This window comes from Amblyomma mixtum, chromosome 3 (genome assembly GCF_055824585.1).
Source record: "Amblyomma mixtum isolate Tamu chromosome 3, ASM5582458v1, whole genome shotgun sequence".
In the NCBI taxonomy this organism is placed as follows: domain Eukaryota; kingdom Metazoa; phylum Arthropoda; class Arachnida; order Ixodida; family Ixodidae; genus Amblyomma; species Amblyomma mixtum.
This window is the reverse complement of record NC_143014.1, coordinates 114,217,097-114,289,185: the sequence shown is the minus strand read 5'-3', so window position 1 is coordinate 114,289,185 and position 72,089 is coordinate 114,217,097. Positions and strand designations below refer to the sequence as shown.

The following is a 72,089-nucleotide window of genomic DNA, read 5'->3' as shown; positions in this document are numbered from 1 at the left end:
ATTACAAGCCTATCCGATTCTCTCTCCGATATCAGTCTTTCTTTTTCCCTGCACCCTCCCTTCCGGATGCCCTGAGAGAAGTTCATTCAAGCAGAAATAATTCCTGTCTTCGCGCAGGGAGGAGAAGAAGAAGCAACAAGGAAAGCGAAGCGAAACCATCTCGTGCATGGGGGGCCTGCCACAATCGGGGCCAGGAAGGCACAGAGCAGAGCGGAATGACGGCTACAGTAATCTAATCAAGCGATTAGGGGATAAACGCCTCGGGCTTAATGTATTCGCCCCGAGCAAGCTGATATGAAGATGGTGAGGGGGAAAGGAGGCCGACGCGGCTTCGCTATCTCACGTACCCGGTATAAGCCGCCCACCGACTGAATGATGACTGCAGAGGGCGGACGCGACGAAAGGGCAAGACAAACGACTCAGCCGCCGTGTGTCGAAAGACGTCAGACGTAAAAGAAGTTCTCAAGCTCGTTTATAGTCTCCCTGTCCGGGCAGTGCCGGTGTAGCGCTTGCGGAGGTGCGTCAGTAAGACCTACTGCCACCAGTGCAGCGCAGCCGCGAATGCCAGCATGCGTCCGTGGAAGAAAGAGCGACGGTTGCAGTAACTTTCAATGAGCTGGGAAATATACTGCTGGCGGCCGTATATACGCTCCTGATCCGCTCAGCGTATCTTTCAGCGGCGCCGAATAAGGCGTGCCGATTCCGAAGCGCATGGAACACGGACGACGAAGAAGGTTCCGCGCAGACCCGCCGGAACTCATTCTCCGGCAGCCGAGATGTCGTAACGGAAGCATCGTGAAAACAGTCAAGACGTGTCCTAGCGTTTGGGACACTGGGTTCCTAAGCAATGCGTAGTGCGCTTGTGAAGACCTATATCTGCCCTTTTGAAACAACCGGGTTCTGTGTGATTCCAGTAAAGTACGGGGTTGATCAGGAGACTAAAAGGTAGATTTTGTTTTATGACCCATGCGCGGGTATCTTCACCATCCGATATTTTTCGCTACTTGAATAAGCGATTAAGCCCTGTAGATTGACAGACAACTAATTACGGCAGATACCCTTTTCGCTGAGTAATTTAATAAGTGGTTCTAGTTAAGCATGCTTGACATTAAAGCATGTAAATCGAGTAATGATTAGAATGTTTGCGAGCTGTGATTGTGTTAGCTCCTTTAAAAAAAAGTTTAAGCTGCTCAGAACTGTTCCAGTGAACTTAATCGCGCCCTCGACTCTCAACTATCTGTCGGTAGTTGGAATTCGTGATCGCTAGCATTACACATGCAAGATCTTGTTTCATATGTCCGCAAATGTGAGCGTTGCATTCCGGATTAAAGACATTTATTCGGGCGCATGCGGCATGCTGCATGGAGAGTCGCAATGTCCAGTGTTGGTCGAAAGTTTCCAGGCCACGCAGTCTGCTTTTCAGCGTTATATCCTGGCACTTAAGATGCAAATAAAGCTAACAGGATTCTCAGAGGTGAGAATGATACTTCCTCTACCCTCTACAGAGGTTTTCAGCTTCGGGTGCTTTGTAATTGCCCGACTGTAAAGCTAAAAACCAGATCCAGTGGCCTGGGCACCTTTGACCAACCCTGCACATTTGTATGAACTTACGAAGACCGTCTAGATCCAGCGCACAAAGAAATGCGTGTCATGTACAGACTGGTGAAAAATGCGCACCTCAAGGGGTTTGCTTCTACGCTTCGAAGGGAGACTATGAAAGTTAATATTAACTTTGAGAGATCTGAAACGCTGACAACGTAAAAAGGAGTCGCATAGCAAGGCCCAGTATAAAACTTGGTAGGCTGAATGTCTTTGAGAAATGCTGCGTAAGTGTGTGACTCGCTCTTGAACTTTTCGAACTAAGCTTGAACGAAGAGCTTTAGATATGTCAAAGTATGGTGGCTCCTTAGAGGGCTGCAATGAAGCTGGGGCGGACGAGAGGAAACAGCACACGAAGGCTGCACCCTCCCTCTCCACCTCTTCCTGGAACCAAACTTCGTTAAGTGGTGACACATCATTACATATTCTTCGCCGCTCAGCTCTTTGCTCCTAACTCTCCATCGAATGGACGGAGGCACTTCCCTTCGCCTCGACATTGCAGCGAACGCCTGCCGCAAGCCGCTGGGGTGCAAGATGGGCTGGAAGTTTCTTTTCGTGCTGGTCCGTTATCTCTGTGTTAATGTAGCAGCACTACTACACGCACTACTGCACTACTAGGGACGTACGTAATACGTACGTCCCTGAAGTCTGCTTTGTGGTAGGTGGCCCATCTGCCTGCGCGGTTGTGGGTACACCTGGGTGAAACTCTTCAAAGTAAATGCCTTCAATGTAAAGGCATTATGGTAAATGCCTTTGGTATGAAGGCCTTGATGGTAAAATCCTTCCGGGTAAAGGCCTTCGGGTAAATGAATTTAGACCAAATGCCTTTATGGTAAATACCTTCATGGTTAAGAATTTAAGTATAGAGGCCTTTAAGTCGAGGGATGCATTCGAATTCACAGCATGTAAGGAAATTAAGTGCAAACCGTAGCTAGTGCTACTGCACGATATTCCGCGCCATGCTAAGCAGTGCTGTTTTTTCCACGAAGGAGCCTCTCTCTATCTCTTTTCCGTTTACCTTCGAGCGAAATTTTCCATTATCACAATTAATGATTCCGGCCGGATATAGCCGTTTTTTGCAGAATTACTTTTGTTACTACGAAGGATAAAATGACAGGCTGTCGCAAGTACGACTGTCGTTGGCCACGATTGATGTGGGCTCGGTTTGCAACACACTGCTTGCAACGAAATAAAGGCCCAGTATGTACATAACAGAGTGAGCGGACACTTACATAATGAGTGCAGGCAGGAATCTATTCAAGTTTCTTAAAGTGCTGTGTAAACAACCCGAATACTGGCATTAATTACGCGAAAGATCAGGTAGAGGACAGAGCTGACATGCGCGCACGCATGACGCTTGTGTGTCGCCTTCTCTTAATTCTCTACCATGCGGAATACAGCCGGAGAGTGTAGGCTATGCGCAGATTGTGAAATTACGCACGGCACTAAAAGGCGGGGAAGAATACAATTGGTTGTGTCGCTTATAATAATGTAAACCGTTTAAATGCAATATTTGAGGAATTCGTGTCAAAAACAGGATTTACTATGATCTAAGCACTTTTCCACAACTCGTTGCAGATAATTGAGGAGACAGCAGTCACGCACTAGGCTGTAGTGAATGTGTGTAGCGATTCGTGAGAGTCTACACACGGGGCGTTCTTGCTTACTGATTGCCGCGGAGTTTATTCACACTGTTTTCTTGCCAAAATGTCCGCGTATGCTTGGATAACATGCATCTAGGAAGCCAAGTGACCTACAGCGGTTTGATCTGAAAATCTTATCGCAGTTAGCTTCAGACGCACATAAAGAATTTGCACGTTGTTGTTTGCATTTCCAAATGGCCCGACTAGGCGGCACTCGATGCAGTTTGTTCACTGCTGCTATCCTCAATTTCCTGCTGTCTGCAACTGTACTGAACATCCAGAAACGTAAGCCCTTTACCGGTAGATTTATGGTTTATGGGGGGGGTCTAACGTCCCAAAGCGACTCAGCCTATGAGGGACGCCGTAGTGAAGGGCTCCGGAAATGTCAACCACCTGGGGTTCTTGAACGTGCACTGACATCGCATAGTATGCGGGCCTCTAGAAGTTCGCCTCCATCGAAATTATCGGTAGGGTTGTGAGAAACTTAAAAGAGAGGAACATAGTTAAGTGGGCAAGTATTCACTGTTCTCAAGCACAGGGGATAGCGGAGATACCCACTGAGCACGCGGACACTCGTTTCTTTACGCAATCGCTAAATACTCAGAGTAAGAAGAACAGACAGCTCTAAAATTATAAAGCATTTGACAATATCGTTATTGCATGTGGATTATAATATGCCACATTCGAATCACTCCTATGGCCATAATATTTGCAATTTATGTAGGCATTATGCGTCGCACATAGAAGGAACGCCTCCAACTATCGTAGAAAACTGGGCGTGTGGTGTTATATTGGTTGTGAGCTTTACACTGCACGTAAGTGAATTCCGCGGCAGCTGCTGCTGCCGAACTTTGGGCGCACGCGCCAGCTCTTTTGAGCACATGCTGCAGGCTGAGGTGGAACATGCCCGGCACATAGCCAGGCAGAGGGCAGTTATGAACAAACAAGAAAAAAAAAAACAACAAGAAACCAAGCGCAGGGTACCTTCGATAAGTGTCGAACTGAAATTGAGAGCCGCTAAGAAACGCTGCGAGAGCACGAAACAAAGCAGTCGAATGGAGAGGGAAGACTAACAGTGACGACGTAACGATGCTGCCGCCGACGAAGGCTGTCTCCAGCCGCTGCCGCAGCTGCCGACAACGCGTACCAAGTAACAGAAGGCCAGCCAACTCTTCGGCGCCATGTCCACAAACATGCCCTTACATTCGGACTGCAGCGTGCGCGAACGCCTCTTGCCCACCGATGACGTGCTGAAAGAGGCTAACCAGTCAAACTTGGAGTTTACGCGCTAAGTCCTGCCAGAAGGTGTCAGCACTGGGCTTCAACATCCTTTGTTGCTCTAGCCTGCAAAACAACATCCGCCGTAACAAACTTTCGGCGCTGCCCACAAGCAATGGCTTCACCTACAGGTAAACCGCGAAACCGACTCACTTGCCCCCGGTAAACAGCATCACGGTGAGAGTCATCTCACCCTCACATGCTCAGCAACGTATGCCAACACCACAAAGCGGTATGCAAGGCGGCCATTACAGCTTGCGTTCCCACTGCAGACCTTTTCTCTGCCGTGTGGCCAAATGTCTGCGAGGCACAGTAATCACCAAGGACACTCTCAGCAAATGGGAGTGGCACCTTGCGGCACGAAAGTGATACGAAACCCGACTCAGGTCGGGTTTTGTAGTTTACGAATGAGCAAAAAGCCGAGCGAGAGAAAGGAAGAAATGTAGAAAGGAGAGAAAGTGGCGAGTGGGTAAAGCGCTTATTAAATGGCTGCATGCGGACTTTGGTAGCAACACAGTTCACAAAGAGCAGCAGCACTCGGGCGGCCTTCCGCGTTGTTGCGGCGAGGTCAAAGTCGCAGGATCCTCGCATCTGGCAATGAATTGGTATACAGCCCCTCAGTATAAAGCGCTGAATGTCAAAGCAAAGATGGGCGCAAGTTAGATATTCATTGTTTTCCTAACGTCCCCACTTGTCACTCCCTTGCGTGCGCTAGTAAGGTAGAAATAAGCACTCCTAAAATAAGCGATCAACCACAGCAAACGAACTCGTAGAAAAGTCCCGTCAAGGCCGGACAGAACGTGTGCCAGTCGTAATTCCAAGAAAGGGTCAAGAACAAGACTACATCCGGTTTGCGCGTGTTTTACTTTGTATGCCGCCGTCTGGAGAATGGAGCATTACAATCGAAGCACCCTTTTCTACCATCAGCAGGATTTTTAGCCTTCGGAGAGAAGATTGGTGAGGGTGTTCGAAATGAATCGAATTCGATCTCGTTTACTAATAGTTTTCGAAGAATTTGAGCGAAGTTCGAATAGGCTAAGCCATAGATTTTTTCGACGGCTCTTTAAAAAACAGAGCCTACGACGCCGCACTGCAGGCATGCTGCAGCGATCAGTCGGTGACGGGAGGAGGGTTTTGCCCCGCGCGCGGTCCATTCATGAGGCATAGTTCATAACGTTCATACATATTACCTTCAAGATTCGGCGACGCGATAGGGTTCAGGCGGGATTAGCACATCTTGTTTTCAGATCTGATATTGAAGCCTATGGCTAACCCTTGCGCAAGCTTGCTCGCTGTCGCCATGAACAGCAAAAGGTTATTTTCCTATGCGTATGACATGACGGTCATATAGTTAATTTACGGAATTCCTCTTGTTAGCACCCTAGTGAAGATTAATGCTGCGTCTTTCGACAGCTGCGCATAGAAGATTATTAATCCTCAATTTCAGCACAAAAATGTCTAGACGCTGACTTGCGAGGAAGACAGGGTGGGCAACCGGCAGGCGACAAACCGTAAGAACGATGGCAAGACGCGACACTGATGGAAAATAAATCATGATGCTCACACTGAGCCTCCGGCGTTTCAGAGAGTACTGACTGAAACTGACGGAACTGACGGAAGATGGACTAAAACATTTGGGGCCTGCGGGCCGGATCTGGCTCGCAGTCCACGTGTTCATTGAGTCCGCTTGCTTTTTGTATTCTGCTCCCGGTGCGATGGAAGCGCAAAAGAATATTCTCGTCTTGTCTCTGGAGTCAGTGAGAGGGGAAACGTACCGCATGAGAATGGCTAACTTACCTAGTCTACCTGTCATGCCCTGTAAGAGCAAGAGTTTGAATGCACTAGCACACAGTTGACCCCGCTAGCGACTGCTTGGCTATTTTTCAAACCACCAGGAACATCATTTGTTGGCCATTCGAAACACCTTCTTTTATTCGCTCTACTTCTGCTCAATCACTGCCACAACTGCCACCACCCTCTTGTTCACACCGCAGCGTTCTTCTTCTTTTGTTGCTTTTATTAGCAACAGTGGGGTGTTTAAGACACTGAGTAAGACAGGCAAAGGCATCGGCCATTCTGCCTGGTCCATGTTTGGATCTAGGCGGATGCGACTGGGCGACGCGCGGAGGTTCTACAGAAGAACGCGCGGTAGCTTCCCATGAGTTCAATGGAGGCGGAATGCGTATGTCATCCGCCTTCTGTTCGCTCACGTCATCTAGAATGATGACATCATAGGAAGTTCTGGCGCCACTGCTGCTGCCTTGCCCCACAAAGTTCACCTAAATCCATCAAGTAACACGAAACTCGTCGGGGCTCTCAGACTATGAAGGGAAAAGAAAAGGCTTGGCTGTGAGGTACCCACGAGAAATTCCTAGGTTCGAATCCGACCCGTGGAACTTTTTTTCTGGGGTCTCCTTCTTTGTTTGTGACGCAGAACGACCCCACTTATATCCCTGAAATTGCTCACTGCGTCCAGTAATGCAAGCGCATCCAAAGCACCCTCAGACGAGAGGTGACGGCTGAGCGCGTCGTGTTCTTCCTTCGCCCCTCGTTTACACACGCTGTTTCCGTTTATTTCAAGATTAAGAAAAATTAATGATTGCAGACTTTCAAGTCTTTTTCACCTCAGCTTTACAGACAAGAAAAGCTGCTCCAGTAACCTGTAAGAGCTTTACATTCAGGGATTATCCATTCTGAGAATTTCCCCTTTTTTTGAAAATTATAGGAGTAAAATTCGGAACAAAGAGAATATTCGGTGGTTTCCACAAAATTTTAGCAGCCGAAATTTTTTTGTTCTTTATTTTTCAAACAAGCGGATTAAGCGGCCTTCTTAAGGGAAAGAGGGCAAGAAATAGTAATTTTTTGGTCCAATTAATGGAATTTTCCACTATGACATGGAGCATCAATGCATGCTTTGTTGTCTTACGTGGGTCGGACGTGGCTTTAAATATTGGTACTTTAGTCACTTGCCTTCTTTGGTTTCCAGGAACGGCTCTCTTGTTGAGAAAATTGAGAGGGTAAAAATCAATCTAGCGTAAGCGCGGACACATGTGCTCTAGTAATACTTGTTGGTTGGCTAGTTGGCGCCTATTTCTAGAAAACTTACCTTTTTTTCATTTTTTGTACAACATTCGCGCGCATGTGTGGTTCTTGCTCTCCCTCTTGATTGTTTTCCTTATATTCATTCGCATTCGCGGTGAATGAACAGTTGGAAGTTGCGCCTGTCCCGTCTCGCTTGATGTGTGTTGCCATTTTCGGCGCTACTACTCGTTTCTGGAAACACGTGCTCCATCCAATTCTTGCTAATACCTTGCTGTCCACACTGTGTGGGACATCTCTGTTCGCTGCTGCAAAGTGTGCCATAATTTTTCAAATTGCGCTCGGTCTATGAAAACTGACTTTTCTATGATCGTTTTTAGGAGCGAGTACGATAGAACAGTCGAGTAAGAAAGCCATGCCATCTGTGTTCATACAGCCCCTCCACCCGTCGCGATGACTGAATGACCCAGCCAGGTTAGCTGGTGAACACGAAGTCGTGGGTCGACTTTCGACGACGGTGGCCGCATGTCGGCTGATTCAAAGCACAAAGACGTTTTGGTCATGCGCTGCCGAAGTTCGTTGAGGAACACTAGATTTTTGAAAGTCGTCTACACACTGCCACCACAGCGTCAGTCCCTATTGCAGACTGAGAAAGTTAGTACTTGTGTATTCAACGTTGTTAATTCACCATGACGATTCTGGCGTCCATTTTATGTTCTGTGTGTTAATTGAAAGTGCTTTACTTGAACTTAAAGCGTATATTCGAAAGTTCCTGGGAGACCTACGGTTTTCTTTGAAATCACTCTTCAGAAAAGAATTCTTCAGGTAGCTATAACATGGTGTAACATACACGTAAAGCTACGTACTCGTAATTTATATTCGTCGGCGTTTTTGTGCGCACTGTTCCTTGAGCACTAGTGCACGATACGTTTGTAAAATAGGTTTCGACGGCATTTTATGCAGTTATCGACAAAGGCCAAAACCTTAAAGGATAAAAAAAATAGCGGAACAATTCCTGTAAACTGCTCAGCAAGTTCTCTGTCAACGTGTTCTTCCTGCTATTTAGCATATTCGAGAGCTCCACATATTAGAAACATAAAAACGCTCAAATCGTTAATTAGCTCTTCATACAAAAATATACAACTCCTACCTCACTACAGTTTCACATTGAAAGCTCAGCCCTGCATAGTTCAGCTGACAATATGCAGACTGTTTGGTATGCACACAAATGTGAATTTTTTTCGGCCGCTTCCTAGCCTGCAAAGCATCGCGTAAGCGTTTGCGTAATGTTGCCGCGGGGTGGTACGAAAAGAAGGTGCATTTAAAATGTCTTATTTAAAAAGATGTGATGTAAATATGATAAAAAACATGAACTTACATTTGCAGGGACCGTGGTGGAGTTAGCGCGAATGGCAGCCAACGATGCGCGAAAGGTCTTCCTAGCAACAAGTTATCTGTTTAGTTTTACAGCCTCGTCATCCGTAAGGTGCGAGAAAACGATACGACCCACACGTGCGCCTGCTTTTAACTCTCAAAGCTGCCGCTACAAAACAATCTAGAAATAATTAAATCAACTGCAAAACAGAGCCGCCGCCACGAGCGGACCCTACACACATGCGTTATCCCAGGTAGGCACATTCTTCATCGAAGGGCGCGTTTCACGCCTTTGCTGATGCACTTCGCTGGCAAGGATTCTCCTCGAAAAAATGCGGTGGCTACGTCCTGCCTACACGCTCCCCTGCTCCGTGGACATTCATTATTGGGAGTGGTTTACCGGAAAGCTCGAGGCCTCGCAGCGTCATTAGGCTCTTTTAGCAAACAGGGACGCACTGAAGCTCCGCCAGGTGGAGCCACTGCGTGTGTGCAACCGGCGCGCGGCAAACCGGTATACGTCTACGTTAGTATGTCTCCGCTATGCTAAGCCCATTAGAGACTTTTAGCCTAGCGGAAACGTATTAGCGTAGACGTATATCAGTTAGGCGAATCCTGCGCACGCGCAGTGGCACGAGTGGGGCCAGCAGTGTGCACTGCGCATGCCAAGCCGGCGTGCGGTAAACCGATGTACGTTTAGGTATGCTAAAAGTCTCTATTTGCCCCATAATTATCATGACCTATTTGCCCCATAATTATCATGACCTTATCATGACGTTTAGGTATGCTAAAAGTCTCTATTTGCCCCATAATTATCATGACCTTTAACTAAGACCATCGTTTCGGAAACTTGGGCCTTTTATCGTCCGTCATATATCTTGAGCACGTAATGCAGGAGGCGTTTGTCGGTACGGGGATATTTAAAGCGGTGTCCGCAAAATTACCGAACAAGCTTTCTTGGTTAAGTGAATCTGTGAAAATTCAGTTAATTTCTTAGTTTTTCCATTTCGGAAGAACAAATAACGTGAAATTTTAAGACAATACGATTGGATATATTTGAACTACCGGCTATCAAATGAAAGGTTTACTTTAAAAGACGTCAAATGTATCTCAACCGACAACAACAGCAAAGACTACACCACCAAGCCAAGTAAATTATGCAAGGGCAGGGCTTCAACCTTGAATTGGCTTTCTCCGTCTAGGAGGAAAGCATGACTCGGATTGAAGAGCTGGCGAGTGTGCTGTTGCTGATTTATTTACCAACTGCACAACACCGGTCAACTTGACTTTCATAATTTGTTTCCATGGCGGGACACGGAAATTTCAGAAGTTCTCGCGAACGACCGGATATTACTGCCTTAATGAGATTCTTTCGTGCGGCAAAAGAAGGAGTTGTTTGTCTTTCATTCAGAGACGTTTCTCATCGTCTGCTCGTTCAGAATGTCGGCTGCCGAAGAAACGCAGAGCTTTCCTCTCCACTTCGAGGTCTCAGCTACCAGCTAACGCACTGTATACGCATTGAGATTAGTACCCTGAAGGTTTCTCTTCTTGTTAACTAGGGCAGCGTAGGAGGCACTGTAGTAGGCGTTTGTTTTTCAACTCGTCAACAGGCACTGACTGTTCAGTTCTTCTTGAATATAAGTGACCTGCTGAAAAGAAAGCAAGGTCAGACATAATGAATCAGCAGTAACCTGGAAGTAACCGCGAAAATTTTTTAACTTACGCAAACTTACAAAATATTTTAGGCAACGTGAATGCTCTCAAGTAACACGAACGCCAAATTACCTTCAGGACAGAGGGGAAGCTATTGCCACCTGTAGCAAGAACTACCGCTAGCCTATGCGTTGTTTTAGACAGGACATACATGACTACTAATTCAGCAGTTGTTTCTGGGTTATTTAATATCTGTCTTTCTTAAGATTCTGGATCTAAAAAGGTAACAGTGACAGAGTATAAAAGCCACAGAGTCACGTTACATCTAAAAGCGTAGCTAGCAAAACATGTTGTGCCAATTGACAGAAAGGAAGCTTTCCTTTTTATTTCTGATATCCGATCTAATGTCAGAGACGGTGATAATAGTTACTGTGCCACAATGTAACAAGAACTGCATGGCGGCCTCCGGTCCTATCTACACGCTCCTTGACTGACATCGCCTTCCGGCTTGATTGGTGCATAAGGAATGCTTTAATAATGCCAAGTGGCCCAAAAACATTTTATCTTCTCTGCTACGTTGATGACTGGCTCACTGTGCTTACATTCGCAAATAACTATATTAAAGAGCTTTCTATCGCTGAATGCCATGGCGTGCCGGACGTTCAAAAAGACGTTAAAATTTACGGAAGCTATCTAATAGGTGTACGGGAGAGTCGTCGCTTAGAAAAAAAACAGAGTTCACAGGGGAACAGAAAGTAATCGCTCGAGGCACCGAACGTTGTGCTCGACGCTGATGGATTCGAGCGCCTGGTTGCCCAAACGGGCGACGAGCGATATGCGGTGGAGAGCGGCTATAGAGCCAAGGCGAAACCGGCACGGAAGTTGGCGGGCGTCCGCGCTGGCCCAGGGTGCGTCAGGAGAGAACCTGGCGGCTCTGCGATCCAGTCAGGCACTGTTCGTCGCCGTGAGAATCGCAGGCGAGTTGTCCCAGGGAACCAACTTCCGTCTCTCTGCTGTGCCGCTCCGAGGCGGCTCTCCTGCCTACCGTCACCGAGAGTACGCACAGCGTGCTAGTATCTCGGCGCCACCGGCGAATAGGCTCCGTGAAGTACCTACGCAAATCGGATCCATGGATGAAGGATACGATATATTTCGAGCGCAAGCTGTTTCGCATTATAGTTTTTTTCTTTCTGTCGAAGCGTAATTTCGGTGCGATGAAGAAGCACCAGTGATCGAAAGAGCAGCAGGTAAACGCCATACGGTTGAATTTCTCGAATGTGTCATGAGTACTGAAACGCGCGTCGAAATCAGCCGCGAAAGTAATAAAAAAAGACCTCCTTTCGTTCCCAAAGAGACGTCGGAGAGAAGAGCCCCTGACAGCCGTTTCTGGTTCCAGACTCTTGAGCAATGCCGATGAGACGGACGAGGAGTATGACGCAGCCTGGCGCGATGAACGATGAAGGTGACGCTGTATGCGACACGCAGCCGCCAGGCACTAAGAGCGGATCGGATAGGTGACACTTCGAGCGTTAGCTGAGAGAAATCATCTTGGGCTGTGATTAGGCACGTGCTTTTATTGTGAACCTTTTTTTTCTCCCTGCAAGATGAGCAGTTCCAGGAGCAAAACTCTCGGTCGCGGTTGCTATGAATACGGTTCTGCCACGGATAATTTTTCTTTCTTTGTGACCGTAGTAGGCAGATGAGTATTCCATCCAATAGGTTCTATCAGTAGACTGTTGAGAAAATTATTTTCTTAGACGTCAGTGAGTTGTTTAATGAACGTCTAGTCATTTGGCGGCTGACTCATTTAGACGACGAGTTGGATTTTAGCCAGTGCGGAAGGCTCTTACGGGATAACAATGAAGAGTTCAAAGGACTTTATTTTAAAAGGGCCGAAATTTTACTTTTTCCTTCCTACTACATTCATTTAAATGACCTAACAAGAAATTTCATCAAGAAGGCTCTTTCGTAGCGCCTTAATGTACGTTCCTCCATGCCAGTCGCATTAGGCGCTTCTTAGTACTGTCTGTTTTAAGTTCCCGGTAGATCGACGCTGTAATGGCTTCAGAGCAATTATGCGATCAAAATTTCTCACTGGCAAGGTGTATGTGAGCGCCCTTGTGTGAATTTCCGGTCATTATTAACAACGAGTAGAGAGCCGTCTTGTTGGCTCAGAAGTTATTTCGTGGAGGTAGCATTTCGAGGGACGCGAAATGCTGGAGCCCAGTGTACTGTGCGATGTCAGTGCACTTTAAAGAGCCTCAGGGGGTTAGATATTATCCGGAGCCCTCCAATACGGCATCCCTTATAACCTGATTCGTTTAGGACGTCAGACCCCATAAAACCAAAACAAACCAAATGATAAGTAGTAGACAAAACTCTTAGACATCACTTGTAATTGTGAAGCAGCAATGGAGTATTGTATGATACTGTTATGAACATATTGATTAAAAGGTTTAGCCTAGCTTCCGATGGGTAGCAAAGTTTTCCTTTTAAAGTTTGCCCTGCGCTCGCACCCAGTTTGTAAGAGTGCCCTAAAAACCATTGGGGTTTGTTTTTGACAATAAATGGTAGACAACTGCAAGCGTCCCGAGGAGGGATCTGCGCATACATTGATTGTTATGGTGCAATCTTACGATATGTGAAAAAATTGCGTTCATAAACAACTTCCCAGCGAAAAAATGCGTTTGTGCAGAATTTCTGGGTATGGTACTGCTCAAGAGCTATTGCTTAATATTTCCTAGGTTTGTCGCGGGTTCTGTTGCTCCATGCGTCAATTACGGCTCTCTCAGGAACAAATCAACAAAGCTATACGTGCTTAAAATAACTATTGTATTAAAGCAATATAATTGCACACACAAGTATGGTATGTGCGTCCGTAAACCTGCAACATGGTCGTATAAGTTCGCATGCACCGTCAGCGTCGACCCAAAACGCGTACAGGAAAACCTTACCGCCAAAACAAGAACAAAAATACTAGCTGCTGGATTTGTCAGAGCCTATTACCCCTTCTAGGCAGCGGCCTTTGCACAATCTAAGCGGAAATTAAATGCCCTAATAGCCAGTTGGTCTCAAGTAAGACCTTCTTGTTTTGCTGCTCCCATTTTAGCTGTAAGACATTGTTCGAATTTCATTCGTCGCTGACAGCATATGCATACTTGACGTGTGGACGTGTGTGTCAAAAGGGGCACTTGCACCAGTCACTAAAGCGGCTGGCGGACTACCTGAAGCTCCCGATGCGTGACAGAAAACTGAGGGCAAGCGGACACGCCCAGTACACGTTGTGCAGCACTATAGCAAAGTTTTTCGAAAAAGAATAGAATTCGATGTTAATTTGCTAGCAGCGTTAATGAAGGAGACGGACAGAGGCACTTCTTTGCAATTAAGAATGAGTAGTAGCAAAAGTTACGTACGAAACACAGTGCATGGTAAGCATCATGCAGCCGCTCATCTCTCTCCCATTGCGCTCTCGGGCTCCGGTTACTGCGGCAGCGCCTTACAACGAAACAAGGGGTGCACTGCGTCAAGTTTAGCGTACGTGTACAGCGATAGGGTGAGCGCGAGCGTTACTTGCTAGTTACGAGCTGATGATGTACGTAGGAGCGCAGAATATGACGTCTTTGCTCAAACAATACTTTGCTGGCGACACGTGGCGCTTCCACTTCCTCTCTCTCTCTCTATTTCTCCTTCATACTGCTGTGTTGCATTTATGAAAGAAAATGGACGCTCGAGAGAAGAGGCAATGCTTAGCAACGAACCCGTGGAGATGAACGCTAACAGTGGGTCCGGAAAGTGAAACAAAACTCCGAAGAGAGCCCTGTTCCGTATTTTCACAGCCTTATTCACTGTAGCAGTGCCTTTGAGTGCTCAAGAGTATCTCCGCTAACATGCTTTGGTGAGGCAAGCTTATCCTGTTTTCTTTCACTATGTTTGCATGGTATGTCAACTGCACGGAATTTATTTTTGTGACCACTCGGGATCACGCTGTTTATTTTTTATGCGAGGTACTGAATAGGCATATTTGCGACAGTCTCTACCGTGGCCATGTGATAAGCTGGCCTGCTCAGTGGTCAGTGTGAGCTAAAGCGTCGTTACCGCGAGCAGAGTTAAGGATAAAACCTTTCTTAGTAATCTACAACTTCCCCTGTCTTGCGCGAACTTCGACTAGCCTAGTCTGGCTAATTTCTTGAAGTCATCACACCACCTGATTCTATGTTACTCCTGTTTTCTCTTGTGTTCAATTGGTGCACACTACAGGACTCTGACCGACCACCGGTTATTTGTTCTCACCACAAGTTCTCAGCCCCTCCGCGGTGGCTCAGTGGTATGGCGCTCGGCTGCTGACCCGAAAGATGTGGATTCGATCCCGGCCGCGACGGTCCCTTTTCGATGGAGGCGAAATGATAGAGGCGCATGTACTGTGAAATGTCAGTGCACGCTAATGAACCCCAGGTGGTCGAAATTTCAAGAGCCCTTCACTACGGCGTCCATCATAGCCTGATTCGCTTTGGGACATTAAACTCCCATAAACCATAAACATGTTCTCCTCAAGAATATTTTTTCATCTTCGATTCAAGCAGGGCGTGATCAGTCAGAAGTGGTTCTGGAATTAAAATTTCTCTCTTCGAGCAGCCTAACGCCGATAATTTTCTTTTGCATTGCGCGTTACGCTCTCCTAAGCCTCACTTGAAATTAATCTGAGCGCTCGCTTTAATTTTTTAAGACTTGGTAACCAGGTTATTAAATGAGCATTTTTGCAGTAATTTAACGTTGTAAAAGCTCCCATGGCGCATTTTGGCGGATAAAATCCGCTAACCAAAACGGTGTAACGCCAAAACACTGTTGCAATTCCTGTCATACTGCTCTCCTATAACGTTCAATGCCCACATGAATAAGCGGGATGGCGTGGCCGGTATACTACAGTTAGGCTCGAACGCACATATCGCATTGAAAGTGATGTAATAAAGGCAGCAGCGTGCAGAAAAAAGAGCAGGCTCTTATCTTTACAACAAACGCGTTTGGGAAATCACGCTCTTTTTTTTAAGCCAAACGGTTAACCACATATGGAAATGTAACGGTTTGGACGTAGGGGCTCCAAAGAATATTCCAAAATCTTCGGGACTTTTCAGGGGTGCTTCAACAAAGGTAATACGAACATGCATTGCTGTTCTTGCTGAAAATTCTGCGCAAAACTCAATCAAACCTGTCTACTTATATGAGCTGTTCGCTGCGTCTATTTTGTATAATAGCACCGAAAACTGGCCTCTAAAGAAATACTTCGCGTTGCTTTATTTTTCAGCTCCAACTTATAATTACACAGCGAACTGTCATGCTGCCGTTGTGTGTGCATGCCAACAGGACTGAAAATTAAAGAAATAGTCAGCCTCCCAAGAAATAAAACACTGTCGTACTACAGAGTTTATCTTAGTTTCTATTTAAATGACCGGCCCTGGTCTTCTTCCTGCTTGAACCTTTCTAGAAGGTTACAGTTAATCTACCACAATCATTTAAGGCACTCGTACAGCATTTTATTGAACTGCATTTGCCGCACATTGTTTTAAGGTGTTCGATTGCCGAACTCGTTTATCCTCGCTTCAAGTATTGCGCTGAGGCGGCGAGGCAAGGCGACGGCCACCCACGGCAGTCGGGAATAAAGAAGCATTAATTTTTTTTGCTTGCAATTTTCCAGTCAATACTCGAGGCTCTCTTAGATACGTAGTCTAGAAGAAAGGAGTGCTTTGACTGGAAGCAGTTAACAGTCTAATAAAAGACTACTGTCTTCAGTGAGGGCTAAAAGGCGTGGTCTTAATATACATTCAAATGAATGAAATTCAGTCGCTGAAAGTATAAAACAAAATACCATGCTGTGTTTCTCTAACCTTGGCAGCGATATGAAATTTGGTTTTCATCAGCAATTTCGTAATAGGGCATCGAAAAAAGTTCACAGCAGGAACACATGCGCGGTCTCTCAGAGAACGGCATCAAAGCATTCCACGGCTGGCTCATGAAAAACGAAAAGCAGCCATTTCTTAGTGCATACAGGTGTGTCATAATCAGCGAGGTGCACTAACTGGCATCATTGAACGGTGCAGGCGACATTGAACAGCCATCGTGCTTCGCAAACTTGCGAACAAGTGAAGGTTTTTGTTACTGACACCGTCGTCTGTTACCAAAAAAGAAAGCTACTGCACAATTTAGTCATTTTTATCAGCCTGATTAACTGTACCTTTAAAAGAGAGCTTAAAAATCGTCAGTCTTGCAAACACGTGGAGGTTTTTGTTACTGAAACTGTCGTCTGTTACCAAAAAAGAAAGCGACTGCACAATTTAGTCATTTTTATCGGCCTCATTAACTGTACTTTTAAAAGATAGCTTCAAAATCGTCGTCTCTGGCATGTTGTACCTCAGTAGGCGCATTACAGCATGCTCAGAAATGCATGCAAAACTGAAGTGCACGTCCGCGCCGGCGTTCTTTTTAGCGTCACAGAAGCGGTGGATCTACGGAGAAGTCTTTCATATATGTAGTGACGTCGACTGCCCAGCAGCGCTGTTCCGAGTGCTATCTCTGGGATGTGTGTGTGAGGACCCAAAGCGTCGACGCAGTGCAGTAATGAGACGACGCTCATTTCCCGACGCGAAGAGGGAAATGACGAGAGCAGCCCCTGGTTAACAGCTCTGACCTAAAACAAAAGGTAGTTAAGCTTGTTCCTGCTTTTCCCGTGACGGAGGAACGCCTTGGACGAACGAATGCACCGGCTCTGCGGGTGATAAGAAGACGTTGAGAGGAAAGCGACTTCAGCGAGAGGTAGGGTTCAGTAACCTACAACTCCTTCCGCATGGGCGTATCTTGCTTCTTACTATATGTATAATGCCCAACAGTGATACTAGTGCAGCTTACAAGCAAAAAACTGGTAGTATTAACGATGTTGGTGCGAGCCCCAATATTCGTGTTTCAGACGTCAGTTTACGCCACTCCCAGTGGAATTGCAGGCATAGTTCGGCTAGCTCTCAACGCATGCTATGAATTACTTGAGCAACGCGGCAACACCACTTTTGCTACAAAGAAGCAACACTGTCCGGCTTAGCGCATCATCACCGGTATGTCTGCCTTCTTACTTTCCCTACGGAACACGGGCATTGTTCTGCAGGTGAACACACTCTCTAGATAAACGATGAAATGTGGCTATAAAAGCCTTACCTCACGAGGTGCATGGTCTAGGCTAGCTGAGTAGCTACATGAAGTGCTGTTGGGTTCACTGGCGCTATTTGGTTTGACAGAAGCTGGCTTAGCGTGCTCATGCGGGTTGTCACGGGTTTGCTGCTCATGAACAACATGAAAAGCGCATCCCTGCACGGAAATCCCGCTGCACAGCGGAGCGCTGGGTTTCCTTCAGCTTCGAGCAGCATCTGATGATACCCCTAATTATAATCGTCCCCAAAACCAAAGGACCGTCACCAAGGTTATGTTCACTCCAGCACAAGAACCTCTCCCGTTGATTCAAAATTATCATTGACCTGCGCCAGCCACAGCTCTCCTATTCCCGCAAGCTTCCCGACATGACTTCTCCATCTGACTATGCCAGGGTTAGGAAACTTCCATAGACACCATTGTCCAATTAATCCATAAGTCAGAGCCAATTCTTCCTAAAGCGGCCGGATTAAAGCCAACTGGAGCGTCGTATCGTTGTCATGACAATGGTATCCAGCCGGAAAGAAAAAAAGCTCATGTCAGAGTGGGACTCGAACCAGTGCCTCCGCAAACAGATCACTTTCGTTTTCGCGTGTCTCAAACAATGCCGCCACCTCTGCACTCCCAGACACTGCTTGTATGAACAGGATTTTTTCATTTTTAGCCACCAATTCTCTTTCAGTGACCAGGGCGTACTGAAGTACTTCAAACTCAACCTAGCTACAGTTTCCTACCCCCCTGACTGCGTCACCAGCGGGTGCGTATTTTTTGCTGCGGAGCTTTCTCTGACACCCTTTGAAGCCACTGGTTACATCTTTACGTCCCTAAATAACATCCCAAGTGAATAGCTCGCTATTCTCTATTTCATGAGTTTCCATTTTTTTTTTGCATTCCACGATAGTGCCACCAAGAATACGTCTAGCAAGGGGGATGGGGGTGTAGGAGAGAGAAGGAATATAGACGAGCTAAAAAAACAATGCAAAACTCGCAAAGGGAGCCTGTAAAACAATAAGAGGGCTTAATCGGGTTAATTGTTGCATATCTGTGGTTCGGTGAGGCCTCACAGTGGAGCATTTGCCAGCCTTTCGCAACGCTTTCTCGCGCCACCGGCGACGAACAGACGGGTCAAAGTTGTCCCACCTCCGAGTTTCAAAACGCACAGGTGGGTATTTCCAGAATAAAACTGCTATACGGTACTTTTACTCTGTGCTATATAGGTAGTACGTCGGGATTTCATAGCAAGAGTGCGCCTGAAAAATGCGCTCCAATCTATATATTGGAGCGCATTTTTCAGGCACACTTATTCTTTCAGCTCTCTTTCGAACGTCTACGGCTACTGTGCAGTCCCAGAAGACATTTTCTGGCATATTTATTTCAGCTTCCTCCCCACCCTGATTATGCAATGCCTGCATGGCCACCCATAGAGTACAATTCGTGACAAAAGCATTTTTGAACGGGAAAGAGCTTATGAACGCAATTTTTTTATATACTGTAAGAGTTCGCTATAACAATCAACGTAACAGCAGATCTCCCGTCGGCAGGCTTGCATTTTTTTTCTTATTAGCGTTTTTGCTATCGTCAAAAGCGTTCCCTATCGGTTTTCTATGGCAGTCTTAACTGCTCGATCCGAGCGATGGGAAAGCTTAAAAAAAATAAGGCTTTGCTACACATCAGAAGAATGCACCATTACCTTCAATATTTCCGTAACAGTTCCTTATTGTTTTTCAGTGTTCAAAATTTTTGTCCAAGCATGTTGGACATGCATGTTTAAACCTAGCCTAATGCGTTTTCGTAACTTATAATGCCATATATACGGGGCCTTCTGTATTCTGCACATTTAACTTTGTCCCAATTGATAACAAAATATCTCATTGCAGATTACTTCTTTCGAAAACCAGCCTGATCATTCGATTAATTGAAACCTAACGTTGTTATGATTCTGCTGGAAACTACTGCAGTAAATATCTTTTGAAGAATGCAGATAGAGGGAGCCCATAATTGTCTAAGCCTTTGACGTCATTTGGTCATAAATCTCTGGCTTATTGCCGGCACGCAGTGATGCCGGCCGCCTGCGTGCCTATGTAGTGATGCGTTGAAATGTATTGCTCGTGCTCCTTTTTCATCCTTCCGAAGCATGGCAGCTATGATATTAGCGATCTCACCTATAATAGCAGTATTAGACAGAAGAACGGTAGATTGGGCGAGTTGGTGTTCCATGGCGAAAGTACATATAAACAGCGCTAAACGACAGGACTAGAAGAGGAGTAGACAAACACGGCGCTGAACTTACAACTGAATTTATTGGAAGGAAAAATTTTTTTTCAATATATACATACAAAAACGCGCACACGTGCGCACAGTCAATACATCAAAGTGGGGATACAATCAACAAGCCATGTTGGTCACACGTGTTGTACCTGCCTTCAAGCTACCCTTTGTGCAGCAACGTCATTTCTTTCTTTGACAAAGCTAAAGAAGTATTGCTAACGCAACCTTTTGATTTTCTAGTGATATGAAATGCTTCGGCGACTTCTCTTGTAATCTTGTAAGTATGAAAAAATAACAATTCTGTATCGTCAAAGAACGGCACGCATTTGCATACACTGCAATGACTTGACAAGTTAGTATCTTTTTTTTGCAACGAATTAGCATGCTCCATAAGCCTAACATTAATGCATCGGCCTGTCTGGCCTATGTAAGTGCGACCACATGATAATGGAATCTGGTAAACTACCCCCATCTTGCAATTAACGAACTTGTTCACATGGTTAACTTTGCAGACAGACTTACGTTTGGCACCTTCCTGCTTTCTCTGAACTGCTGCTCCTAACCTACCCAGTTTATTAGGAGCAGAAAAAACCACCCTCACGCCAAACCACGCTTGACATTGCTGCACAAAGGGTAGCTTGAAGGCAGGTACAACACGTGTGACCAACGTGGCTTGTTGATTGTATCTCCACTTTGATGTATTGACTGCGCGCACGTGTGCGCGTTTTTGTATGTATATATTGAAAAATTTTTTCCTTCCAATAAATTCAGTTGTAAGTTCAGCGCCGTGTTTGTCTACTCCTCTTCTAGTCCTGTCGTTTAGCGCTGTTTATATGTAGTATTAGGCAGTAAGTTTCACGTACGTACAGATTTCACGCATGCAAACTTGAGAAGTCTATGTAGCCTGCGCGCATGTCGTTTGAAACCCTTGTAGTTACACGTACACGACGCACTACGCACGTTATTCCCAGCACTATCTACTAACAAATAGACACTGCTGTAGCCACTCTGATACGAGACCAGTCAAAGCCAAAGCAGTAGAACTGAGTCGGATAATTACTATGACGTCGACAAACGCTACTTCGTCAGGCTTAATAGCTGAGAATTCACCCTGCTATCTGAAGAACGAAAGCTATTTGTCACTTGAAACTTTATGCGAGGGTAAGAATGGGCAAACTGAAGGCAAGTACAGCCGGCCAAATCTTTAGCTGGCTTGCGTGACAGCCTCGTTCTCCGTGCTCCTGCAGCTTATGACGGAGAAAACTTGCGAAAATACCAAATCTAAGCACAGGCTCACTAAGCCCGTGCTAAATATTGAGCTTTCCGCAAGTTTTCTTCGTCGTAAAGCACAGGAGCGGAGAAAAAGCTGCCTTCGAGCACGCCAGTTAAAATTTGGCCGGCTGTACAACTGGTTGGAACACGATATCGCGTCGAGGGATTAGCGACGTAGCTGTTATCGCTCTGAAGCGGGCGGGCAGCGGGCCGCCATGTTGTCAACGCTACATACGCAAGCAACGCAAAGGCCGCAACGTAGAACTCCGAATATCACGTACGTCCTTGAGAATCACGCAGACCTTTTGCGTTCGGCGCATGCGGCTATAACACTTTTCAACGAGACCCGTTCACCTGTCTCCTAGTCCATAAGGGCTACGGAGCGCAGGAGGTTGATCTCGACTTAAATCTGAAATATTCGTACGTGATTGTATCTGCCCTCCCCCTGCGGCGAACAGATAGCCCCGCACATATAATTAATATCTAATGCCCCCCGAAACTGAAAACATCACTTTTTGTAACACCTTTTGCGCAGCGTTATGGATCGCGGGTCGCGACCCCCCATGATAGTGGGCGATTTTAACGCCCTTCGTCACATGTAGGGCTATCGCAAGGTAGAGCCGCATGGTCGTAAGTTGGCGAAACTTATATCCAGGCAGGACATCACTGTTCTAATCAACCCGGTCCAATCAAAACGTGTAGGAAATTCCGTCACTCGGGACACCTGCCCTGACCTTACCGTCACGAAACCCATCCGACACGCAGAGTCGATAAACCCCGAGGACACCCTCGGTAGCGACCACTGCATACTGAACACTGTCATTTGTACTCGAGCCTTACAACGCCCCCTTGCACAAGCCAAACTTCTCGACTGGAATGCTCCCCTGCCCTAGCGTGGGTGCACGTTCGCTCGTAACCTTGCTGGTGAGTCGGGCGACCTCGATTCCTAAGCGTTTTTTGCTGCTAGCTGGCGTTATCGTTGATGCAGCAATAAATGACTTGTTTTTTTCAGCCATTGTCGTTCCTTTGTTTCAGAGCAGGGCCTGCCGGGGTCGGCGTGCGCTCGGTAGCGCTCGCGATCACGGGGTGGGGTCGCCGGTTCTGAACTGTGTCAGCCGCGGTTAATCTGGGGAAAGCGCATTTATCCCCTAGTTTCAGCCGCACAAGCCATAGAAAAGCGAAGAGCACGACGAAGGAAGAAAGTAGGGCGATAACGAAGGGAGGGCGAGAATGACAAGGGAGCAGAGGAGGTAGCTGTGGAAGAGAGAAAGCCGGAAGCGTAAGGTGGAAAGTGGAGGAGGAGGGTAAGGGAGCACAGCGCCGCGTTACACCATTGATGGTTGGTTTGGTTGGTTTATGGGGTTTAACGTCCCAAAGCGACTCAGGCTATGAGAGACGCTGTAGTAGAGGGCTCCGGACGTTACACCATTGAGGAGCGTTACACCATTAAGGAGCGTTCGCTGAGTGCAGTAGTTTAGAAGCCTTGTGCGACAAAGAGGCTGCGCGTTGTATTATACTCTTAAGGGTAGCTTAAGCGTCGTCCAAGTTTTCTTCCTCGATATATCGCGAAATCAAGCTACATTCAAATTTCGAATTTAGAAGTATAGCGCAATCTTCGGTCATTTTTTTTACCACAAGGCGTCTAAAACGTGGCCGACGCGGTGACAGAGTGGCAGGACTCCGTCCTTATCACCGTATTGTTTTTATCTGATAATCTCTTGTGCAGCTCTCTTGAAACAATAATTTAAAGAGAATTCCTAATGATATGTCAATTCGTTTGCAGAGACCTAATTGTGCTCATTGCAAATGTCCATCAATCATGCCTGTGTAAACGGTCAAATACTTAGGAGTATTCTTCGATTCCGACATGTATTGGAATACCCATTTGTCTTTTGTCTGTTCTCAGCTCCGGAAAGTTGCGTGTTTGCTGCACTCTGTTAAGTCCCTTTGCCCTGTGTATATACGCAAGCAAATAGTATACGCCTCAGCCCACAGTGTGTTACGCTATGGTATTTGCTGTTTTTATTTCTGCTCTGCCTTCTGGCGAAAGAAGGTCAACAGCATACTGAAATCCTCCCTTAAATCAGTATTACATGGTAGTCACGAGATGCAGCTCAAAACGTTTTTGAACTTTTACATATGCCTGACTGCTCTCAACTCTTTTCTGAAACAGCAGTTTTTAAACACATCTGGACTAATTGTTTTTGTACACCATATGTTCCTGTTAAAGATCTGCTTAGTCGGGATCGTTTTATCGTGCCTAGAGTTCGAACGCGTTATGGTGAGCGTCTTCGAAAACACCATGGTCCCTCTGTTCTTAACCGGTTGCCCAAAGAAACATTTTCTGCTAATTCCAAAAAGATAGTGAGAGCTTGCCTTGTGAAATTACGTTATTAGCTCCAGTATTCTGTTTGATGCTATGTTTTCACATATGTTTTTGTTTTCTTTCCTTTTGTGTGTATTTTTGCGTTTGCTCTTTTGGAATCCATTTTTTTTCTTCTCACGCCCTCTTTTTTTGCCCCCTTTCCATTTTTTCTCTCCCACCCTTTTTTTTTGGCTACTTGTCTGTTCGGTGCATCACTTATATGCTGTCTGCTGCCGGGCACTGCCACTCAAGCCTTCTGAGGCTTTGGCAGGCCCGCATCTGTACTGAAAAGATGAAATAAAAAAATTATTATTCAAAAAAACAGAAAGGGCGCGTGAAAGCCACATGTTGAGGTACTTTTGGTCGTAAACTGCTCATCTGTACACATACTGCGGAATCGTTTCCCACGTTACATTCATGTTCTTTAGGGTTTCCCTTACGCGCTCACTAAGTCGAACCTCGCGTTAGAGACGTATTTTTTGCCCACGTTTCATGCCTGCAAATTTCACCCTCGCGTTACAATTGTGGTCACATTGCATTCGGGTAAATACTTTACAATGCAAGATATTTGAATCACATAACGACTACTGGCATTTGGTCTTTGGCATTTGGCCAATGCATTGGGGACAAATAGGCTGTTCGTGTTTAAAAAAAAGATCTATAATAATAAAACTGGAGCGAGATATGCGCTTCCTACTGAAGAACATTTACAGCAATATAAAATTATTCGTATTAGTGTGGTCTAGAACACCGTTATTGCACCATCTTAGGTTCTCTCCTGCCATATATGCCAAGTTTATAATGTTCCTTGCCAAATTAAAAGCGAAGAAGTATGTTTTTACTCGGTGCTCAGATAAATGATCCCACCATACACGCGAACGAACTATGAAAGAGAGGCGTTTCAATTTTCGAAATATAATGCCTATAATAAATATAGCAGTGATAAAGCGACATTTTTCCGTCACCTACCCCAGCAGCGCAGCTAATCGACACAATACTGGAAATGTATTGGCAAAGTTAAAGAATGCAGGGCGAAAAGACAAGGACAAACGAAGAAGTGGACAGGACTAGCGCTGACTACCAACACATTTATTCAAAGAAACGAGCAGCTTTTATAATGCCATCCAAGACCCACGTGACCAGATAAAGCAGCAGGCGTGGGAAATCTAACACTGATACATATCATTGCACACAACATGGAAGAAACAGCCCATCGAGGCGACGCAACGTCACCCCGGTACCTAAAAACTGCATGACTAAATGACCAGAAAGAGCCAAAATAAACGAGGAACAAAAGAATGAATTATCGTCTATTGCTGTCCACTCATCGTGAGGCAATTAGTCATGCAGTTTTTAAGTACCGGGGTGACGTTGCGTCGCCTCGATGTGCTCTTTCTTCCATGTTGTGTACAATGATGTGTATCTGTGTTAGATAGATTTCCCCCGCCTGCTGCTTTATCTGGTCACGTGGGTCTTGGATGGCATTATAAAAGCTGCTCGTTTCTTTGAATAAATGTGTTGGTAGTCAGCGCCAGTCCTGTCCACTTCTTCGTTCGTCCTTGTCTTTTCGCGCTGCATTCTTTAACCACGATCACTGACCAACAAGTCCAAACAGTCACTTTAGTATTGGCATAGGCCGGTCCCACAGAGGAACAGAGTGGAACCATACATTTGCATTATTGGGCCGATTGCCCGTGCTGCTCGGGTATTACAGCCCACGTGTTGCATTTCGACAAAAAAAAAATTGGGCAACCTGAGGAGTTATTCGCATATTGATTATATCTCTGCATGTAGCTTGTTTTTTGTTTCACAGGTGGGTTTCCTACATTTCAACGTATTTGTCGTTGACATCCAAATGGCGAAATTCGCGCTAATTTTTGTGTCATACTGCACGTATCTTTGCATGTTCCTCGGTTGACAGGTTTTTGTGGGTTTTTTTAAGAATGTAATTTTGTGCTCACACTTCAACCTGCGTACTTATAGCTTTTGGTATGTGGTCCATCACCCATTCGAAAGCGGAAAACAAACGTGTATTCATTTATAAAACAGAAAGATAACAGTGAGACATTTAATTCACCATTAATACCAGCCGAACTTAAGGAGCCGATAGCGAAGACGACAACTTTGCTGCTTCTGTACGTACAAGCTTAAAAAGAAGTTTTTGTTAAAAAATATCGCCCGTCTTATTTCTTCGTCAACGGCAAGATGAATTATGTTCGAAATATTTGCAGTTTTGTATGCCGCTAGCACTTTCTAACTAAACTAGAACGAACGGCGAGTGCCACGCTTTTTTTTGGCACCATGAATCAACACTTGCAAATTTAGTTTATACCCTTATACTTAGAATTATGTGCATTAGCGGTATCATTCTGTGCTTTCTTAGGGACGTTTAATTTTGTTTTCCTTCAATAGGCATCTTTATTAGTACCATACTGCCACATCGTTCCCTTTCTCCCGGCCACTGAATGCGAGTAATTCAAAAAGTTTTCAATATGTTTTAATTATATTTTAATTACGCCAATAGATGAGATTTATGTAGCTACTCAGGAACATTTAGGCACGGTATACAGCACAAACGGTTCTTAAAAACTTTTTTCATTGAGGAGTGCACATTCAGAACGATGTGGCAAAGCGTTAAATGGGCCTGAAACCGATTCCTGTTTGTTCAAACCCTTTTACTATCCTGTTCACAAGCAGTATTAAACATAGAAAAATTAAGTGCACGAGGCGAAAGCCTTTTCGCGCCGATTTGACTGCCTATGTTGCTCATTGCACGCTGTTGCGAATGAAAGACTACGCTTCTGCTGCCAATTCTTATCATTCTGCTGATGCATTTGGCTGAATCATTACGCTGATGTATCTTCGCTGAATTCCATCGTGCGGCTCGAAGTTGTCAGGCGGCAAGCGCATGCGCAGTAGGAACCGCCTATGATGTCATCAGTTTGATTGACAGCTATAGTGTGACAAAATCTTGGCCGATAGTATGAGCCATTAAAGGTTGGTTTGGTTTGGTTTGGTTTATGGGGTTTAACGTCCCAAAGCGACTAAGGCTATGAGAGACGCCGTAGTGGAGGGCTCCGGAAATATCGACCACCTGGGGTTCTTTAACGTGCACTGACATCGCACAGTACACGGGCCTCGAATTTCTCCTCCAAAGAAATTCAGCCGCCGCGGCCGGGATCGAACCCGCGTCTTTCGGGCCAGCAGCCGAGCACCATAGCCACTGAGCCACCGCGGCGGCAAAGGTTGGTTTGGTTCTGGTTTATGGGGTTTAACGTCCCAAAGCGACTCAGGCTATGAGAGACGCCGTAGTGAAGGGCTTCGGAAATTTCGATTACCTGGGGTTCTTTAACGTGCACTGACATCGCACAGTACACGGGCCTCTAGAATTTCGCCTCCATAGAAATTCATCCGCCGTGGCCGGGATCGAACCCGCGTCTTTCTGGTCAGCAGCCGAGCACCATTACGACTGAGCCACCACGGTGGGTGAACCATTAAAGGGTTTCACTTTAAAATAGCGGGCTTAGTGGAGAAGTTACCGCTGCAGCTTATGAAAATGTTATCGCATTGCTGAACAACATCAATGAAATCAAAATGCGTGCAGAAGCAGTGGGATGGTAGGCATTTGTTTCTTTTTTTTTGTAAAGCGGTGCTCCACTTTTAGCTTCAGAGGAAGATATGATAATATGTAAATGTTATTTCCTAATAATTTTCAGACATTCTGCTGCTCGCCTCAAAAGATTCCATGAACAAACGAATGAAACTAGGGCACGCTACCGCAGGCGTCGACGTGCATTCTTCACGAAAGTGCAGATCTATCTGCTCCATAGTAGTAACGCAATCGAAGGTAAGGAAGACTGTCACTGAAAACTGGGTCACTTAAAAATGTAGCAACAGGCTAGCTGCACTGTGTGGGTTGTTTACGTGTAGCAAGAACTATGTCGTGGCAGGCATTACGAATAACATGGTGAATACCAAGAAAGTTGTTCTTGTTTCTGACTCAAGACAGCAACAAGAGAGAAAGCTTAATTTCCTGCAACTTTACTAAGTTACTGTACGGTTCAATGCCTTCGAGACTCTTTTGCAATAACGTCTTCGAAATAGTTTGCGCTGGGCTAAGCGTTGTCATGACAACATCAGTTAGGCACGCACAATCACAAACCACGAGCCACAAAAGCGTGATCTCTCTCCCAGATTAGAAAATTCCAGATTGATTTTTTTACTTCCGAATACTGCAGCGAAAGAAATGCGCATTCACTCGCCGCTGACCAGTTTGAATGACAGCTGGAGAAGCCCGCAGGCTGCAGCAGAGTGATAAGAATAATACCACGAGTCATATGAAGTTATGCTTTAAATATTTTTCTACTTGAGCTATGTTGAAACCTGATAGTACTACATTTAAATGTGTAGCTAAACTGTTCTTTTTTTTCTCGTTCCCTGAAAACGCGGTGCTTAGATATGAAGTGGAATTTCCACTGAGTGTTTGGAGCATAATCTTTCTGTTCGTGTTGGGGAACGGCGGACAGAAAATGCGAGAAAGAGGGACGCGTGGTAACATCATAGCACTGCCGCATTCAATCATCTTGTGCGAACCGCCTCCTGAAGAATCTCGCCCTTTATAGTTTTCTTTTTAAGCAGCGAAGTGGGGCGTCACCGCTCACATCAAGCAAAAAAAAAAAAAAACACACCTCTACTCGGGCGCTTGTCCTCTACGTATGCTGTTCGCAGCCAACAGAAATACATATTACTATATTTCTCCACTTGTGGTCGGCCATCCTTGTGACACGTACCCGATTTTTCAGTTCAAAGCTGCTGAAAAGTGCGAATGAGAGAAATCTGCGCAAAAGACGCGGTGGGGGTGATCACGTTGGACTAAAAACTCGGGCCGCAATGCACAGAATGGAAAGCCCAGAAAGAAATGTCGGACGGCGATGTTCGACACCCTTATATCGAACAATGGCGTTTTTAGTTTCTGACCAAATTACAAAGAGTGTAAATATTCCCTTGATAATATCTGCAAGCTCCTAATCTAATAGTAAAATTTCTGGTGATCTAACGTCCTTCAGTGGCAATTATGAGAGACTCATTCATGCGTACGGGCTGCTCTCGGTCGTACCAGAGGCGGTATCCCTGAAACCAGCTCCAGAAGCAGGTGAGACAGGACAGAAGCCCGCTGATGAGCATGTGAGCTGCTCTAGGCGCACCCTGCTCCTGTCCGAGGTACGTGAGCGCCCGCAGCCAAGCCAGCGTGAAGGCCAGCACGTCGCCCGCGGATGCCATCAGGTTCAGCAGCAGCAGTACGACGTCTTCACGGGACTCCACCGATACCAGCCACTGCAGCAAAGGCTGGAGACAACCGTGCGGTGCCCTTCCACTGTAGCACGTACATGCGTTTCTCAGAAAAGAGTTATAGTGCTGCAAATGAAAGAGGCTCTGCTGCAGATTACTTTGCCCGTACAGGGTCATTCACTGCTTTAGTACTCATCTGCGCCCTCAAGAAATGACCGGGAAAGCAAGGGTGAACAACCAACATCGAGAAAGACTAATTTCACAATGAGTTTAGGGTAACACAAAAACTTGAGAGAGAGCAAGAAGAAGGGGACAGTTTTTTTTTTTTAAGCCGAAAGCCTTTTATGGCTTACACTCGCAGCCAAGGTCACGTCCGGTGTAACGCTGTCTTCCACGAATAACGCGGCAACTAATCAGGATAGGAAAAACGAATGGTAGCATCAGATAGGGGGGACAAAATGTAACCGCGACGCCAAGTTTGAGGACTGTAGAGTGATGAGTTAATTTTACAGCTAATTATAGCGAAAAAAAAACAAGGAAAACAACGAAATGCGTCCATATAGCGCGGCCGTTCAACAGCGACGCGAACGGTGTGACGTCCCATCCACTGGAAGTCGTCACAGCTTAGTAAAAATTATCACAGAATGGGTGGAAAAACGCCGGATTTGTGAGAAATTAGACTGAAAAATGTGTAATTAAACGTAATTAGTACTTAAGATCACATAAACATGTATAATTTGGCTAATAATTGCTCACAAATGAGGAAAACTGGATGATGACGTCACATCGAACGAGACGACGTCGAAGCAGAGTGATCCGCCGCCAAGCAACAACTGCCGACGCGCTGCGCATGCGCAGCATGACCCCACCACTTCCTCTCGCCACGCTCTTCTCTGTCGTGCAATGAATTAAAGCGCGGCAAATTCAAATCAGAGCAATCAGTCGGAAACGGCTTTCGCCTTCCCGCACTTTTAAGAGAATCCAAGTGCCTCCAACGAATTTTTCTATCATGAATTTATACAATACATCTTTAGAGCTTAGTACCCCGTCGAAAATGATGACAGAGTCGGTCACAAAATACCGCAAATTTTTTCTGTGGTCCCGTCATAACGAAAGAGCTTTCTGAAGTACTGAGCTGCTGCTCTCGTAGCAACAGAGGCAGTTCTGTGGTGCAGAAAGGCAACTGCATTGTGCACGAAGCGCTTTCACTAGGGCAAGAATTTCCGTCATTACGTCAAGCATTTCTGTCTTTACAGCAAGTTCGCGTACCAAAATACTACAGGTATATCTATTGTGGCCACCCTTAAAGTATTTCCTCTGAGGTGCAAAGCATAAGTCTCGCTGCTTTTTCTATTGTTTAAAGAAGCTGTGGAACCACCGTGGACTTGAATCCCTTCCCGTGTAAGAAAAGAGTAATTTTTCACTGATTCGCCTTATGCGAAATTCTTCCGTCAGAACGCGTTCACACATCGTTCAAAAATATGTCAATGCCTCAAACTCTTGAGTTGCTTGACAGTGATCAAGAGTTATCAGATCGCGGGATTTCGGATTCTTTATTACGCTGCTTTCGAAGGACGCCTAGTTCGTGTCGAGTTCGTGTCTTGTCTTGAAGCCACACTTCACCACTCTTGGAATAAAAAAACTATTCGCGAATGCTTGTCTGTCTTAAATGGATACTGAAGACAAATTGAAGTTTGCATGTACCAATAGATTGCTGCGTGCTAATCACAAAGAGACCACTATCACCGAAAACATACCATTTACGAGCAAGTAAAGATTAAAAAATGAAATATAAGTGCAAGTAAACTGCGGTGTGTCGACGCAGTCAATTCTTTAAAGCACACAGGTCCGCCATTATAAAAGGGACATAAGAGGCGTCAGGAGCTCAAGAAAAACAGCGCACTGACCTAAGAATAACCTTTCCTGAGCGACGCCACTTGGGCATCCAATGCCGAGTGCAGTGTGATAGATGGGCTCAGTGGGAAACACCTGTGATAACAATTCCCTGACAATTACCAAAGAGTTCTTGTTATTTTGGGTTCCCCATTTTCGATTGCCTTTGCCCGGAATTTATAATAAAATCTATCGCCTTTTAAACATGTCGATACGGTTACGGAAAAACCTATAGGCCGATAAGTTTGCGCACGGTTGCTTACGAGAAATTTACAAAGGCGTCTGCCAATATGTGAAGATCAAAGTTAGATATCCACCAACCTACGAGACAGGCTGGGTATGATGAAGACTACCCGGCAAAAGTTAACATCCCGAGATCGGTCAGGTTTTACCGGATAACCAGTTCCTGCATAAGGTCTCTATTCATTCTGAAAACGTCTTTGATTAAGTGCAAAAAATTAACAGGCGTCCATCAAAAACGCCCCGAATTTCAGCACTATGCACACGCTTAACCCATCATCTCAGTGATGCCATCATTGAATGAGGGGTTAAGAGTGAAAACAAGACTGAAATTGACGACATGTTTGAACGTGTCGCCAAGCGAAGACGCAGAGCGGAACTGGTTCTCCCTGAAATTATGCACAAACACCCCGCTCTCATGCGGTGCGCAATTCCTGGTCCCTACGTAGCCGCGTCATCTTATCTGCATCGCAAGCTAGCTCCTCAGGATCCTCTGACCCTTAAAAACTTTTTCTCCGCTTCAGGGACACGCAACTCGGGATCTTCACACAGTCGTCGCTTGCTCTCGCGTTCGTGGCGAGGTTCTTGAAGTTCTTCTGAGCGCTGCTTTGTGGGAACCATCTCCTCTGTTATGGTAGCGCGTGTCTGAATGCGGGCACACACACGAGTCAAGTGCTACGCACCGCACATGCCGGGACTCTATGACGTCAGAGGAAATGGGGTCTCTGAACAACCTGAAACTTGTTCGCCTTCCATTGTAGCGTTGTGTAATTGACATCAGTAAGGAAACGCGTACCAAGGCGTGGAGGATGCATAAGTAAATATGATGTAAAATATATACAAATACCACACAACGACCCTATTTTTTCATGGGAAAAATGAAAAAAAAAAGTCCCATCAAGAGGGCTGTCGGCATAGACTCACGATCTCATCACTATTATCTGCTGTGTGTCTACTAGGATAGCGCTGGTTGGGAACGATGCAGCTTAAGAGTTAGTAGAGAACATGTGAGAAACCTCCGATCTTCTCATGACATTGTGATGTTGAGCAACTAAAGAAAGGAATGACAGAAAACGATTACAAGCCGCCGCGGCGGCTCAGTGGTTATGGCGCTCGATTAATGACCCGAAAGACGTGGGTTAGATCGCGGCCGCGGCGGTGGAATTTCTATGGAGGCGAAATTAAGAACTGAGTAATACTTGTTGGGGGGCTAGTTGGTGCATGTTTCCAGAAAAGGGTTACAGCGCCGGAACAGAGAACACACAGAAAGCTGCGCCTGTCCCGTCTAGCTTTCTGTGTGTTGTCTGTTTCGGCGCTGTAACCTTTTTCTGGAAATTATAGAAGCCCGTGTACTGTGCGATGTCAGTGCACGTTAAAGAATCCCAGGTGGTCGAAATTTCCAGAGCCCTTAACAACGGCGTCCCTCATAGCCTGAGTCGCTTTGAGACGTTAAACCCCCATAAACCAAACCAAACCAGAAAACGTAAAGAAGTAATGGATGTAGAACACTGCGCCTCAGTTGTTAAGAAGAATCTTCAGAGCACTTCGGCGAAGAACAGCAGCTAAACAAAGAATAACGGGATAGTACACCTACTCATAAGTTTAGGGTTTATAGGGGAAAAAAAACGTGTCGATTCTCCGTTGTATATCTACGTTAGGTAAAAAGAAAGATAATCAATGTATCGCCCAACTTTTGACGAGTGAAAATATAGGGTGCGCAGCTCAATCTCCCGCTCCTATATTTTTGGTGTTATGATGGCTGATGCATAGTCCTCCTCTTTTGGCTATCTAAAAGGACTCAGGAGTTCTATAATTTATAATTGCGACTGTTTTCCTTCCCAAGCGACTCAGGCTATGAGGGACGCCATAGACTGCGGAAATTTCAGCCACCTGGGGTTCTTTAACGTGCACTGACGTCGCACAGTACACAAACCTCTGCAATTTCGCCTCCATCGAAATTCGACCGCCTCGGCCAGATTCGAACCCGCCTGTTTCGGGTGAGCAGCCGAGCGCCAGCCACTGAGCCACCGCGGCGACCTTACACGTATTAAGGAAGTACGTCACGGCCAAGTACCCACGGCACATCCGGACCATGCATGACAAAAAAGAAATGGCAGGAGGATAGGAATGAATTGTCTTGCATTGCACAAGAGTAGAGAAGTGTGGGCGAGCTTATACGTGTATACGTTGCTTCAACAGCAGAATCCTTTCCAGTTCGTTTTCAAACGCGCCGCTTGTCGGCCCCACCGCGCATCCGGGAAGCGCTACGACCATCGTGTCATGAGTTGCAACTCATATTGAGTGCGATGGGTCTTGCTCCTATTTATTGAGTGCTCCCGGCCTGGACTAAAATATGTGGTCAAATTTTTTGCGAAAAAAAAAAGTGCGTCCACATAAATCCATGTACAAAAAAAAAATTACTAGGAACTTTAGCGGCTAAAGTGGTGAAAGGCGAAAGCCTGAGTGCTGCATTCTGCTACGCGATTGTTCACTGCACATTTTGTTGGTGCATTAATTAACTGCCAATTAATGACGCTTAAGCTTCGCCTTTAGGAGTGGAACGCGACAGCGTGTTGTAGCACTGCCACGGAGTCCACGGAACGCCACCACCCGTTCGGCGCGATGCGTTGCCCTTTGAACGCAAAGCTTTTTGAGGAAAGGAAATGGGGCTGTAATTCTCTGTCATCTCGGTGGACGCCTGAGCCGCACCGTACAGGAAGGGAGGAAGTGTGAGTGAAAGAAGAAAGAGGGGCCGTAATGAAGAAAATGGAAATTGTATTTGAGGAAAGGAAATTACGCAGTAACTGTCTCACATATTTCGGTGGACACCCTTAAAAATTCCCGCGCGGTGACGTCACGACAATTTGGACCAGTCTGGAACGCGGACAAATACGCCTTGCTCGTCGGTAAGTTGGTTTTTGAGGAAAAGAAATGTATCTGTCTCTCATATCCCGGTGGACACCTAAACCTCGCCGTAACGGGAAGGGAGGAAGATCGGAGTGAACGAAGACACCGTATTCACTAGACGCACCTTTGTTCTTTCCAAACCATCGAGCTGGCATGGCGGAGTGGTAGCGTGCTCGACTCGCACTCCGGAGACCGGGGTTCGATACCCAAGCTCGGCCAATTTCCTACTCGATTTTATTTATATATCTCGTCTGACTAGAAAGGTTAATTAGGCTAACTGGTTAATTAAGCAATTAACTAAACTCAGTCAAACTTACTTGGAGCATCACTATACGATCCCTTTAATTGGTTGCATGGTTAGTAGGCAAAGTACAATTGTCCCCGTTTGAAATTCGCGCACTGTGACGTCACGACCGTTTCGACCAATTGAAAAGCGTGACATTTCTGTCGACAGCTCCTGCTTACAACGATGAGGTATTAAAGGCTTCCGCCTTAAAATGTGATTCTCCGTTGTATATCTACGTTAGGTAAAAAGAAAGATATTCAATGTATCGCCGAACTTTTGACGAGTGAAAATATAGGGTGAGCAGCTCAATCTCCCGCTCCTATATTTTTGGTGTTATGATGGCTGATGCATAGTCCTCCTCTTTTGGCTATGTAAAGGGACTCAGGAGTTCTATAATTTATAATTGCGATTGTTTTCCTGTCCCCAGCTTACGCAATGCTTCCTCCCATAACGATCACCTTTTTAGGAAATTCATTTGCCTAGGTCTTTTACAAAGCCTACCTAGCAGTACCGTGTCTCAGCATGCATTTCTGAAAAATCAGGAGCAGGAGGTTCAACGGCCCACCTACGTATTTTTTGTTAAAAACTGGACGACGGGTTTACACTGATACAAGATTTTTCGCTGTCTTACGTGTTCACTTAATTCCTTTCTTCAACAAAACTAAGCACTTGTTCGCCCCGCCGCGGTGGCTTAGTGTTTACGGCGCTCGGCTACTGACCCGTAAGGCGCGGGTTCGATCCCGGCCGCGGCGGTCGAATTTCGATGGAGGCGAAATTCTAGAGGCCCATGTACTGTGCGATGTCAGTGCACGTTAAAGAACCCCAGGTGGTCGAAATTTCAGGAGCCCTCCACTACGGCGTCCCTCATAGCCTGAGTTGCTTTGGGACGTTAAGCCCCAATAAACCAAACCTAAGCAGTTGTTCTCCACCTCTGTTTTGTCCCCCTCACCAGTCTGGTTGTCTCCTGGTTGGAACTAACCCACGCGGTCACAAATCAGAAGCACGCGAAAAAGCTCGAAATAAGGCTAAGAATAGCGCCACAATTGATGAAGAGGAGCATGAGAGGCGTAACGCTAAGACACAAGAACAGTGCACTGAGGTGAAGAGAAACAACACTAGTTTATAGCAACCTAGCTGAAATAAAGAGCAGGAAACGGTCTTGTTCAGTTGAATTAATTCAAAGAACAACCGGCGGCCTCCTGCAGTGACAGAGTGCACCCGAAAGGAAGGAAAACGTTGCCCGGGGCGGCGGAGTCTCGGGCTGAGTGGTGAGGTCAGGAAGTTAGCTGAGATAGTGAGGCCGGGGGCGGCGCCAGACGGGCATAATCGTAGATCAGGGGATAAGGTATTGATCTTTTAGTTGACTTAACCTGGGTAATAATGGCGGTGTGGTGAGCTAGCGCAGAATTACGTTCACAGAAGTGAGTATCCGCACGAACAGCCTGTCTGACAGGAAGTTTACGGGGAACGCGAGTCGCCGATGAAGAAACCTATTCCTGCATATTGCGTGAAAAATGACAAGCAGTGTGCCGTGTCCTCGCACTCTAGCAGGCTCCAGGATTCGATTTTAGGTTACAGCAATTCTGGGACAAAATAAACTCTATTCAGGACTTGTGCACCCAGCAAACTTTTGACGCCGGGCGTATACGTTGTGCTTGCGTTTTCCCCTTTCATCAAGTGGACTGCGTTTGGTGTGACCTAAGCAGTGCTGTAATGCGGGCAATAAGCGCTAAGGGCTGCCAAAGGCCTTCAAAGGATTGCGGTGCTTGTTTAATTACGACCGACACATTGTTCGACTGTTTGAAAACAGTGACTATGTAGCAGTTGTGTAAAGCCATGTTTTAGAGATCTGAAAAAAAAAATCGCATATGCAGCCTTTGCGAAAATTATACAGTTCACCGGCTTTGCTTCTAAGCCGTGTCGGAGGGCTCTTGTAGCATCCGCAGAAATAAGTTTCAGAAGGATCGGGGTGAAAGTTTTGCACATTTTCGAGAAATCTGTTACGCTCTATGGCCCAAGAAGCAAACCTGGGTAGGGTGTACATTTCTGAGTAAGGTTGCACTTCTGCCAGGCTTCCAGCAAGGCACACAAGAGGCGTTAAGGCCCGGGAGGTAGCACTGCCGGGTGCTCAGGCTTGCAGTCAAGTTGCTCGCTGCCGAATGAACATAAATGTGAAGTGGAGCCCGACGTTGCTCATGGTGATGTGATGTGGGGAGTGGCGAGCACGTGCGCATTATTTACATTTCGCAACTATAGGGAAAAGCGGCTTAGCTCACTTTTGCTCTCACGACAGCGGGGCGGGCGAGGCCGACAGCGGAAGAAAAGAAAGCAGATAGCAGATACTCGTTAATCCGTCAAAAATCACTTACTTTCGATGGTAATTTATTGACGTTTCGCCCGCCAGGCGTAAGGCTTTAACGACCTTGCGAAAGCAGAGAAAGCAGGAGCCGGGCGGGCTGACGCAATGTGACGTTCGAGCTGCGCCCGCGCCTCAGGCTCGCGGGCGGGGGAGTCGCTGAGCACGTGCGGCACATCAATCGAGAGCCGCACAGTGACGCCGGCCTGTAGCCAAGAGCAGACGCGCCATTTCTTATCGAAATCGATGCGGTGCGCACAATGGCGCTCTAAGGGGGCAAGGGACCCGGCACTCCCAAAAAGCGTCCGAGCCGTACTTTCTGCGGGCCACGGTTTCTTTCGACGCGTTTGACCGGAGGAAGGAAGCACTCAGTTTGTAGGTGCGTTTGCTTCGGCGACTTTGCGTTGAGAAAAGGGAGGCACTCTTGAGTCGGCCGTGACAAAAGCTACGGCGTCAGCAACGGCTTCCCCCACTCGCCCTGTTCCCTCTGTGTGCAGCTTCTGGCGCGCCGGCCATTGTGACGCCGGTTGCCGGACAGCCTTAGCGGACGCGGCCGGCCCGGTCGCGCATCCTGCGTGCTCTGCGTTCTCTTACCAGGACGCCGCGGTTCGATACCTCGGCCGTGTCGCAAGTCCGCTTCCTTTGTTCTCCAGAATAAACAAGTGTCCGAGCAGCTCGGGACTCGCGGAAGGAAAAAAATAAAAACGAGAGAGAAAAGTGCGTTGGCGAAATAACGGCCAGGAGCTAAAGCGGCCGGCCTTTGTCACTTAGGCCTTCGCCTCGTAAGTGGCCCTCGCGGTGGCCTTTCAGCGCGGAAGAGGGATGTCTCTAGAAGGTCGCCGAAGCGTACGCCAAATGCAGGCGATAAAAAGATGCACTTCAAGCCGAGGATGAGTAACGTACTTGCAGCAGTAGCAAGTTATTGACTCCAAGGGGCAGGAAGTTGTGTATCAACCCACGAGTGACTGACATTCGGCTCCGGAGCAGTCAGTGTGCGAGTTGCTCTGAGTAAAAAACATGGCTTTGCCGCAGAATGAGCACATTTGCAAGAGGTGTAGAGGTGTTTGACGCAGAGGTGGCATGAACCACAATTTAGGCGTGTCAGTGGCAGCTGCAATAAAGCAATGGCCTTGGAATTCTCCAAAATGTTGGCCTTAGTGTCTGGGTTTGATTCTCGGCTGAGCGGGCTGAATTCAGACGGCGTCGGAAGACCTAGTTTTGGTTCGTACTGAATTCCAGAAGGTGTCATGTCAGAGTCGCAGTGAACTGTGCCGTACTCTTTCGATTGGGAGACGAGTTTTAGTTTCCTAACTTAGAGGCGCACCTGCTAAAGACGAGTATGCGACGTCGAGGTTGATATATTCACTTCGTATTTGATTTCTGGACTACATCTTGAGAACTAGAACCACTATTGCTTATTGCTCTAACATATATAATTTTCTGTGCCGTACAGTATCAACATGAATACATCCAAACAGGCCGGCGAGAGACATGCCCTTATTGATAATCTACAAAAAATGAAAGGTTGAGCTTCATATTATGCTTGTTTATTGAGTTACACGTCCAACAGCTACTTTTCTTATTTTCTATATTTACGCTACTCAATTGCTTGTATCGCTTAATCCGGCCGTATTGGTGCAATGACAATGGATTTCGGCTGCTGAGCCAAGTTTGCGGGATCGAATCCTGGTAGCGGCTACCGCATATTAGGGACAGGTTAAAACACAAGAACGACCATGTGTTGCCTGATATCAGTGCTCATAGAGAACCTCAGGTGGTCGGATTGATTATGGAGCTTGCCGTTAAGGGCGTCTCTTATAGCCCCCCATGCAGCTCCACAACAATAAATTCCACGCGACGCTACAAGAAAGTAACTCACCTTAGAGACTGTCCGTATGCGAAAGCGGTAGCCGCAAAATTCACAGTTAGTGACGCCACTCTGTGTCACGCTTCGCTCGATGCAGGATTTGTGCACGAATGTGTTGTCACCTGAAACGAGAGTCAGCTGACTGAGCCATCACATAGGCCATAGGGCTTAGACAGTGCTGAACAAATTCACCGCATTTGCACAACGCCTAGACAGTTTGATAACTGACTAATCCGATATTTTGATTCTCCAGGCGAAGAGGGCACTGCCGACTTCAGTTGAAACTTTCATAGCCACAGCGCCTTGTGTACGACTGCTGGGTGCGGAATTTTTTCTTTTTCGCATTTGTCTATAATGTGGCTGATGAACTTCGTGATTTTATCTTTCTTTAGATCTTGAATATCGATGCCAGCACAAAAGCATTGTTCTAGTGCTCAAATCGACCAACACCTAGCTTTTGTGACGTAGATAAAAACGAAACGAGTAAACGTGCTAATATTTGCTGCGTATTCAGTACATTTGTATAGCACTACTGTTTTCTCATTATCAAAAATCAATGCTTTCTTAAGTGCAGTAAAACTAGAAAATTAGGACTCCGTCTGCCTTCGGTTGATTTCTACATTAATATTTATTCTGAAAAGAGCTCCCAAATGTATACTACTTGCTGACACAAATGAAGAAGAATCGGCATTGATGACATTTCAAACAGGCAATACTTTGTAGTTTATTAGCAGGTTACCGATTGTCTCTGTCTACAAGGAAATTCATCGCAATAAATCAATGTGCAGTATATCTAAAACCACGAGCATACCTACGACGCAGACCAAAGTGTAAAAGTTTGCTGACATGAAAAATGTATTGGTTGGCTCTGGCCTCTTTAGAGTAGAGGAATTCAAAGGCACGGAGCGAGGCTAACATAGAATGCAGCGATGCACCCAGGAACCTTATCAAGTTTTCGCGGCTAACTCAGCGCGAATATGTCGAGGTGCAAAAGCCTGCTGATGTAGTATGGCAGTGCAAGTGATATCCCCCTCGATATTATCGGAAGGGTGTCTCTGTGGCTGCTTTCGGTCCGCAGTCGAACACCTCGTGAAACGCAAATTTCGGAACCAATATTGGCGGCGTCCTTTTACGATAAGCGAGAGCGTTCGCGTGGGTTTCATGGGAATTGCGTGCCGTAAAGAAGCAGCGTGGCGTAATACGCCTGGCTGAGAATAGGGAGGAATGCGCGGTTCGCACCTGTGCCTTCCACTATACGATAGGAAATATCAAGGTGATAAAGTCTAGGCGTGGAGTCAGCATTGACGACACTTGGTTCTAGGCACCCTGAAACGAATGTGAACAAGTGAAGTAGGGGGTGTTATACATAGGAAGCCAAAGTCCCATTGGCTCAGTCATTACCACAATGCCAGAAAAGTGCCAGTGTAGAGAAGAGAAGACGGCAAAAAGAAAAAAAAAGCGTTTGTGCGCCGGCCTCAGCAGCGTATGCCGGTAGAAGTGCTCGAACGGAGGCGACTGACACGATGGCGAAAACATACTGGCAATCCCGACCAAGGCACGGCATTTGTCAAACATATTCAGCCCACCTAACGGTGGGCTTGTTCTGGACCGGGTGGTATGGCCAGTTTTGTATCACGTTCAAAGCATCTCGGAGGTGAAAGGAACTAATTCCTCCACCTCTCCGCAGCCTAGAATTTTAACGGGTACTACAGAAGCGCCAGTGCACGTCTTAGAATCAAACATCGTGGGTTATATATTTTTGAGAAAGGCTGCAAGTTGTTGAGCTAGTTGGCACGTTGTCGGGTCACGAGTTAGCACTGCGTCACCTTTTTGGTTCTCGTCCCCTCCGAGTCGCGCTCTTTCACCGCCGGCAAAGGTATTGAACACTTTTAGCATACCGTGTACCGTGTTACCTTTACCGAAGTACCGGAAACCTACGACGACAGTGCGCATGCGCAGGTCCCCTTGAGGGTGCCAGAAAGAGCCATGATACTTGGCAGCTGCGCGCGTGCCTGTCGCTTCTGGACCAATCAGGGCGTGCGCACCGGCGGTGGCCGGGCTCCCGGTGCTTGTCTAACGGTAACACGGTACACAGTATGCAAAAGCGTCAATGAGATATCACCCTTCGGGTTCATTGCGTGCCCTCGGTGTGGTCTCGGACAACCCTGGTGCAGCATAGTCTCGTCCGTTATCTCTCAAGTAACACGACGTGTAAAAGTGATGTGCATTGTGGGGACGCCTTCGTCCCCTGCGTTCACTTTCCCGCATTGCACCCCACTGTTGTTAGCTGCCCCCGAAAAGCACTCCCTTTAGTTTGGTTACTCTAGCTAACAGGGGAGGGCGCTCGCGTCGCAGCGACAGCAGCGCCACGGATGGCGTGTTTTGCCGCTCGCGCGCGGGGGAAGGCTAGCTCTCTTCTCCCTGGGACAGGATAGCGTGTGGACGTTCACGCGCAAAGCTCCGCTCTTGGCCGCGGGCGCCTCGTAGTCGGAACTTGCTCCCGCCACCCCGTCCCGTCTGGCCTCGGAGCTTATCCCTTTGCCCTAACGTGGGCGAACGTTCGCTCGTAGCCGTGCTGGTGAGTCGGACATCCTAGATTCCTCAGTGTATTTTGTTGCTAGCTGGCGTTATTGTTGTTATAGCAATAAATGCCTTGTTTGTGTCAGCCAGTGTGTCGTTCCTTTGTTCCCGCAGAGCAAGGCCCGCCGTGGTCGGCGTGCGCTCAGTAGCGTACGCGACCACGGGGTGGGGTCCGCGCGGTTTTGAACTATGTCAGCCGCGCTTAAGCGGGGAGAACAAATTCATCCCCCCCATTCCAACCCCACATCTGGCAGCCCAACGTGGGGCCTGCTCTTGGAACATTGGACGACTGTCAGTTCGGTTCGAGGAACGCTCTTTGTCCGGACTTGACAAGTGGTAGGCCTAGTGTGAATTTTGATCGCTAGGACCTGCGGCATGCTTTCTTGAGAGCGAGGTGTATTGCGCTGCAGCATGTTTGAACTTTTCGACATGCTGAGCATGTTTTTTTTTTCTGTGAAGTTTTCTTCCTGGAGTTTCTTCGCAAGAACCACTTGGTCCGCATCGAGGGAGCGCGAGGCCTAGCGCCCGCGGAGTTGCCGAGCCCGAAGCGAGTGAGTACGGAAGCCGCGTGGGTGGTCCGGGTTTTCTGTATATATTTGCTCGCTGTCTCTTTTTCGACTCTGGGAGTCGCGGCTTCGGGAGCCGGGTGGCCTGGGGCCACGGGTGCCCATACGAGCTCGCTGGTATTGCAGCTCGGCACCGGGCGCTCCGACACCGTCCGATACGGCGGGCGCCGATCGCTCAGAAGCTGCTTTGTGCAGTGAGCGGGGAGGACCACCCCACAAAGCTGATGTCTCCTCGCGGCTGCGCGCACGAAACCCGTTTCGGGTCTTTCTTTTGTTGGGGTCGTCGACCGTCACTATGGTGGTGAGGCCTAAGGCTATTCATAGCTGCCTGCACCTTGTCAAAAGTGACACGACCACCGGACCGTGGTGTTGAGAGGGGGCGCACTTTGCTGGCCACCCGTTTCTTTTTTAACCTCGCATGAACTGAGCGTTCTCGTTCAACTCAAGAAAGGGCTTTGTTCACTCGAACTTTGTGTTGCACTGCCGCCCGACACGTTTTGCTAGCGAGTTGAGCATTGAGCCACCAGGCCCTTGTGTACGCCGTTTCCCCTCCCGTGACCTACGTTAAAGGCATGCGGAGTGTTTCGGAAATTTTACAGATCTGGAGCCACTGCGGCTTGCTGTCCTGTGCACATCGTCTCGCTGCCGCCTGCTGCGACGGAGCGGCCTGTATCCTGTTCGCCGCATCCATCCGGGGCAGCCGTGGCGAGACCAGACAGCAGCCACGTCCGGCTGCTGTTACCTTGGCGACTACTGCAGAATCCTGGCCTGCAGTGGTCAGCCGGCCCACCTCTTCGCGGGCCTGCGGACACGTAGTCCACGGGCCATGCGAGCCGTCCCAGCGGAGACCTTCACGCCGCCTTCGGAATACCGCGGAAGACTGCGTGCACGCTGTCGGCGTGACCTCCGCTGCACGACCTACCTCAAGTGCATGAAGACCAGGAGACTCCTCCATAGCATGTAACTTGCAGGCGCGTGGGTCTATTTAAGGTTGGGGGGATGTGGGGACGCCTTGGTCCCCTGCGTTCACTTTCCCGCATTGCACCCCACTGTTGTTAGCTGCCCCCGAAAAGCACTCCCTTTAGTTTGGTTACTCTAGCTAACAGGGGAGGGCGCTCGCGTCGCAGCGACAGCAGCGCCACGGATGGCGTGTTTTGCCGCTCGCGCGCGGGGGAAGGCTAGCTCTCTTCTCCCTGGGACAGGATAGCGTGTGGACGTTCACGCGCAAAGCTCCGCTCTTGGCCGCGGGCGCCTCGTAGTCGGAACTTGCTCCCGCCACCCTGTCCCGTCTGGCCTCGGAGCTTATCCCTTTGCCCTAGCGTGGGCGAACGTTCGCTCGTAGCCGTGCTGGTGAGTCGGACATCCTAGATTCCTCAGTGTATTTATTGCTAGCTGGCGTTATTGTTGTTATAGCAATAAATGCCTTGTTTGTGTCAGCCAGTGTGTCGTTCCTTTGTTCCCGTAGAGCACGGCCCGCCGTGGTCGGCGTGCGCTCAGTAGCGTACGCGACCACGGGGTGGGGTCCGCGCGGTTTTGAACTGGCTCAGCCGCGGTTAAACGGGGAGAGCGTGTTTATCTCCCCCTTTTAAACCCCACAGCATGCAGGGCTAACGCATGTTCATATGTGCACAGCGCTTCAATTTTTTTTTACTTTTTTTTTAGACATCATGTTTGTTTAGTGCAGCCATTTGTCGCTGGAAAGGTAAGCTCCCACACTGAAGAAAAACCGTGCTGTCTGGCGGGTGGTTGTTAACTATGTGATTTTATTCATGAGTGAAAAAAGTTGGGCGAGTTGGTAGATATTCATTATACACAACAGCGCAGGAAGCACGGATAAAAGGGCAGAATAGAGAAAACAAGCGCTCGTTTTGACTATTCTTCCCTTTTGTCCGTGTTTCCTGGGCTGCTGTGAATAATAATTTTATTCATTCGCCACTGTAAAATATTCGACATTGCATCAGCTTTCTCTTACCTCCAAGACGAGCCTGGCCACTATGTATGAGTGTGTACATAGCCCAACCACGTCCACGACACATGCACGCTCAAGCACTCACGTATACACGCTTTCTGTGTTGCGACAGCAATTGGGGAAATGTAGTTTTGTTGAGGTCAGATTACAGTAACAGCCAATAGCCCATGAAAGGAAGAAAAGCGTATAGAGGAATATTCTTATCTGAAGCCGAAGAAAATACATAATTGATCAAGTAGAAAGAGACTCATACCTGCAGCGAAGAAGCACAAACACAAAGAGAAGGAACATGCAAAAACACGGATGAACGCTGCACTCACAACTGGTTTATTGGAAAAAAATTCGGGTATAAAAAAAGGCTCACGTGTCTGCGCACAACAGAGAGGATAAAACCCGAACAACCATATGCCAAGGTAAAACCAGAAAACATTGCCGTGAAAAACCGAAGCATCACTAGTACAGCCATCTGCTCTTTTCTTTATATGAAAGGCCTCCAGGAGTTCACGTGCCGTTTGATACTTGCTGCTGCCTAAAATTCTAATACTGTCGAAACGTGGCGAGCATGTCGTGCATGACTGGCAGTGCTTAACAAAGAGCACATTTTCTTTTTCTTTAAATTCCTTTGGTGCTCCCCGCACGTGCACTCCTGGAGGCCTTTCATATAACGAAAAGAGCAGATTGTTGCATTAGTGATGCTTCGGTTTTTATGCACACTTCGGAATTAAACCTTTTCACGGCAATACGATGAATGTTTTGTGGTGTTACCTTGGCACGTGGTTGTGGGGGTTTTATCCTCTCTGTTGCGCGCAGACGCATGAGCCTTTTTTATGCCCGAAAATTTTCCCAATAAACCAGTTGTGAGTGCAGTCTTCGTCCGTGCTTTTGCATGTTCCTTCTCTTTGTGTTTGCACTTCTTCGCTGCAGGTATGAATCAATAATGTTACCAACTTGCCCAAAAACGTGTTTTACTTAGGTACGAGATGGTTTTCAAAAAGAAAAAATGGCTGAGGCTTAGCTTAGGTTAAGCCTAGTCATATGCGAAGCATATTGTCGCCGAGTTGCATATCGAGCACGCCGCTTGGCTATGCGTTCTTCACGCTCTTCATCAGTCTCTGTAGCACGCCGCAACTTTTGCTTCTCATTCCAACGAGCAGCCCTGTCTCCAGGAGGCATCTCTATCCCGTGTACGCCTAGCAGAGGCAGGCGCACCCCCTTGTATACCGCCGCTCCAGCATCACGTGTTCACTACAGCGCACCTAGCGGCAGAAGCAGGAAACACATTGGTCGCGACGCCTCGCGCGACGGCGCGAACTGGGGCCCCGTTTCTCCTATGTCGTTACGTCACGCATCACGTGGTCCTCCTTGGTCGCGACGCCTCGCGCGTCGGCGCGAGCTGGGCCCTCGTTTCTCATCTGCTGTGACGTCACGAACCACGTGGTCATCCTTGGTCACGACGCCTCGCGCGACGGCGCGAGTTGGGCCCCCGTTTTTCATCTGCTGTGACGTCACGCATCACGTGGTATGACATGGAGGTCACGAAAGGTCAATGGTAACGACACCGCCGCGCTCGAGGAGCTGGGTTGGGCTATTTTAGTATGCTTCGCATAAAAAAAACTGACAGGACGGTTACCAATGCTTAACGCCAGATTCAAGCGACCGCTGTTCAGGTGTTTGTACTTTACGATATGTTGTGGTAGAGCAATACGAGAACAACCTCACATCTGTGTAGTTATAAGGCGCTCTTTTTAGTTCTCCACACATAGTCGCTTTTCGTATAGATACGCTCTCAAGTCTGCCGCTCTAGAAGCGCAGCGCCTGCTGTGATCCTGACGGCACGTTTTGCAGCAGCTATCGCAGATCTACCGTGGTACATTCCTCCGCTCTCACCATCCCCTTTCCTCTCCTTCCACGGTAACCACGTTCCGGATGGTTAGCGTGGTATGCCTTCCTATACTCTCGCCATACCCTCCTCCTTCCAGGGTAACCATCCTCCGGTTGGGGATTCCTTCTTCCATGGTAACCAACCTCCAGATGGTTCGTGTGGTTACAGCCCACCGGTTACGCATTTCTCCGATCACGTGGTACCTTCCTGCTTGCACGGTAACCACCCTCTAGTGGTTCCCATGGCAAGGCAGTCACCGGTTACGCCGACGACTACGACAGACAAGGACTACTACTACGACGCGAAAACACAGAACGGGCACTTAACAGCTATCGCTGCAAAACTGCAGCAACGCAGCTGCTGATTAACACGAAGAATTAAGCGATTAGTGTCTACGCGACTGCGTTGCCGCTGCTGTTCAAACTGCGAGCGTGCTGTTCATCCGTTAGCGCATGTTTAGAAGGCGGCGGCTTCGTCGACGGTCCCGGCACGGCCAAGCGGCAGCTAGTTTGGATGAGTTCCTCTCCCGAACATACACTCTGCATTCATCCGGTGACGGTGTTTTGTGCCGCTCTCACGGACGGCTGAATTCAGCCATTGCCGACGCTTTTCATGCTGGAGAGCGCGCCGAATCTCGGCTGTCGACTGCGGCTGATTCGATGGTCCCGCGTCTGCCATGGCGAAGGAGCTGCCCACCCCGCTCGATCTCCTCTGAGCCGTAAAGAATACGAAGCAGCCACGGGCAAAAGATGAACGCTCGTGCTCGTGAGTCTGCCGAGGGACCGGTCAGGTGAGCAACCCCTGCGCACGACTCGCGCTGTCTTCGTCGTCTTCGGGGCTAGCGCGCGCTCAGCTGTGGCTATGGGGATGGATCACGCAACATAATCGCTGTTGAGCTCCCTGTAAGAGCTTTTACTGCGAAAACAGGCAGGAATCGAACCCATGGCCTTTCCAAGACACGCTACAGCACTTTACAACTAAGAGAAGACAGAAGCGACCTTTCCCTCCACTTTAGTATGGGATCATGGGCGTGATTGTACAGTCCAGTTTGCAACAATGTCATCCGCGCAGTAAGGTCAAAGGGTAAAGTATAAAACCCTACTCAAACAATACTGTTATTTTTGCGCATGTGCTTGAATGTTTCTGCTTTGCCCCCCCCCCTTTAAAAATGAAGACTTGACGACCTCATAAAAAATTTCTAATTCTTTCAATCGCAGTAGGTAGCCCTGAGTTATGCGAATCCGCATGATGAGAATCAGACACGAAGTGATTATGCTGCAGTGGAAGCATTCTTGGCGCACCTTTGAACGGGGATGATAGTTGAAACCGGTGCCTCGACGCACATAATGGGTCTTGGCGCCATAACGAGAGTTCTGCTCCGCTGCGCACGGAGCTTCCCATTTGTAGGGTTCAAAGTGGTTAGAATCCTGCTTACCTACTCCATCCATTGCATCCCGCTGCCGGCAGTGAGTGTACAGCTTTCGGCAGAAGTCCGTATTTAGTCATAATAAGGGCTTTGAGGCAACTTTCTGATCAACTAACGGGCGGCCACGTTTACGTAACGGATTAGTTAGAAGGCTTCGCTATGGTTTGACTGAGATCGAAGCAACTGCTTATGACGAAGTCTCGGCATGAATGCAAACAAAGAACCCAACATCGGAAGCTGGCTACGAATGAGCGGGTCGCTTTCCCTGCTTCATATTGAGAAGGAGCTTGAGCCACAGTCAAAGAAAACGATGATGAGAAGGTAATAGAAAGCGTCTTGTCTGTGCGCGCTCTCAGTTTTCTCATCAGCTCAGAAGCTGGTGCCCACAGACAAGAACAAAATATTGAAGGAGAATGCGCTCGCTAGTAGTGGGTAATACTGGAGGCCGTGACGTAATACTATCGCGCTCCCGTTGTCTTCCGTTGTTAACGTTTCCCTCAAAAAATTTATTCTACAAAACAATCCTCTGCTGCTATCGATAACGTAAGTAGTTGCGCAAAACCTTCGTCAAAGCCGAAGTTACCTCCTAAACAATGTTTTTTGTTACGATTATTACGAAATGTCAGGACTGAAGTTAAATTTCAGTTCCCAACAGCGCACACAAAAGACACGGACAGAAATGCACCACAGTGCTTGTGGTGTGTTTTTTTCTGTCCGCGTTTAGTGTGTGCGCTGTGAGGAATTGAAGCATGCACAACCGACTAGCCCAGCAGTTCGTCTGAAGTTATGTATTTCGGGTAGCACTTTGTGTTTTCGTCGAAAAAATTCAAATAAGTGAGTTCAGTACGCGACACGGCAAGATACAGAGTAAAGGGAGGTTACTATAACCTCTAAAGCAGTGCAAAAACGAAATTAGAGGCAATGTTCTGACCAGTTACACAGCGTATTACGACGACGCAGCGGATTGATTGTAGCGTGCTGCGTGACTACAGAATGCTGCTCAAGAGCAAGGCGATTCTATCCCTCATTCTGTTCATACTGCCATAAATTTCTGCCGCTATCCTCAACGCAAGTACGGTCATTTCAACTGCTACTGAATATTGCATATAGTAAGCGAAACGGGCCCAAGCGTAGAGGAGAGTGCAGTATCATCATGCCATGTAGTGCATGTTTGAACATCGTCATTGCTCAGGAAAGTGGCGCTCTCATCGACGCATCGCTTTGGGTTAAAGCTGACCTTAGCAAAAGGCCAGTGACGTGTGCGCTTAAGGGCGTCACCACGAGCGCGCCCGTCAGCGTGGTTAGTGGCTTCGCTGCCGCTGGGGCACTAGGGCTCACCTGTGCAAAGGCAGGCCACCATAAGGGCGTCGATTTCGCGACCTTTGAAGCAGAGCCGGCAGAACACGGGCCCCGTCTGAGGTATTGACGGGATGTTCTGCCGAATTTCCATCCTTCTTTTCCCTGCAATCTTCTTTCTTCTCCGCATCTACACCGGCAGGCAGAACGTGCAGGCTGCTCTTCGTGTTGGAAGTGCGTTGTCGCTAATCATGAGGATGGCCCCGCGTAGGGAGGGTTAAAGTGTATACCAGGTGTTTCAGCGAGCACGTTAAAAATTTTCAAAATTAGGATTTTGGGTGTAAAAATATGGCTTTTGCGGCATAGTATTACCAGTGTTGGCGGACATCGGAAACTCGGTTAATTGTTTTAAGTACTAAGCTGGTTAGCAAATTTTTAATAATTTTTAATTTATTGTACTATAAACGATATTATAAATCAGTAAGCGTTGCGAAAGGCACCAAAAGTCGGCGAATTATATACAAAATGGCTTTTTGCGTACAATAGGTCATGTAGGTATTTTCTTCTTAAGATAGATTCGTGGTGGAAGATTAGGAGGCCTAGAATTTACAGCGATTGTGATACTGAATTTATCTGTAAAAGAAGAGAACACAGGAGAGAAGCTTCTATTAATTTACAGTTCAGATCACATTTGCGGTTCGTTGTTGGCGTTTACGGGGTCGATATGGAAACTTGTTGGCATTGTACCGTCGATAAAGCAGCCGGAGGGCGATAAGCAAAATTTAACCGTGGCACCAAAAATTTACGGTAGAAAATCTCGCATGAAAGAAAATGAAGAGAATGCAATGGTGATTTCGTAACACCAATAGAAGACTACAATTGTGAGTTCAAGACCACATCACAGGGAAACATGGATTTGGCCCTCAAAAGCAGATCTGGTTGGCACTTGCTACTACCTTTAGCTAAGCTGAGCGGTGATCGAACTGCCTGTCGGGGGTCTGCTCAGTAAAGGACGGTCTGGTTCTACTTATTTTTTACTTCTCCCTTGTTCTGACGTTCTCCTGATCTTGCTTAATTAACGGACGTGGTTGATCCGGTCAAACCGGGCTCTGTCCACGGGGTCTTTCGGCCAGACTAGTAATCCTGGCCGGCCTGCCTCTGTCATGACCAGTTGCAGCTAGAATCTTCACTAGGAAGGGGAGTCAACAGCAATCTTTTTGCCTTGGTGCCCACTAATGAATGTTTTGTAAGGATAGATAACAATGGAACATTTTGAGCTTAGATCATGGCGGTTACCCTAGCCAGAGTATCAATGAGGTCATGATTTTTTGTCATGATTTCGAGCTCATTCCTCAAGTTGCGATTGGAAGGAAACCGGGGGTAATATCTGAGAATAAACACATTTAGCACCGCGCATACAACATGTCGCTGCAGATGGCTCCCCTCTGGTTTTTATACAAGCACAATGCATAGTTTGAGAGGCAGTTGGTAAGGCAAACACAGATTTGCTCCCCATGGTTTATATGTTACCTATGTGATCACATCTAAGTGATCTATGCGACCGCAGCGGTGGCCAAGTGGTTTGCGCATCCGCCTCTCATGCGGGAGGTGCGGGGTTCAATCCTCAGTGCCACTGGGTACCAACTTGAGTAAACGAAATCACTTTGTGCCATGGCGCTCCCTGGCCGCAGATACCCTTGCGCTATAAAAATTCATCATTATCACCTGAGCACATCTATATTATTAGTATTTGGATCTGCGTTGTTATCGCGTTCACCTGCTTGAAACCAAGGCCCCTTTGTTCTTTTGCGGCGGAAGCGATTCGCTTGCGCTTTCAGCTTCCCGAATTCACAGCAAATAACTTTGCTGCTTGAAGCACGCGTGCCCTCCTGTTATCTGTTTCAGTTGGCGACCGCAAAGAGAAGTCACGCCATGTGAATCGTTTAAGAGCGAAAGCTCTACTTCACGAGCGCAGCTGCAGCAGCCGATTCATCGTAGAAGCCTGACCTTGCATAAATAAATCAATAAATATTGCCGCGACTGGGTTTTCAACCCGCAGCGGCGCGAACAGATCAGCTTTACTGGCCTGTGCAAGACAGCACTATGCTATTGCCGCAGCCGGTTACGCCGTGTGCTAAACTGAAACACGCTCTCGCGCTGTGCATTGCACGTCGTCGTCTTCAACAAATACTACTGGTCAAATGTTTAGGGGAATCCCCCAAGGTAGAGTAGATTTGTAATAAGGAAGTAATTACTCATTGACATCCACCCAAGCGCAGCCATACGGCTACAAAGGAAAGCTATACAGCTTTCTCAGAAACTTCGCAGTTAAAGAAAAATTCGTCCTGGTCCTGGTTTTTCTTTAACTGCGAAGTTTCTGAGAAAGCTGTATAGCTTTCCTTTGTAGCCGTATGGCTGCGCTTGAGTGGATGTCAATGAGTAATTACTTCCTTATAACAAATACTACTGTCTAACTAATATAACTACCAGACGTGCCGACGGCCCACCAAAGAAAAACGATGAGCCAAGCAGGCTAAACACACGCATTCACACTTCTTCTCGGCTTAAATCGTTAAAACCCTACCACTTTTTTGCACAGATTACCGCCCTCTCGTCTTGCCAGCCATCCTTTTCTTGGCTCCCACTAACCTCGTTTCAGACCCTATGGGCTGTTCATGTGCGACCACTACACTATCTTTCAAATATGCAGGTATGTGATGCCGGCTAGGTGGCGCCGCCCTGGTTAGCTGGCTGACTATCGTGCTCCGTTTTTCACCTGCCCCTGGCCTGGTCCAGGGCCTTGCCCGCCCCTGGATTTACACTCCATCGCGTCAGGAAGACATCCGCACCACGAGGACACCATTCGCATCACGGCCCGCTGTCGAGCTGGCACTCCAAGCGCCTCCAAAAATCTGCTGCGGCGCGGCGCCTCACTAACCCTAACGCGCCGCGCCTGCACCTCTGGCATGCAACGTCTCAACAAGCCCCTGAAGCCGAGACCCACCCATACCTCGCCGGTGTCAACTTCTTCCGACGTGGCCGCCGCGGGGCCTACTCCAACCACGCTTACAGCCATGTCTCAACCGGCTGCGTTCAACACCGGCCACACCACCGCGCCCATTCCCGTCTCGTTCACCGACGTTGGGAGCTCCGAATCGACAGCCGCAACGCAGCCGGCAGCGTTCGTCACCGCCGCGGCGTCCACTGCTGGCCAACTCCACGCATTAAGGGAAGCCAAGAGCTTCGGGCCCACAGACGCATCGCAGTCGACTGCGTTCGACTGCGCCAGTGCCGCCGCACCTACTCGGACCACACTTCCCGCTAACAGCAAGTCTAGCACCTTGGTACCTGCGTCGCAGATTGCGGCTCAGGCTGACGACACAGCAGACATGGACCTTACGGCGTCCCCGGTCGACGGCCATCTCATTCCGGCCCCTGAGGTCGGCTGGACCACCATCGGTGCCTGCCGTAAGCCTGCCTCCGCCACCCGGCCCCGCACCGAGCTCATCACAGTTGGCATCCAGCTTCCCCCTGGCACCCTCAACCCCAAGATACCGCTCTACGACGTCCTCGCCGCAGTCGTCTCCGCTGCACAACTGTCCTCCGAGAGCAGTGCGGAGATTACCCTTCAGGCCAAGGCAGCCCAAAGCCTCGTCTTTTTAAAAACTAATTCCCCTCTCACCGCCCACCTCCTGCTTTCTATCACGCATCTTCAGCTTCACGGTAAGCCTATCACCATTAAAACATATGCCCCTAATCCTCCCATCTCATGCCTCGGCGTCATCCATAACGTCGGTGGCCACTTCACCCCTGATGACCTCATGCATGATATCGAATCATTCAAAAACGATATTCTTGCTGCTCGTATGATGGGCACCACTCAGTCGGTGCTCATAACTTTCGCTGGAACCGTAATCCCCCACTTTGTGTATTTCAAACGCGTTGCCTTCCGGTGCCGTCCCCATAAGCCTAAGCCTCCCACCTGCACCCGTTGTCTCGCTCTTGGACACCGCGCCCACCAGTGTCCACAGCACAGCGTTCCGGCAAAGTGCCGTCGCTGTGCTGCTCCTCTACCCGCCGACCCTTTCGCTCATGTATGTGCCCAGCCCTGGTGCGTTCATTGCCAGGTAAACACCCACTCCTACCTCGACCCCACTTGCCCCTTTCTCCTCGGTAAACAACGCGAGTGTGCCAAAGCTGCGTACCTACGACGCCTAGCCTTGCGCCGGGCCACGCAACCCACCCCCTCCTCCTCCTCTAATCATGAACCTCCGTCAGCTCCGGTAACGTCACCACCAGGCTCCTACGCCGCCAAAGTTAAAGGCTCCTCGGTTCCAGCGTCCCTTTCCAGCGCCTCTTCCACTGCACCACCCTCTCCATCCCTGACTGACGAGAGCCGCTCCTTCGACCTCCGGCTCGCTATGCTGGAACGCCAGCAGCGAGAGCAACAGCGAATTTCCCACGACCTACAACAACAGATCCACGCCTTGACCCAAACCCTCCAGACAACCACCTCCTCTCTTACCTCCCAGCTTACCAAGCTCAATGAGCACCTTGCCACACTCACCACTCCCTCCTCCACCGCCCAGGTCGCCCCTTTGGCTGATCTTCTCGAAACCACCACACAGGCACACCACACTCGCTTGGTTCAGCTAGAGACATCGGTTCTGCAGATTCTTACCACCCTCCAAGCACAATCCAAACAATTAGAATCCTTCACTTCTACGCTCCAATCCATGCATGAGTCACTGCCCCCGGCCAAAAAGAAGGAACGCGTACCCTCACGAAGTTCTACCTCTGCACTATCATAATGGCTTTTGGCGAGGACCTCGAGATTGTGCAGTGGAACTGCCGAAATCTATGCCATAACAAGACCCCCCTCCACCAGTATCTACTCGCCCTCCCCTCCCTGCCCCATTTTCTCCTTCTCCAGGAGACCCGGACGGCCCGCACTGTCCCAGGCTACCGCGCCTACCATGCCGCTACGGCCACACCACTTGCGTCTATTTATGTACGTAGCGACGTGCTCGTGGAGCCACTTGATATCCCCTCCGTCCTTCTTAAATATTTAGTTGGTGTGGTCTATTACCACCCTTCTTCCCGCGTCTCACTCGCCCTTTTGTCTTTCTACAACCCCCCTGTTACCTCCTCTTTATTTTCCGCCCTGGGCAAGTTCCTTCACTCTCTTCCTTCTAACTCCCATCTCCTCTTTGGTGGTGACTTTAATGCCCCTCACACACTCTGGGGCTACCCTCAAACCCTCAAACCCGGCCGCCTCCTCCACTGTCTGGCCCAGGAACGCCACCTCACCCTTCTCAATACTCCTGGCTCCCCTACTCGAGCGGGCACTGCCTCACAGCGTCCCACGACACCCGATCTCACTTTCTCTTGGGGTTCACTTTCATTTCACTGGCAAGTGACAGCCGAAACTCTTCTCAGTGACCACTATCTTGTCCACATTTCCACCTCTCTTTCCCACATCCCTCGAAGTCATCCGGTCACTCATACTGACTGGCACGCCTTCCGCGCTAATCTCTCCTCTGACTCCTTTCAATCCTACGACGACTGGACGTCGCGCATCACTGCAGCGCTCACGTCCAGTAGCCGTCGTGTTCGCTCTTGTCACCCAGTCCCAGACCCAGATCCTCAGCTACTCCGTTTATGGCGTCGCCGTAAACGTCTTCAACGCTCCTTCCGCTGCCAACCCCACAATGCCCAACTTTATTCCCGGATCACTGCTCTGCGGGCCGAGATCGTCGCCCACTGCGCCTCACTCGAGCACTCTCGTTGGAGTGCTCTTTGTGACCGTCTTGACTCTGTATTGCACTCGCGATCCACATGGTCTCTGTTCAAATCCCTCCTTGGCACTAAGCCTGCCCTTGCTCCCACTCTAGCTAAAGCCCTCACTCAAGGAACTCCCTCCGATGTTTTTGATCAGCTCGCCTCTCTCTATCTCCCGCCCCCTCTGGCACCCTCCTACCCGGTGTACTGCGGTGGACCTAACCCCGATCTGGACCAATCCTTCACTCTCCGGGAGCTCGAATCGGCTCTGGCTGCTAATGCTACACGCTCGGCTCCCGGTGAGCATGCCATTACATACACCACACTTCGCAACCTTCCTGACTGCGCCAAAGAATTCCTCCTTAAAACCTACAATGATGCATGGGCCAGCGGCTGCCTGCCCAGCTCCTGGACCTCCTCCCTCATTTCTATGATTCCAAAGCCGGGCAAGCCTCCCTCTCTCTCTAACCTCCGCCCAATCTCCCTGACATCATGTGTTGGTAAGACCCTTGAGCGAATGGCCCTGACTCGCCTCTCTAATTTTCTCGAGACGAGGGAGTTCTTCCCTCATTCTCTCATCGGCTTCCGACGCCACGTCTGTGCACAGGACATGTTTCTAGTTCTCCAGCACACGTTTCTGTCACCTACCCCCACTCAAATTCACGCACTTGTGACCGTCGATGTTCGCAAGGCCTTCGACGGTGTTTGCCACGACCACATCCTTTCCCAACTCTCCTCCCTAGACTGTGGCTCTCGCATGTACTGTTATATCCGCTCATTCCTCTCTAAACGTGTCGCTCGCTTTCGAGTCGACACCTATCTGTCCGACCCCCACAACCTCACCCGAGGCACTCCTCAAGGTGCTGTTCTCTCTCCTACCCTTTTCAATCTTGCTATGGCCCCTCTCGCCTCCCAGCTAGCTGAAATTCCCGACCTGCATCATATATTTTACGCCGATGACATCACTCTCTGGTGTTCGTCTGGCTCTCCCGGTCACGTACAGGACACCCTGCAACGTGGCCTAGATCTCATCGACTCCTTTCTCACCACTGCTGGACTCTCTCCTGCTCCTGAAAAATCCGAGCTCCTTCTCCTCAACCATTCCTCATACCAGCGCTCACACAACCAATTCGTCTCTCTCCACCTTTCTGGCTCTCCCATTCCTGTCGTCACGCAGTGCAAAGTTCTTGGCTTTCCTTTGCATGCTGCCAAAAACGTGCAAGCCCTCCACCGTGCTGTCACCACCTGCCACTCCGTAACTCACCTCCTACGGCGCGTGGTCACTCTGCGCTCAGGTCTCCACGAGGCTCATGCGTGCCGAGTTGCCCACGCGCTGGCCCTCAACAAGGTCTTGTACTTTGCACCCTACGTTTCCTTCAATCAGACTCAACTTAACGCTCTTGAGACTGCCCTTGTGGGCCTCTACAAGGCGGCTCTCAACCTCCCTATCACTACCTCTACTGCAAAGATCTTTGCAACAGGCCTCTTTCATCCTCTCCGTTCTCTGCTCTCTCTACATCATGACTCGCAGATTGCCCGGCTTTCTCTTACCCGTCAGGGTAAGTGGTTACTGGCTCAAGCGGGTATCTCGCCCATTCCCTGCGCCCCGTTTACCTCTCCTATTCCCACCCCGGCTCCCAATCTTCGGATCCTCCCCCTTCCATCCAACATGTCCCCCGTTCTGCACGCCGGCCGTCGTCATGCGGCCGCACAGCACCATTCCCCTCTCTTTGATACCCAGGGTGTAGCTTACACGGATGCCTCCTTCGTGGCTGCTCGAGGTTCCTGCGGCTACGCCCTGTACCACCCCCACCTCCCCGCTCCTGAAACTCACACCAGCGGGCCGTTTCTACGCCCTCCGGATGCATTGTCTCTCGAGGTCCTCGCCATTGCGCATGCCCTCCAGTCATTTGCCCTCCTTCCCTCTCTTCAAGAGTACACAGTCTATTCAGACTCACAAGCCGCTATACACCACATACAGAAACGCACCCTAACCCCTTCTCTTCAACAGGAAGTCGAACGAGCGGTCTCCGCTTTGCAGCCTTCCATCGTTTTCCTCCGCTGGGTCCCTGGGCATTCAGGGATTGACGGCAATGAGCTGGCTAATCAGCTCGCCCGTGACACACTTTTCCGGGCACCGTTGATCCCCTGGCCCAAGCCCTCGGAGGACGGTGGGAGACTCACCCTTCGCCGCACCATAAAAGAGGTCTACCTCGAGCTCCGCCTCGACAAACGCCTTTACCCTCCCCTTCATCCATCACTCACAGTGCCGGAGGCTCACCTTCTTCGGCACGTTCAAATGAATGCAATCATCACCCCGTCTCGCCTCTTTCTCTATCGCTATCGATCGGACCCTTCCTGTCCCAACTGCCCCTGTATCTATGCGGACCTTGCCCATTGCCTCTTCTATTGCCCGGCTGCTCAGCAGTCGGGTTCCTACCCCCCACGTTCTTTATCCATCACCACCTGGCTCGACTGGCTTGGCGCTGAAGGGGAGGAAGAACAGCGACTTCTGGTCGCCCAGGCGGTCGATATGCTCGGCCTGTAAATTTTGGCCGAATAAACGTCTTCTACTACTACTATGTGATGTCCCACTGGAGCGCAGCAGTGGTGTCTCTATCCAGATGATATCTGACGGCAATCTTCCCGGTAAAGCCACGATTACCCTATTGAAAATCATACGTGTTTAGTTCATACGAGATAATAGAATATCTGTCATACGTGTCCTAATATGCCATACGTATGTGCCCATGTATGCCATACGTGTGTGTTTTGTATGTAAGATTATTGGGAAAGGGAAAGGCTAGGCTGGATTTAAAAGGATTCAACAATAAAATAGCTGTCATACAAGTTAGGAGACTAAAAAAGTAAAAAAAAGTAGAAGGGCGAAAAAAAAGCCCTCCCCCAACCGGTTTCCAACCACCATCCTGCAGATCTATGGCTCACTAAACTAACCACTACACTACGACGGCCTCTTTTTTTTTCAAATCCGTATTTACTATAAGAGGTTATGCATGTACAGAAGGGGCTATGTACAGATTATTTTCAAATACCTCAGATAGTGGCTGCACTCTACCAACTCGACAGAAAACAACACAGCTAAGAGCGCAAAGATAAGACACCACATCAACAGCAGAAACCAGTCCGGTATAATGTAGCTTTCAACATGAATGTCCCTCAGCTGGAACACCATTAAGCTAAAATGGGTTCTGGGTGAAACGAGGGGTTCAGCGTTGTGATCCAGCATGCGCATTTTCCACAGGGTATGAAGTCCAATAAGGAAAAACATGTCATATAGTTCGTAATCAAGTTGAGTAGCCGGAAGGTAACGGACACTGTAGGAATTCAAAACAAATCTTTCTTTAGCGCCCTCTGCAACACATCCCAAAACAAAAGCGCATCCTTGCAGTTAAGAAAACAGTGTTCAATAGTTTCAGGTACACTGCACAGACGGCGGCAGTTAAGAAAACGTACAAAAATGTTTTTTTCCTATGGAGCCTCATGCTGACAGGTAGAGCTTTGGTGTGTAATTTATTGAAAAAAGTTTTGGTGCAAAGAGCAATCGGCATCTTGCGCACTCGCGCCAACGCATCACGTGCCTTGAGGCAAAAGTATACAGAGAGGTACAATGGCGGCGGAAAGAGCATCGTTACCAAACACCCGCGCAGACTTTAACTCGAAACAGAAAATAAGTTCTCGTTAGAAAATCGAACTGTGAAAAAACCCCACAGACGCACAATCTTCCTGCATAAAGCCCAGCAAAGAGGGGCGCTCAGTAAAATTTGAAGAAACCACTGAGTTTGGAAAAAGGGCCGTTAAATTAATCTCCGTGAATGCTATCACAATCGCATGAGAACAACCACGAAAAAAGAAGAAACGGTCTTCAAAAGTTCTGCCCTGTGGTCCGGTTCATGGGGCTCAACACCACTGCGTTTTGCTGGAATAGAATGGTCATGTGTGGCGCCTAAATATCTTGGCGTTCCACTTCAAGCATTTAAGTCAAGCGTACATTACTGGAAATAGTGGGTTCCGGCCGTCAAGCGTTATATTAAGAGTTTTTTCCCATATCGCCTTTCAATTTTCGGTTGTGGTCAGGTCTGCAACACCTTTCTGGCAACAGAAATTTATTCCATCCTCCAGGTCATGCACTGCACTAAGCATTATATCTAGTGTTTTCATCGAATATTTGCGACTTTTATTTTTGCATCCAATTTCGAGCCGGTGCGACGTGATAATATCTTCAGATCTGTTTGTGGAGGAGGATTGGGCTTTGTTCCCCTGTATTTGAAAAAGTTACACTACGACTGCCACAAGAATCAACAGTCTTATTTTTGCATGATAAGATTCATGCTATCCTTTCCACTACTTCGCATTACGACTGCAAGAAGTGAGACCAAGTGGCAATGTGCTGGTTTAAGGAGCGGAACTGTAGGCGACTAGACTTCCACTTATATTGTCAATCTTGATGTGCACTGTGATAAGCATTGAAATATCTGCGTATATATTATAATTTTCACAGTGCCGGGACCTTCCTTGGTAGTGCTCTTATTGTGCACGCATTTTTTTACTAAGCCTGGAGATCTGCCATGAAAATACCAGTCGCTATTCATTACATATAGCTTTAAAACTGCTCAACAAAGGAGAGAAGGCCATGCTTACCTTCGAACTAAACACGTATACAAGCACATTAGAAACCCCGAACTACAGACAGTTCAGGTAGCCAGTGTTTGCAGGAACACAGAGGGCAGAAACAGAAAAACAAAGAGAAAATGATGTGAAACAGGCCGAGCGTTTTTTTTTTTTTTCATGCGATGGTTCGAAACTTGTTAGTCGCTTGTTCGTCGCTTATTTTCAGCATGTTTCACGAAGCCGCGCTACTGCATACCAGGCACTCATGAAGGGCCATCTGTTTCGCACGAGGTTGATATAAGCTGATACGGTACACATTGGGCCTCTTGGATGCATACGAGGGTCGTATGTCAGTTGATATATGCTACATTTATGTCCATGCAAAACGCATTTACGGCGCCTCTGATCTCACATGCAACACAGTTGTGCTCATCCGAGGCATTCGTGACGCGTATGAACTAGTATGCAGACCATATGAGTTCATACGGGACACAATTGTAACACATATGAACACATATGAAGCATGTGTTGATACGAGGCACATTTCTCGGCACATAGAGCTCATATGCTGCCCATATGCGTTCATACGAGACATATTTGTGACAGATATGAACTCGTATGAAGCATATATGTGTTCATACGAGGTACATATTTTGGCTTATGTAACTCATATTGGCTGCATGCGAGTTCATACTAGACACATTTGTTACACATATAGCTCGTATGTAACACATACGTATTCATATGAGATTTTTAGATAGGGTAGACATCATATTCCGAACAGGCTCTGATATTATAATTTTAATCAGGATCTCGAAGTGCAACGAAGGGCAGATGTGAGAATAATTCGCTCGCCTCTTAACAAGTTTTCTTTCACTTCGCCTGCCGTAATTTCACTTCCACAAATATGGCATAATTTATAGCCGCAGCTCTAGCTCTGCCGAAACTATACCACTCATTCTTATCAGTAAAAGCAATCAAAGTGTCATATCACCATGCTCTTACCTCGACTCCATCGTCCGTTCACTCGACCATCTTCTGCGTCGGTATCAGCGCCTTGTTCATGCAGCTGTTGTGCCTTGACGCAGTGGTATTGTCTGAAACGAAGTTCCTGATGTGGCGTCCCTTAGCGATCCCACATGATAACGGTCCTCCGCACTAACGGGCATTTTACTGGAATTAAACTTTTAAAAAATGCGTTAAATACTGAATCAAACTACTTCCTATTAGCGTCTTCATTCGATAATTTTCAACATATCCGGCACTCCTGGAAACTCAGCTGAAAGCACTGGTAGAAGTCGGCCTTACGCGGCTGCATTGCTTTGCTCTGCCACCGAATATTTATACTGCGCAGGTCGATATAGTTTACCGGACTCTCCTCTGTGCCTATTTTGCTGGGGATAAGAATCGATTGACCATTTTCGCTGTTTTGCCGCCGCCACTCCTCTCTCAAGAGAAGGGTTATAAAAAGCCATTGCATCTGCTTGGTCTGAGCTTTTGCAACCCTGTTTTGTAAATTTCTTTTAGCCGCCACGCTTAGGTGCTGTCAGAAGAATGATTGCTCCACGTTAGAAAATTTTGTCCTGGAATCGCATCTGCTCCCGTACCAAAACTTTAATTAATGCAACTTATTTCTTTACTGAAATATAGTTACACCCTGCTTTCATTACGATCGTGTGACTTCGCCAAACAGCGTGTTTTCGTCCTTTTACCTTCCAGTCTTAGCAAAATGATTTTTTAATAACTTTAGCAGAATAATTTTTGCCGCCATCCTGTAGTTATGGTGTTTGCCATCGGTAGCCTGATAAACGAGAGCTGGAGCATCCCTTGGGTATAATTTACCAATTTCACAGAATGGAAGGAAGTTGATAGGCTCATTAGGATATATATAGACTAAAGAAGCTAACAGTGAGGGAAACCAAAGAAAGCAAAGGGAACGGAGGTTTTTTTTCGCTATGGCATTGATTTGGGAGTGAGGTCAATACTAGTGCGATAATTTTATATCGGTAATTGTTTTACAAAAGTCAGAAGAAAAAAGAGGTGTCTCCGGTGGCATCCGAATACCATTACCTCCGTATATCGCATGCAGTGCTATACTAACTGAGCTGCGCTGGCGGATGTCTCGCCTTCTACTCTGGGTGTGGGCTTGCCGTGATAGTGTCCGCCACCACCACTCCCGACCATGCAACTCAGCACAGAAAATATCTTTGTTGTGGTAGCCGTGATGCCATAGGTAGCAAATGATTTCCACCCTTTCCTTTCGATTACATTCTGCGTGGCACTTGAGATCAGCTGCTATGCTCTCTAGGCTAACATACTATAGTATAGGCTATACTCTCTAGGCGAACTTACGCGCAACACAAATACTTTCGAAAGTAGAAGCCGAGACAGCCGCCTGATTTGACTTACCTGTTGGATACATGCCACTTTTCTGCGGTCAAGCTTGGAGGCTTTTGTGAAAGACTCCCGATAACTCCTATGGAGGCCGGACCGCTCGAATGCCGCACGTCTAGACATGATCTAAATACACTTTCATGTATAATCGCATTTGTACATTTCACAGAATTACAATGCAGATGAATTCTGAAAAATGCACTGATTACTTCAAAAATGAGACTGGTAGGTTTTAATTTTTCTTTAAATGTGATTTTGTGATGGTATTTCGCGTTTTTGTGTGCAGCAAAGGGCTCTATTTTCCAAATTGCACTTCATGATCTCCGAAGATATCCCGTACATTTAAGATGATTGTCCGTAAGTCCAGGATTATATACCCATTCAGGTAATACCTCATGCCTGCCGGTTCGCATTTTTAAGGCAAAAGCCTTTAATGCTTCATACTGTCGTGACCAAGGAATGTTAGCAAATGTGCCCGCAATTCGGCGTCACTACTAAAAAAGGAACTGTGTCGAGGGTGGGAATCGAACCAGGGCCTGTAGCATTTGAAGTGGAGACGCTACCACTCCGCCAAGAAAGATTAAGGTTTGAGCATGAATAAAGGCGCATCTATTAAATGCATGGGTTTCATAAATGAAATAAAAGAAAAAATAAAAACAAGAAAAGGAGACAATAAAAAAGAATAAAATAAAGATATGTGAAAAAGAAAAAAAAGAAAAAACCACCAGAAACGCTTTCGCCTTGCAGCACTTTAGAGAGCCAGAGTGCCCCCGGAATTTTTGTGTTTGTCTTTCACGACCACACCTTTTATAGCACTGGTCACCTGGGCGAAACAAAAGTTATTGAAAAGCTGGCTGTGTTGCTGGCATTTTAAAATTATAGGGCTCCCGGGAACTGCACCTATAAGTTGAACTGTAGGACGGGCAGTAACCTACGCAAGTCAACTATTGTGGGCATATGTCAGGAGACGTATTTATTCCAGTACTGGCTGCGAGAGCATTACCCACGTCGTCTTCTTCCACCTCACAATATTATTCAGCGGCGCTCAGCGATCGTCCCACTCCGTTCTTTTTCGTCCACTCTCCGAACACGCCAACTGGGAACCACAGGAGCACTTCTGGTTCTCTTCCGTCCGAAAGAAGCGTCTTCTTTTGTGGCAGGGCAATAGCAGCGCGCAGTCATGCACGAAAATGATTGTTTCTATTACAAGCTGTAGTACATCGATGATAACGATGATATTGCAGCGAATATTTGACCTGCTCAAAGCCGCCGGCACTAGCTTTATAATTTTTTGTTTGCACACAGGAGATAAGACCAGACTTATCTCGAATGATCGCAGACATGAGCAACTGCTTCCACATTATTCCAGATTATCGTAGTTGTTCTAGTACCTTATCTTGATTGTTCCTTGACAGGTGCAAACACCGCCTCCTAGCTGTTTAGTCCTTTCTGGGCTCAAGTACGCCCGTTGAAGAGTGAATTTTGCGCCAATCAGCTCGCCCATTACCCACGGTGTTGTCCCCCCCATGTGACAATATGACCATTGGTCGACGGACCTAGCGAGAGCACTTCGGCCCTCGCGACTGCCCGCGTCTTTTGTCTTCCAACACTCCGGGCTCGATATAGCGACTGTCCCGATTAAATCACTGCGAAGCGTTTTCTTGGGCAACGTTAGAATGTTCGATGATCCGGGTAACCTGACAGAATGCAACCCGAGTGGAATAAAGTTTCATCTAGGTGGGCTCAGATTTAACGGGAGAGGGAAACATGACATCGTTGCCTATAAAGCTCTCTGTGGTGGCGCGAGTTTGCTGGAGTGGGCCGAATGGATGATTATGTGAACAGGGAATTCTTCGTCCGGGAAGTCCTTTTGTGCGAAGGGCGTAGCTAATGTCAAGTTGTAATCACTGCACCTGCCGTGGTGGCCCTCACAGGGGAGTTCTGAGACCAACTCTGCCCCACTTTTCGAAACCCTGTGTTACGGGAGCATGCCGAGGCCGATGCTACCATCCGATGGTACCAGCCGCTTGCTGAGTTCAAATGCAAGTTTCGGAATGGAGGGGTTACTGCGAGACCGCGCTGTCGGATATAAACGCCTTCGGTTACTCAGAGACAGCTTCTGAAGCTCAAATTACCATCCACGACGACCCAGTGACCGAATACGTTTAGAACCTCGTCTGCTTGGTATTGTCGACGAGAAATCAAGCGGGTTTCACCATGCAATATACGTATATTGGTTTATGGGGTTTAACATCCCAAAGCGACTCAGGCTGTGAGAGACGCCGTAGTGAAGGGCTTCGGATAATTTCGACCACCTAGGGTTCTTTAACGTGCACTTACATCGCACAGTACACGGGCCTCTAGAAATTTGCCTCCATCGAAATTCGACCGCAGCGGCCGGAATCGAACCCCCGTCTTTCGGGTCAGCACAGGCGAGCATTATAATATATATATATATATATATATATATATATATATATATATTATATTATAGCATTATAATATATATATATATATATTATAATGCTCGCCTGTGCTGACCCGAAAGACGGGGGTTCGATCCCGGCCGCTGCGGTCGAATTTCGATGGAGGCAAAATTCTAGAGGCCCGTGTACTGTGCGATGTAAGTGCACGTTAAAGAACGTTAAGGAAGTGCACGTTATATATATATATATATATATATATATATATATATATATTATACATATTATACATACACAACAACCTTGAATTCAACAATCAACACTATTTACAAATTAACGGCTCAGCCATTGGTACAAGGATGGCCCCCACCTACGCCAACATCTTCATGCATAATATTGAATCTAAATTTTCGCAAGCTCTCTCGTTAAGCCCATCCTGTACAAACGCTATTTGGATGACATTTTTTTAATTTCGACTGACACAGAGCAAGAACTCTTACATTTTATCGAACAATTCAACCTTGTCCACCACAGCACATCGTTCACTCCCGCGTATTCCCACAGCACAATTAATTTCCTAACTTCCTAGATGTTGAGATTTCGGTAAAGCAAGGCTCACCACTAGCGTATATAGAAAACCGACCGACCGTGGTGCGAATTCCCAGTGCCACGAATTGTGCGTGTGTGTGTGCATGCATGCGTGCGTATGCGTGTGGGCGTGTGTGTGTGCGCACGCGTGTGCGTGCGTGTGTGTGTGTGTGTGCGTGCGTGTGTGTGTGTGTGCGCGTGTGTGTGTGCGAACGTGTGTGTGTGGCAATCCAGTCGACACGAGCTGTATTTCTGAAAAAGAAGAAGGCGGGCAAAATATAGTATAGCCTGATCCCAGTAAGAACGCCTTGCACTAAGCAATGTGAGATGTGCCGCAGGGGCAAAGTTGTGCTATAGTAGTGACAGATTAAAGGCTTCGATTGAAAATTTTCACGCGTTTTTATGCCTCAATTCATGGTCACACTGCACACGCGAGTAATACTGTTGCGTTCAGAAAATCTTCAGCAACATATAGGCAGTTATAATTAAAAAATGCAGCGGCGAATGCCCCTCAGTGGAGGCTGGTCCAGCCACTGGCATCGTCCAGTTCTGGTTCTACAGCAGAGGCTAGGCAGGAAAGGTAGGGGCCTTTGTCATAAACCCTTGCCACCCCACATCATATTTTTCAACAAACCTCCTTAAACCCTTCGCACCCCTAGCCTGAAGAAAGAACAACCAACTCGCCACAGCACGGGGACAAAGGCCCTTCTGCTTCCCTTTCTTGTCTAGTATCTGCGTTATGAAAACCGGCCGACGCCATTGACTGAAAGGCTATCTTTGAGGGTCATTTGCCACTGCATTCTTGAGTTGTACCTGAATATAGTATGTTTGTAGCGCTCGAACTGGAGCGTCTACCTGGCGTGCAGAGGCAGTAATGGGCGTGACATTAACCGAGATGCATGTTTCATTGTCACAATAATTGAGAACACTAAGACAAATTAAAGGTGCCCTCAGTAAAACAAGAGCGATGTATCAACACAGATAGCAGCAACCGCTTTTGCCTCCTGAAGCGCCAACGGCAGCATAGTGGCAGTCTGTCTTTTCAACACATTTGAAGAATTGATGAGAGAGAACAGTTAAACCGTGCATGAGAACTGAACAAAATTCAGGCGTCCAAAGTTTTTTTCAGCAAAATTAACGCATGCGCTCAGTTTTGCGCCAAGTCCTATCCAATAAGTGTGTAGCATGTCAACTCCAGGAGGCATAGGCGGACTGCCTTCAGAACCACGAAGTTTTAGCATAGCACGGCCCAACCATAGCGCAACCAAGAGGCAGTGGAAAGTCCTTCAATAAAAATCAAGCGTAATCTTTTATTTTTTCATCTTGTCTCTTCTATACTACCCTACGGAGCGTGCGAGTGTATGAGGCATTGTTTTACTTTATCTCGGAGAGTTTGCGTGACTGCAAAACGTTTATTGGCGCACAGCCTCTCCCTCCCGTCCACAGGTACATATTCTATTGTCTACAATGATGTGTTTTATCTTGAAGATGCATGCCTGAATGAATTTCAACCTCGTTTGTCTCTGCACTCAAGTTTTACATTATCATTAATCAGATAATTTATGCCTGTACGCGTCTTGCTGCACTATCCAACAGTATCGCACTATAGGCAGGAACTTGTATGCGCGTCGTTTAGTCCGAATAGTTAAGGCGTCATAGACCAGAGGGTGTGAATTTATGCTGGCAGTAAAATTTCGAGACCATTTTATTTGGATTTCTTAAAACATTCCAGAAACGTGGAGGCTAACGAAACGGTTAAACTTAAGTTGACGACAGCGTAGCAAGCCATTTAAAAGAAATTGATAAGCGTAATGTCTAGAGGGAAAAATGGCTGAGGCTTAACTTGGTTAAGCCTGGAGAATGCGAAGCATCATCGTGTCGCGTAATTTGGAGGCGCACAACCACAGCGACGGCGCGAGGTGGGCCCCCGTTTCTCCACTGTCGTGACGTCATCATGTCACGTGGTGTTGCATCATCGTGTCACATGATTTGGAGGCGCACAACCACAGCGACGGCGCGAGGTGGGCCCCCGTTTCTCCACTGTCGTGACGTCATCGTGTCACGTGGTGTGACGCCATGTATCACGTGGTTTGGAGGCGCACAACCACAGCGACGGCGCGAGGTGGGCCCCCGTTTCTCCACTGTCGTGACGTCATCGTGTCACGTGGTGTGACGTCATGCATCATGTGATTTGGAGGCGCACAACCGCAGCGACGGCGCGAGGTGGGCCCCCGTTTCTCTACTGTCGTGACGTCATCGTGTCACGGGGTGTGACGTCATGTATCACGTGATTTGGAGGCGCATAACCACGGTGAAGGGCTGAAGTGGTAGCTAAAGTAGTATGCTTCGCATAATAAGAGAGCAAAAGGGGTCATGGAATAAAAATGGGAGTTAATGACATTTAGTCGAAACCAAAAAAAAGAAGGAATGGGCATGGGCAGGACATGTGATGCGAGGGCAAGCTAACCGATGGTCACTTAAGGTAACGCAGGGGATTCCAAGGAAAGACAAGCGTAGCAGAGTGTGTCAGACAGTCAGGTGGGCTGATGAAATTGGGAAATTTGAGGGCATAAGTTGGCCTCAGCTGGCAAAGGACAGGGTTACTTGGAGAGATTTGGGAGATGCATTTGTCTTACGATGGATGCAGTTAAACTGGCGGTGATGACGAAACATTTCTTTGAAAACTAGAAAGATAACGTGTCTCCGGTCAACTATAGCGCAGGTCGAAAATGACGCACACACTAATTGTGTTGTATAGCGCCATTCGTAAGCGTTTCATCGACATATGCACCACGCTTAAAGTGTGCTACGATTTTCGACCAAGCAGCTGTGCCCCTAAAGTCCCAGTGCAAAAAGTGTATATCTTCTGCTAATAAGCTGGGTCTGAAGAAGCCTTTGTCATTTATCTAATTTTGCAAGCGGCTTTCATACGTTGCCTTGTCGGAGCGTATGTTTGATTCACAGCTCTCATTTCTTAGCAAGGCAGTCTAAATGAGCAGCTGAGGCCAACTCATCCTTTCGACAAGCGCGTATTTCGAATTGCAGGCAACTGGAAACCTCAACTGAAGCAAGCGTGCGCAGTATTTACGCTATTTTGGTGCGCCAGATATCCTCAGTCTGTTTCGTTATTATAATATGCGGCTATGGAGCCTCTCAATAGCGGGCGCCGAAGTCAAGAGAGAGTAAAAGGCTCTGGCAAACAATGCTGGCATAAGCAAAGGTAATGGGACCCAGGAGAATATAGACGAGGGATAGACCTCATAAGCCTTTCGCGCTTTGAAGAGCGCGCTGCCCTCTAGCTAGGCTGACTGCGAAAACCTGACCAAACCTGACTTACACTGTCTACCGCTTCTGTAATGAGGCTTAGTCAATAGATCATTACTTCTTGCCGCCAGACCACTGGTCTTCTCGCACAATGTGATTCCAACGTGCTCCCCTGCTTCAAATGGGCCCGTGTTTACCTCGACGACTTCGCGAATTCTTTCCCTTGCTATCCCTCGGGTAAAGGGTGTGGCTTATGTGCTAGCTCATATGCTGCTTTCGTTTTGGCTGATGGAATTTTTGTGGGAACTATCTCCTCTTTCTTCCTTTTCCTCTTATAGCTCCTGTTGTATATCTGTACTTTTTTTTTCTCTGGGTCGAATTTTTATTACCGTGAGCCTAGTTTGCCATGGTTTATTCTATTTTTGTTTGCGCTTTGCAAATATGTTCTTTTTTTTTCGTTACGCCGGCTTTACGCCGGCTTCATGACACTGAGTCAATACTAAACGTTGCATGCAGGTGTTCTCAGGGGATAGAACAAACAAATCCACTAGATCGGTTTCAGCACGACGTAAGCAGAGGCGACATAGGTTTATATTTAGGCTCAGAAAAAAATTCAGAAAAAGTGAACAAACATTCCGCATAAAGATTACACAACTGCTAAAGTCCTGACTGCATTAAAACATGGTTATGCACAATCAGACTTTTATTTCCACGAGAGCACGTTATTCCAAGCACTGCGCAAAACATTTTCGCGCACATGAATACTGCATACCATGAAAGTGCTGGTTTAAAATAATGGTTTTCAACCGAAAGGATAGTGAAACCACGAGAAGATGATAAACTGAGTTTCCTCGATTTCAATCACCGCAGAGTCTGGATCATTGGAAGAATTGATGTGTGTACAGGATTTCAGCAATGAGCCTGAAAATATGGGCAGTTCTTTTCGACACAAACCACGAATGTATCGATGCTGTCGTGGATAGTATACCAGTGCTGCGCTAGATTATGAAATATAATTATACTACAAAAAAAAACGGGGACAAGGATAGGGAGGGGAGTGGGTGGAGGCAGATATGAGTGCTGTGTGCGCCATGTCGTATTGAGCGATGGCGTCCTTTTATAGACGGACTGCCAGCAGTGAGGTCGTGTCGAAACGAAGCGTTTCCATAAGGTCGTTGAGTTACGCAGTCTCTATAAAATCTTCGGCAAACCTACCATATAATTCTATCTCGAAGCTCAACTCTGTGAAAGTTTCTACTTTATTCTGATATGTTTGCGCTAGGGGCTTGCGAATACCAAATTTTTCGAATACGAATCGAATACGAATACTCAGTTCCGAATACAGAATCAAATATCGAATTATCAAGGACAGACGGATTTAAACACTACAAAACATTTATTTGAGCATCCAAGAAGAACGCAGTTGAACTATGAATGAGTAAATGAACACAAAAGGTGTGCGCGGCTGCCCAAAAAGTATCGAAGTCTAGAACATTATTCTTAGAAGAGTGGAAATATCGCAGAAAATGGATAGTACACTGCATTGTTTAAGGCGAGCTTGCCGTAAGCACAAAAGCGCGTTGCTGGGATGAACATTAAAGGTTTTTGTCGTAAGGAAAACCAGCTGCTCCACATGGTCAGGCAGAAGTCGTTCCCTTCTAGCTGAAACGATTTCTCTAGCCACAGAAAATGCCCTCTCACTTGACAATGAAGCGGCAGGTATTGCGAGGTACTTCGTGCACAGCTTTGACTATAACAGCTTCGCAGGTACAGCCACAAAGAAGCTCACCAACACAGTCAGCTACAGCATGGCTCAACGTTACGCATTGCTCTGGGCGCCGCCATATTGCTATATCTATTTCGATAGGAATTGCGGACTAGAATATTCGGCTGGATACGAATATTCTCGTTGGATTGAGTATTTTATAAAACACGAATACTTGGATTTCGATTCGAATACGAATACTAAAAATATAATATTCGAATTATATTCGAAAATTTAGAATATTCGCACACCCCTGGTTTGCACGACTGTGCGGGTGGACTTAGCCGGCGTGGACCTTGACAGCTTGTTTTTCTGCAAGAATAAAGGTGAATACATGGAAGCCTCTGTAAACGAATAAACGCCGTTAGATTACCCAGGGCTTTGTCTTTTGTTTAGTCACATTGAAGAATTATTCTTGTGGAGCGTCATCGCGAAAATAATGGTTTCTCACGACGTTCAAAGTGCATTTGGCATCGCTATAGTTATTGAGTCGAGCACCCAGCTTCGATCTTTCGTAGCCCAAATGTAGGTTTTCTGTGCAATAGAAAATTTCATTTCATTTTTTCTTTATATTGATCAGCACTCAGGAAGGAAGCAGAAATTCTTCAAAGGGCCACATGCATAATAATTGAAATAAGTTATTGACGTTAAAATTTAAGGCTTATAAGAAGGGACAGGTCATCAGATTTTACCTCTCGATAGGAGGAGCGAAAGCGACAGTTGCAGCGCACTCCACGCAGCGGCATAAGCGCGGCCTATCCCAGGCCCAGACGTCCATTCCCGTTTCCACTCACCTTGATAATCCTGTCTTTAGGCAGCAGCAGAATTTGAAAGTTTGGCGTTACGGATGCTATGTCTGACGCCATTATCTCCAAGAACCTTTTCCGTTACACATATTGCTTGCAAAGAAAAATATATGCGCATTTTCTCTGTACACGCCATGCTCAACTAAACTAAAAGCACACCCTTGTGTCTGTGCTATTGTTAGGGTTATTGCTAGGGTTATTGACATTAATGAAGTGTTGCAATTTTCGGATAGCGAAATCTTCACACGTGACTCTCGCCGCTTCCATGCAAGAACCAACGTTTTGCTAACTAAGGCACATCACAGATATAGATTGGTTTATTGGTTTATTGGGGTTTAACGTCCAGAAGCGACTCGTGCTTTGAGGGACGCCGTAGTGAAGGGCTTCGGAAATTTCGACCACCTGGGGTTCTTTGACGTGCACTGACATCGCACAGTACACGGGCCTCTAGAATTTCGCCTCCATAGAAATTCGGCCGCCGCGACTGGGATCGAACCCGCGTCTTTCGGGCCAGCAGCCGAGCGCCGTAACCACTGAGCCACCGCGGCGGGGCTACAGATATAGAGGTGACGTGCATAGAGATTAAATTATTAAAAAAGAAATGTTAACGAGAGAAGAAATTGGACATACATAAACTTAACGTAATTCGACAGGCATAAACAAGACGACAGTTATCCAGGTATCAACTTACCCGCTTACCTTCAGGATAGCGCACGCAATGAACGAGACTAATGAAGCTAACCCCTTTTTCGGCATCTCCGCCCCGACCTTCGACTAGACGCTGCTTTCTCAAAATTACAAACTTGCTGTAGCTTAGGTCGGGCGAGACATAAGTACGCACGCACTACCTGTGATCCCTAATAATCTAATAACATTATCTCATCATAATGAGTTCGAAACGTTGCTACGAAACTCATCTTTCACAATTATTCATTTACACTCAGTCATAATGATCTTAAAGAACAAGCTAGAGTTAGCAGCCTTGTTGCCCGACACAAAACTGCCGCTCTTTCTTTACCCTCTAATTCTGTCATTAATTTCCACGCAGCTAAAATGCTGCACCAACAACAAACCGCTCTCTAGCTGCACCAACTATGAGGATCCTGTTCAGCTGACTGAACCTCTTTCCTATGTCCACTTTTTCTTCTTTTCTGTCCAAGCCTCTAAAGAGTAGAATGATTTCTCGCTGCTGCGATGATGAATTAAAAGTACGATGGGTTCAAGCACATTATTTTGTGTCCTTTTTATGAACGGAATCTTTCACACGAAATGCGAAAACCCCATCGTAAGGGCTTTCATATTTATTCATATACCAATATACCTGCATTGCTCCCCGAGGGCATTACTGTAGGAGCTATTGTACAGAAATTGCGGCAAATGAACCAAGAAAAACAAGGGTACTCAGCGCAAAAAAAGACCGCAGTAACAATAATAAGTGGTAAGCATGGTAAGCAGCGTTAATACAGTAAACCCCCAGCAGCACGCTAGGAGATTTGAAAATAAAAAAAAGAAAAAATAATTTCGGGAGCAAAATTTTTATATGTGAGCCCGTAAGAGGTGCCTCAGCAAAGCTGCAAAAGTGTCGTCAGCGGCTGCAATCACACATTCATCTAGCCTGTTCCATTTGTTTATTGTGCGCGGGAAAAAGGACGACGGATATACAGACTTTCGGCAAGAAATTCCGCGTATTTCGGAGGCACTGTTTTTCATAACGAGAAGGTAAAGACATAAAAAAACAAACAAAAATTGTAGGCGCGGTTTGGAAACTGCATTACAGAAGAGGAAAAAAAAAGCATAGTGGAAGTCAGTTTTTTTTTTTAAATAACATACTAACGCGCATGCATTGCATCACTTGCGGTATAGTCGCAAGTGTACCGGCCTCTACGCAACAGCTGCTCACAAGAAATTTAGACGCTACATTTACCCGCAAACTAATGGGAATGAAACAACGTAGACCGCATCTTCTTTTTGCTGTGGTTGCTGTGAGTACCGCTAACGGCGCAAGTCTAGGCCACACGCTCGCAGTGTGAAGAAAGCTGGAGGCCGCGTGTCCTTTGCCCGTTTGTTTCTACACGCCCTGTTCACTGAAAACGGTGAGGCTACAGAACGGAGGTCGCTAGATTTTATCCCCGCTAACTGCCACTTCGGGCAGCATGCATTGCCAAGGACGGCTACCCGCGGAGAAGCGAGAAATTCTAGCGCGGAG

At 47.4% G+C, this 72,089-nt stretch overlaps 1 protein-coding gene across 1 annotated transcript; it reads right to left on the bottom strand.

Annotated features, from left to right (window-relative positions):
* Nucleotides 1-11,496: 11,496 nt before the first annotated feature.
* LOC149351447 (uncharacterized) lies at nucleotides 11,497-48,387 on the bottom strand. The gene is made up of 4 exons (XM_089575610.1): nucleotides 48,276-48,387; nucleotides 38,527-38,636; nucleotides 28,793-29,022; nucleotides 11,497-11,695 (listed from the first exon to the last, which is right to left on the bottom strand). The coding sequence occupies exons 1-4, from the start codon at nucleotides 48,385-48,387 to the stop codon at nucleotides 11,497-11,499; spliced, it is 651 nt and encodes a 216-aa protein (XP_089431736.1).
* Nucleotides 48,388-72,089: the final 23,702 nt, after the last annotated feature.

Coding starts and splice junctions, on each gene's coding strand:
- LOC149351447 (XM_089575610.1), bottom strand. CDS start 48,387: ATGGAAATTCGGCAGAACATCCCGTCAATACCTCAGACGGGGCCCGTG. Junction 38,637..48,275: donor GGTGGCCTGCCTTTGCACAG/GTGAGCCCTAGT, acceptor CTCTCGTTTCAG/GTGACAACACATTCGTGCAC. Junction 29,023..38,526: donor GCATACGGACAGTCTCTAAG/GTGAGTTACTTT, acceptor GGTTGTCTCCAG/CCTTTGCTGCAGTGGCTGGT.